Source organism: Crassostrea angulata, chromosome 2, assembly GCF_025612915.1.
Source record: "Crassostrea angulata isolate pt1a10 chromosome 2, ASM2561291v2, whole genome shotgun sequence".
NCBI lineage: Eukaryota > Metazoa > Mollusca > Bivalvia > Ostreida > Ostreidae > Magallana > Magallana angulata.
The window spans coordinates 38,180,473-38,237,968 of NC_069112.1; the positions used below are offsets into that span (position 1 = coordinate 38,180,473).

The 57,496-nt window shown below is 34.1% G+C and overlaps 1 protein-coding gene across 1 annotated transcript; it reads left to right on the plus strand.

Moving 5' to 3' along the window:
- Nucleotides 1-4,241: 4,241 nt before the first annotated feature.
- Nucleotides 4,242-54,760, plus strand: LOC128170611 (uncharacterized). Its single transcript, XM_052836391.1, has 5 exons — nucleotides 4,242-4,278; nucleotides 8,987-9,289; nucleotides 10,269-11,136; nucleotides 52,910-53,776; nucleotides 54,283-54,760. Exons 2-5 carry the CDS (start codon nucleotides 8,996-8,998, stop codon nucleotides 54,753-54,755), a joined length of 2,502 nt encoding a protein of 833 aa, XP_052692351.1. The 5' UTR covers nucleotides 4,242-4,278; nucleotides 8,987-8,995; the 3' UTR covers nucleotides 54,756-54,760.
- Nucleotides 54,761-57,496: the final 2,736 nt, after the last annotated feature.

Genomic DNA, 57,496 nt, shown 5'->3' on the forward strand with positions numbered 1-57,496 from the left:
ATATATATATATATATATATATATATATATATATATATATAAAGGATATCTAAATTGTGTGATATTTGCTTAATCCAACGAGTTGAAATGGTGTATGTATTCGCGAGGCTTGCCGAGCGAATATAACCATTTCAACGAGTTGGATAAAGCAAATATACAATCACATAATTATAGATGTTCTATTTATCTCATACAATTTGATTTATATTATGAAGCTTTTGAGACAGTCCCTTATATGACCCGAATTGATTTTTTTTTTCAAAGATTAAAAACGATGATGGAACGTTGTGTTATGCTGTCATTGTGACTGCGCAATGGAATTTAGTACGCCATTTCTGAGATCAATCTGTTTTAATGTAACGTTTCACCAAAATAAACCTTAAAATATTTTTTAGCTCTAATTAATTTGTCTTAGAGCTTATTCACTTGATTAAAGGAAATACTGATTTGGAGAGTTGAATTATCAAGTTTGCACGTTTGTTGATATACACAAAGTTGTAAATGCTCGTTGGTTTGAATTGACTCAAACGAGGAACAGTTGTTGATGTTCTATAAAACAAACACTAGCTTTATAATTCGAAATTGAAAATAGTGAATAAGGATGCTTACTGGTGGTGGAATAAAAATCTTATGAAACATTATTTCGGTAAGTTCATGTATATAAACACAACCAGAGCTCTCTGTTTTCATCGCATCGTCAGGATGAACTCTCTCTCTCTCTCTCTCTCTCTCTCTCTCTCTATCCCCCCCCCCCGGTTCCAACGCCTATTCGACGCAGTTATGTGTTTTCCTTCATATTTGTTATTTAAATCTTTGAACAAATCCCTTTTATATCAATGTTTTTTTTTAGATATATTTATGTTGAAAGTACTAGCAAATCTTTGTAAAAAGGTCACTGAAGCGATGGGCTGTGTCAAAAATAGTTCGGATCGGAAGTATTTAATAAACCATCACCCGTTTGATATAGCAAAGGTTTATCACACGGGTAATATACACCACACGTATGAGATAAATAAAGTGTTGTTTTTGTTTGTCCTCTGTCAATATCAGCACCAACAGACCACCTAAAAAGATGTACGTGGCCGGTGGTACACAAGTTTATAATCACCCAGTCAGCATCGCTTTTGAATACAGTTTACCCAAACTTATCGATATGGAAAAGAAATTGGACGCAGACGTTTTTCTCCCCAGCCAACGTAGCCTATTTAAAAAAAAAAAAAAAGAGAGGGTTTTTAAGGGAAAATTTTATACCGGTTCCGGGTACTAGATTGTTTACTAAATTACTTTTTCTTCAAATTACCTCATTTTCATTTTCCCAGATTTGTCGATAAGCTTCCATTTTTCATTTCAACGTTAAATTGATATATTTTCCTTAATTCTTTACACCATACTTTCAAAGGTACATGATTAGACGTCAAACGGGGTGAATTAAAATGTTTTGCTTTATAAAGGAAAAAGTCAAAATATTTACAAAAAAAAAATGTAAAAAAAAAAATAAAAACAATATAATATATTTTTCAAGATTATATTACCATCTTCATCTTCAAAAACGACACAACATTATTCATATGGGGTTGTCCGTCTGCAGCTCGGAGTTCGTATCAGAGAAAAAACTCTGATAATACACATAAAGAAGAATATGCGTAATTATACAGCTAACAACCTATTTGATAAATAATAATCAATAAAATGAAATCTCGGCAGTACTTCAGTAATACGGTTATTCATTCACACGATCATGATAAGTCTATATTGATCTATTTGTCGTATTTTATACAGGAGAAAGATTAAGAATGAACTACAAGCTAAGGTTGAATTTTATGTGTTATTTCATGCAAAATAAAGCTCGACTAGCACAATGCAACCGTTCAGCGTCAACATAATATTCCAAGTAATCAGATTGAACTGAACTTTACCTTTGGTGTTCAGAAAGCGATGAATATAACAACAACTGAACGTTAGTTACCTTTGATGTACAGACCACGCACCGTACAGAAATCGATGAATACAACAACACAACAAGTTAACAAAAGGTATTAATTACATTATATAAACATATACAACAGTGTATACAACAACACTCGTAACAGCGAATACGATATCTAGATAATTTTTCTGACTTCTGCTTTTGTGTTTTTTTTCTTGTGGTTTTGACACTAAGGCCACTTAAACTTAAGCAACCTCAAAATACCAAACCTACGAAGCAGAGAAATAAAAAAAAACACAAAAACTTTTCAAACAAATGATTTTTGACCATTTACCTTGCTGCAAATACAGTGGGCATTCAAGTTACATATATGCTACATCTTTAATAATTATCTTTCCTGACAATCCCGCTGAGTATCTCATATACATCTATATAGTTCTTAACCTGCTGTAAATATTTCTACAAATTGCAATATTTAAGTATAATTTTAAAAAAATACTAAATTAAAGAGTGTTTTTTACTTTACTTACCTAAAACACGTGCCCGAATGACATTAAATATAGAATTTTCTTTGAACAGCCTAAAGATATATCCTAAATAATTAGGTGCTTAGACACATACTTTTTCTTTATTTTTGTGTATGTGTGCTCGTTGTTCGATAAAACCATTTAGAATGCCAAAACCGGTTTTAGAAATATAAGTTAACGGTTTTTTAAAAATTGTTTTAATAGTGCCATTCAAAAGATGTGTCCAAACAATTTTGACTGCTTTCAATCGTTTGGGACTTTCGCTGTAAAAAAAAATGACTATCTATGCAGATATACTTTTTAAGGTATATATGATATTGATATACACAATACTGAAATAAGATAATGATCTAGGGTTCATGAAATATATAAAAAGAGAATTCATAAATGTTTAATGTTTATTCCTTTGCATAAAAGTATCATTTTAAAAATAATATTGTTTTTTAACATTTTTGAAAAAAGTTTTTAAAGAAATATGGGTAAATGCATGTGTCAATACAATTTATGTAATTGTGCGTTTCTTAAGGTGGCTCTATACACCACTTATTGATGACGCAGTACGCATAAAAGTAAATCTGGAAGCACGCAATTCCGGTACTGGCTGATTTAAACTGAGGCAAATTGTATGGGGACTGCTCTATTAAAATGTTTGTTAAATGAATAGTCTTAGATTTAATTTGTTAATTGGAAAAATCATTTCTTACAAGTAATGTGACACCTTCACGCTGCGTCGTATTATTTATCGTAAAAAACAATAAAATCAAGCATAATTTTTTAAATAGTTTCTTTCCGATTTTCGATATCTTACAGCGTAGCTCAGTGGGTTAGTGGGTTCACTACAAACCTGTAGGTCATGAGTTCGAATCCCGGTGAGGAGCACACAATTTTTAACTTTCCAAAATTTTCTAAAACGTATTTTTGGTTGAATACTGTTAAAGAAAATTCTAAACCGGTGAACGTATTTTAATCATAATATACTTTAATCCACATTAATATTGATAGATGTTCCTAACCATCTTAAGGGGATGGGAGGGTGGCTTTGAATTTCTCTCAGGTTGGGATACATAAATCGTATTAGTTAATTTTCCCCTTTATTTATTTGACTTAGTTTTGCATTAAAGCGAATAAATTCACTTATATAAGCCTATAATGAAATATGTACATGTATGTATTTATCATTCCATCGTGATATTTAGGAAATTTTCTTTAACTCAGAAATGAAAAGTCCCCAAGATGTTTGGGCATTGGGACTGAGGAACGATAACTCTTACCTGAGGAACTTTCATACCAAATAAAATTTAAAATATTTTTTGTGTTTATTTACAATGATTTTATTCAAATTTTTTTGTGTCACAGTTATTAAAATACATTTTTTATAACATCAAGCGGCTTTTTCAGATGATTTGTCAACAGAGTAAGAAAATATGAAAAATTATGTTTTGGGGCAATGCAAAAAAAAAATCGCAATAATAAAATTTTTGAATCTTAAGAAGTATTATATTTATTTTTAGGTGTCCGAAGGAAATATCCATCATATGTCAAAAAAAATTCTCTCATTTTCTTAATAATTAACTTTTTAAAAATTAGTTTACAAAACAGGAAAAAACATTTGAAAATTCTTTAAAAATACCTATAGTATCCCTATCATCATTTTAATATTTGATAAGTATATGTTTTGTGGTCTTCTATTGAAAATTGGAATAAACTCTGTGTGTATAGAGCCACCTTCATACATTTGGGAGAAAAACCCATTGTACTGGCTTCAGTAGGAACGATTTAAATCGACACCGTCTTCGTGTATACAACACAAAACACTCAATTACGGTAAGTGTACACATGACATATTTAAATTGATTTCATTTCATACAGTAAAGAGATAGATTTTGTAATTGTTCTTATGCTTCATTAGAATCTGACCCTTTTTTCACGAAGAATGAGGTAAAAGCGATGTTTATCTGATGAAGACGAAAAGCATCGTGATTTTTTTAAATTTGTCAAAATGGCGACTCGGAGTTTGAACCCGGAAAAACTTTTTTTTTTAGTTTTACATTATTTTAGAATGATACAATACACAATTCTTTTTTTTTTTGGATTTTTTTTTCTGTGTTACTATTATCGACACGCATAACAGATGTTTGTCGTTTGGAGTTTACAACCCATATTCATTCAACTGAAGACAATTCATGTCTAGACCTAGGAATAAAATTAGGTCAACTTATGCACAAAACATTACTCTGCTGCAATCAGACGCTAGGTACTTGCAAACTAAGTGATACTCCATTATTTAGGACAAATGTTTAAACTGTAATGAAGACATAAAGAAAAAAGTAGGAAGATTCAACTTTTGACCTCATTTATTCTTGAACTGTTTCATACGAAGTAAAAGAACAAATAAAGTTAGCATTTTCTTATTTTCAAACAAATTACTGTGTCTTTAGTAATCATCAGCGCTAACAAGTGTTTTGAAGAAAAAAATCATACTAACTGAAATATGACTCTGTCTATTTCGTAAAGGAAATCGAAAAAACAGTTTACTCTTACCCAAAAATATTACGAGGAACAACTGTTACAAATTTCAGTTCGGGGTACCTTACAGGAAAACGTCGACTAATGAATACTTTATAATATCTGTCTTTTGATCAAAATTAATCTTTTAAGGTGGTTCTATACACCCACAGTTTATTCCAATTTTTCAGTAGAAGACCAAAAAACATATACTTGTCAAATATTAAAATGATGATAAGGATACTATTAGTATTTTTAAAGAAGTTTTTAATGTTTTTTTTGTGTTTTCGTAAAATAATTTTTGAAAAGTTAGCTATTAACAAATTGAGATAATTTTTTTTTGTCATATGATGGATATAACATTCCGACACCTAAAAAAAAAACATATCACTTCATAACATTCAAAATTTTATTATTGCAATTTTTGTTGTGTATTTTCCCAAATCATAATTTTTCATATTTTCTTATCTTGTTGACAAATCATCTGAAAAAGCTGCTTGATGTTATAGCAAAATGTATTTTAATAAATGTGACATGAAAAAAATGAATGAAAATCATTGCAAATAAACACAAAAAATATTTTAAATTTTATTTGGTATTTAAGTTGCTAGGTAAGAGTTGTCGTTTCTAACTCCCAAGGCCCAAACATTTTGGGGACTTTTCTTTTCTGAGTTGAAGAAAATTTCCTAAATATCATGTTGGAATGATAAATACATACATATTTCATTATAGGCCTATATAAGTGAATATATTCGCTTTGATGCAAAACTAATAGGATTTATGTATCCAAACCTGAGAGAAATTCAAAGCAATGGGTTTATTTACATGACATTTTTTTTTATTCATCCCCCCCCCCTTCCACCCCACGCCCCCAATATCTTTCAGTTATATATCCGAACAATGTAAATATTTTTTTTTTCATTTGTTACTTAATTAGGGATTTCTAGGGGCCAATAGTCATGAATTTTAAAATGCAGTAGAGAAGAAAAAAAATACTCAAAATGATTTACTAAATAATAAGCAATTTTCAAGATTTCGTTAAACGGTCCCTATAAGGAGATAAGGGATCGGCCCTTAAAATGCTCTTTCAAATTTATCTCAAGAACGGTAACAATTATTATTAACCCCTTGCTGAACAAAATGGGTTGAAATTTAAATGACCTTTTATTTGATATCAAGATAAAGTGGCTGACACCTCAAATTAGGAGACCAAGTCTTTTATATGACGCTCTTTACTGAGGGATGTTTTGTGAAAGGTTTTAGAAACAAATATGTTTATCTTATAGAAATGTATCCAAGCAATGTAATAATTTAATCAATTGTTATGTAATTAGGGATTTTTAGGGGCCAAAAGTCCAGAATTTTGATCACCCCTATCTCAGAAAGGACAAATATTTTGAAATTAACTATTGAAGAGAAGATGCTCAAAATGATGTACTAAATAATATGCAATCTTCAAAATTTTTGTTTAACGGCCTTTATAAGAAAATAAGGGATTGGCCACATAAAATTTCTTTCCAATATATCTCAAAAACGGTATCAATATCAAAACACTTGTTGAACAAATGTGTTGAAATTTAAATGACCTTTTATTTGATATCAAGAAAAAGGGACTGGCTTCTGAAATTAGTGGACAAAAGGACTCTAAATTCGTTCATCTGTAGCCCTTGACTGAGGAATATTTAATGAAAAGTTATAAAAGCAAATATGTTTATCTTACGGATATGTATCCAAGCAATTTAATGATTTTAACATATGTTATGTAATTAGGGGCTTTAAGGGGCCAAATTCCAGAATATTGATCACCAATATCTCAGAAAGGACACATGCAGTATAGAAAAAATGCCTAAAATGATGTACTAAATAATGTGAAATTTAGAGGATATAAGGAATCGGCCCTTAAAAGGATATTGCCCCAGTAGTTCCAAGAACGCTGACGAATTTCTAAACACTTGTTTAAAAGTGTTTTTTAAGGCATATGTGGGGTATTTTTCATGTTAAGAAATATTTGATTGATTTATTTATCTAAATATGTTATATAAAGATAGATCTTCACAATACATACGCAGTTTATATCGATCGAATCCAAAAAATATAGAAACTAATAAATAATTTTTATAATTATTGTGGATTCCACAAAAATATGGCATTCAAATAAATCCGCCTTTAATCGGTCACGTGATACCAAACTCAGTCTATCACAACAACAATGGCGACGACGAGAAAGATGCCGTTAAGTTTGACAGATTTGGCAAAGAAAGGGGTTTAGCTAGTCAGGTTTGTATGTGCTCTATGTGTTCCATGTCTTTACTTTTTAAGTTATAAAACAAAAGTGGGTTTTCGTTTAGAAGAGTTTTTGAATAAATAAACACTCTCAGCACATGCATCCCTCAGGGAGGGGGGGAGGTGGGGGTATTCTCTCATTTTACCATGTCATTTATGCTAAGTCGTGTTTCATCATTATTACACATAATTAACAGTTTATATCATTCTACATCAATGAATAACGGAATAATAATGCTTCGGGTATCATCTGATATAAGCATTTTTTTTTAAATTTCAGACATGAAAAACGTGATTCTAATTTGTAAACAAACTGTTCTTCCATCGTGTTTTTTTTCAATTCTAGATTTTGCCGCACTCATGCACAGTTGCGTTACAAATGGCGGATAGCCTTCATATCCATGTGTAGCAACGTTTAGAGACAATTAACTAGAGAAAAAAAATGTTTTACGGGCAAAGAGTTTGTGAAACGTCTAATTATAAGAAGCATTATAAGAAGATTTATATTTTTACTCAAACTGAAGTCAAAGATTTTACTCAAAATACGCCACATATACCATAAGGTCCCATCATAAAAAGTGTTAAATTTCCAGACGACCCTTAGGAATCCATGGTGGAAATATATATTTTTAGCTTAAAAAATTGATAAAGTAGTTAAAATACATGCAGTAAATTTCATAAAACATCTACTGTAGAAATGATTAGACAATGCCTCATTATTTTTTTTCCTAGTGCGTTGACTTGCTCATAAAAGTAATACACTTTCAATTTGTTTTTCAAAGTCCTCTATTTTTTAACTTGCGTTTTATTATACCTAATCAGTGTCCCATTAACAGTAAACACACTAAAGTATTTGATAAACATTACTCCAAGACTTCTACTGTGTGTAAACAGTAAATTTCACAATTAGCTGCCCCACTGTAATTGGCCTACATTGTAATACTCGCTACTTAAATGAACAAATGAACAGGTATATGACAATTGGAAGTTTGATTTGATTTGATTTTTTTTTGTTTTAGAGATTTTCACATGTAAATAAATAGCATTTTAATAAATATAATGTCATTATAAAGGACAATATATGATATGGGCCTGAAATGGCCCCCTAAATTGAACATCATCATTTAACTGTAATTCTTTGTTTTCGTAGTACAGATATCTATGTGATGTGTTTACATAATACGCATTTTGGTTCAAGTGCCTACAATTTAGAATTATGACATCGTAAAGACAACCTTTTCCCGGCATTTTTTGCATAAAACAGCTTGTTTTCAAGCAGTTTTTCTTTCAGGAAACATAAAGCACATGCTTGAACAAAAATAATTTAATCAGAGATGTATTTAGCCAGGACTAATAAGTGACAAAAATATCTTCCTTGTTCAAGCATGCGCTCTCTATCTCCCATTCGTAAAAAGATGAATTATAGTAATAGCGTCACTTATGTCGTCATATACTGCCAGTGAGTGCAAATAAATCAAATAGTTGAAAAATATATTTTATATCAAATCTTCTAAAACATAAGTTAACATTTTATTTTACAGGAAGCACTTCAAAAAGAACGAACTATGGGGACCAAATTTAACTCATATCATATATAGTTCTTTTCTTGGTATTATTATTTGATTCTAGATTGTATGTTGTTGATTCAAAAGAATCGGGAACAAAAAACGTTTATTGTTTGCAAAAAATCATTTTACAATGTAAAATATGTATTTTCTTTTAACAAATATTTAATGTTTCCTAGATTTGAGATATGGACGGAAAAACTGATCAATGGACGGAGGAAATAAACTCAGCAGCTGTGAGGACATTGTTTGGATCTTTTGATGTCGAAGTTTCAGAAGATGCATCTAAATTATCGTTTGCTAAAGAACTTCTTGAAGAGGCAAAGCTGAAAGAACTCAAACATGAAATGAATTTGCTAGCAAATGAGGTTGTGCTCTTTCGAAATCTTCCTAAGAAAGATATTATACCGGGAACAGTGTATGTTTGCGAAGTTTATTTAGAGTGCAAGTACAACGAAGGTGAAATAGAAATTGAAGAAAAGGTATTGTTCTATTTCCATAATCATAATAATGATAGTATCTTGCGTTGACTATAAATGGATAAAAAATACATTATGTTTCAAACTCAGTAGTAATAATAATAAATAATAACCAACTGTTCCTATCCTTGTCTTGCTCGCGATGATGATTTCAGTTTTTGGTTTCTTAAGAATGCGGGCTTACAGAACTTTTTATGCAATTATCAATTAAAGACTTACTATACTACAAGTCCCCGTTTTAAATAATGCAATTAAATTGGCACATCATACGATAACAACAAGCCATAATTTTGTTTAGAAAATACACGCATTTGCAGTCAAGTAAATTGTTGGCCATACAGGCATTGATTTGTTCGGTGAAGTATCTTTAGTCTATACATTGTTTGCTGGGCGTTTATAATAAAATGTATAATCCAACGCCCACTTTTGACTATGTTTAGTAAAAATATGTCATTTTCGATTTGCGTTTGTTCTATATATTTGTTGGTCAAAAGTAAAATATGTTTTTGCCAAGGTATAAGCATGTATACAGATTTAGAAACATAATTCTGTACATGGTCTCTAGATATTTATGCCGCACATTTGGACGATTTTTTAATTTAAAAAAAATACATAGACCTGTGAGAGTAGTGCAATTGAAATCGATAACATCTAGGTACTTTCGTCTTTTTTTTTTCAATGGGAAAACTTCGTAGAGTTTTTACTTTCAGCTGTGTATGAATACCTGACAAGAAAAAGGGGCGTTTTGAAGGGAAAGTCTTGGAATTTTTTTCTTACTGTTTAAAGAACATCGTTCAAACCCAGAGGTTTTTATACATGTAGAACAATTTAGGAAAATGTGCAACATAAATATTTTAAGACAGACTATAGTATACTGACCCCTGATTAGGGTCTCACGTTTTATAGGCATATATTATTGAAACTAGAAATAAAATAATTGACATATTGCAGAATTTTATATTTAATTTTTTTCCCTTTTTAGGATTCCGATAAAATAAAATATTTTATCTTTGAGAAAATCAAAAACATCGTGAAAATCATCCTTATTCATAGCAAATATTTGAACGTTATTGAAGTGAAGGAAATACTTTACCATAACTATCGAACAATTTTCCATCCTCATGAATGTTATTTTCAACATGTGTCCGAAGATTACGAAGAAGTTTCCAAGAGAAGTGGTCATTGGAAAATCACGATGTATACGCAACTTGTTAAATCTTTAATAAAGATGATACCGGTGGACGATATTGAACACATCATCGATAGGGCTGCAGATCGTTCCTTTTCTAAAGAAAGCATTACAAGGTTGTGTTTCAGTGCAGTTATTCAAGAAAGTGGCAACACAGATAGTGGTCCTTATTATTGTTCATTTTTTACTGTACGTCGACTAAAACGTGAATTAGTGGAAAACACTATGGAGTCAATGAGACAATTGTTAGTATCAGAGGTGGAGGATGAAATAGATCAACATATAGCAAAATATGTTAGAGACAGAGTAGGTCCGATTCAAACCTTTATTCCATTGGATTTTCCAACTATTATTAATTCAATAAGTTTTGGAATCGCAATCATTGTTGCAATATGGTTTAACGTTATTCCAGTGTTAATTGTCTCTGCGTTTGTTATTATTGCTTCACTTTTGATTGCCGTCGATGTCAATTCTATATCGTGGAGGAAAAATGTAGCCAATGAAATTTATGAAAACTTGTCGAAGAACAAAGTGAAGGTTATAAAGGATATATCTTCAAATATTAAACAGATATGCAAAGAGACAATCGATCAATTAAGGTCTGTTTCCAGTCAACTCGAAAATTTTAAAAGACGGATAAATCTGATTGATCAAGATAAAGGTTAGTTAACATTTAGCTGAACATTAATTTCCTATCATACAATATTGTTTCAATCTACTAAAACTGTTTGAACAATTCCGGTTAGGACCTAAAGTTACGGTCTATAGAATGGAACCTGTTAAATATATATTGCAATCAAATCTCAATCATCCAAGTAAGTTTTGTTTATTGATCTCTTAAGATTTTTTGGATCTCGCAGGTACAAAATTTGTTTTAAAAAAGCTACCTGAGATGATTAAGATATCTCACTGCAAGTACATGTTTTTGTCTGTTTAACACCGCAAAGATGACATATATAAGGGTTACATTCTATATTGTTATACTTTCATGTTAAATACTTAAATCTGATTGGTTTAGACGCAGTTTATAATCTGTTCTATTATCCTCGGCGTTAGCAAAGCACTTAGCAACGGGTAACATTACGAATTGTTACATGCGCGAAAATCATGCGCGTACGGCTCGCCTTAGTATTCACGTTATTCCTATCTAAAAGCAGTGATGTTTTCTATAAAATTAAGACATTCAGTATAACAAAATAAATAGTGCCTGTTTGGGAGGATAACAGTTGAAATTGACACCCCTCGAAAACCATTGTCAACCTACGCTTCGCGTCGGTTGACAATGGTTTTCTCGGGGTGTCAATTTCAACTCTCAAAAGTGACAAGGATTTTGTCGCAGGACAGGAAACGGACGGATGGAAATAAAATTTGAAAAGTTAATATAAAAAAACACGCCTCGATATATTATCATTTTCTATCATTCCAAAAAAAGTCAGAAAAATCTATCCAGCCATCTTTAAGAAATTCTACCGACAAAAAAAGGGGGAGAATGATAAAAGGAAAGAAAGATAACTGCAATCATTATAAGGTCTTCCTTTGGAAACGGAAGACTTTAATAAGAAAGATTCGGCACTCGATGCTTGAACCCGTGTCGCCTGCAAGCGTGTATTCGACCATAACGACTGAGCTACGCGGACTTTTGCTTTAAAATTTTGAAGCTCAATATCTACAGAATGCGTGAATCAATTTTGAACAAATTTCATATGTTGCATTCGTTAGACCGTCTTTATCGAAAATTGATAAAAATATATTCAAAATTCAAAAATAAGGTTTTTCATTTCCTTCCGGTGACCACCGAAATTGACAGCAGACGTTCGGCTATTCGAGGGGCACTGTAGCAGGACAATTTCTATCGTTAATATTTTTTGAGAAAAGTTAAAAACAAGCAAAAAAATATATGTGGATGTTTCAGCTTTTCTGGCCAAATGGTTTTTGAAAAGAGGATTTAAAAGATTTACTCTATATATTTCTTTACAAAAGTTCGACCCCACTCTACCCCTTGGGGTCATGGTTTTCACAACTTTAAATCTGTACTACATTGGGATGCTTCCACTCACGTTTCAGCCATCCTGGCTGATTAGATTCTGATAAGATTTTAAAAAAATATTAACAACAAGTTTCAACTTTTCTGGCCAAATGGTTTTTACAGAAGATGATTTGGTTTTTACAGAAGATGATTTCGAAACATATCCACAAAATTTCAATGAATCATAAATAGAGCGCTGGATATGCTGTTAAGTTTGATAAACTGGGACTAGTGGTCAAAGCATGTATTGTTAATTGAGAGAATATCATTCATTTTCTAAATTAAAAAAATTGACTATGAATAACAGTTTTAACAATATTGAAAATTTACATTAGGTATATCGTTTATAACTTGTTTAACACATCTATTAAGTAAATAACATTCCATAACATTTTCCGTATTCCATTCCATTCCGTTTTCCGTTCCGAGTTTTAGCAACACCCGTAGAAACGGATGTCATTTGTCGTAGAAATTGTCTGCCGACATTATTCCAACATTGTTATTCCGACATATGCTAGTATAACATACTTATTCAGCTAGCGAAGAACGTAATTTTTTACGAGGTCATTTTCAGCTCTGAATGACAGGGGGTTAACAGCTCTCATGTATTTGATAAAAATACATTAAGTTTATTTATGCATACATTTATTAACTCTTTAGATTGAAGCGTGAACCTAAAAAAAATATCAATTTGTAAAGTCGTGTACTTGAGTAACAGAAAGACACAAGCCATCGTTTTATTTAGAGCACTATGTATATTGTATATGTAAACCAAACCGGAATAGATACTGTGACGTCAAAATGAAGATTTCTTTTACAAAAGAGTTGAAAATGACTTCGTAAAAAAATATAACGGAGGTCATTTCTCTTCATGTTTAACATGAAAAATAAATAACCCCATGGTCTTTTTTCTCCAGAAAAAAAAAACAATTATTCTACAGCTAGGGGGGGGGGGGGGGGGGGGGTCATTATTCTATGTCGAAAAATGACCCCCGGTCATTATTCTACACTGGCAATGCGGCGAGCGTCTGAATTTTCGGGATGCTGACAGAAACGAAACTGTCACTAAGCAAAAAATTGACGGTATTTTGAAACTAGCTCTTCAAATGTACTAAAAACGCCGCTATTATTTGATTTTTAATAAAATTAAAACGGGAAATATAAAAAAATTATCAATTTAAAGTTAAAATCGTCAAACAAAAAAAAAAAGCTTTCGGCATTCGGTGAATAAACCTGGGTAGCCTGGACGCAAATCCACCACTCTAACGAATGAGGTACGCAGATTCTCATCTCGGAACTTTAGAGCCCAAAATCTCTAGAATGCGTGGATCAATTTTAAAACAAATTTCATATTTTGAAAGCGTGATGTCACAATAACCATGGCAACTGGCCAGTCTCAAGCTGAGAAAACTCATAATTGCGTCGTCAGTGAATGTGCTATCTCTTATCTCAGGATCGGCAACTTAAATTCTACACTTTAGAACAATTATGCAGCTGAATATATTTGAAAAATATCTTCATAACTTTTGGGTTTTTACAAATTTAAGCTTCTTTAAAAGAATAAAAATTAAACATGCATATTTTAACATGTTTCCTTTTATAAAGAGTATGTACATGTAACTATTGACAGTATATTTAGCTTTTAGTAATGATTCTATCTATAAACATGGTTAAAAAAAAATAATAAAAACACGTTATAAACATATAACCACTCTTGAAAAGTTATGCGTGTTTAAATAAATGTAATCGACCAACAAACTATTCAGGAAATAAAAAAATGTAATTAACAAACGATGGATCATTTTTGGGCCGATAACATGCTTCACTTAACAGTGATGGTAAATTTATAACATTGAACCAATGTTGTGTTCCCAACTAACATTGACTCTCAAGTAAATTTTGTTAAGTATACATTGGCCCAATGTTGGCCCAACGTTGCGTTCCCAACTAACATTGACACTCAAGTTAGATGTGTCAAGTGTACATTGGCCCAATGTTGTTAAGCCAACGCCAACCTTACAACCTACAGCCTATGTTGGCTCAACAAAGTCATGCTATCTGGGTGACGACTCTCTACCTGAAAATGTGAAAAATCTATTTTTGATTTTTTTAGGCGGCATGTCATTGATGCCGGCGATACGACGAACATCTGCATTTAGCGATCTCCTGACAGAAACGATCTCTATATTTATTCTAGAAGCCACTTCTATTTTTAGTTATGATACAACGGAAAACGCCACTAAGCAAAATGCAATTAAGAAAGAAAAAGAATATAAGGCACTCAGGGACTGAACTCAGTTATCCTGATGAGAAGATCAATGCTCTAACGAATGAGTTCCGCAGACTCTTGCGTCAGGACGTTAGAGCCCAAAACCTTTTTAAGAAATGCTTGGATTGATTTTAAAACAAAATTCATATTTTGAAGTTTATAAAGCGTCTCTATCAAATAGTATCATTAAACAAAATGATTATAAACATAAGAATATCCAGGGGGAAAATGGATTTTATTTATACAGGATCTACATGTAATACACACATCGCTCACCTGAGGAACTATAGGTATGATAAAATCAGCTTAATGGAGTCATAATACAATCAATCTGGACAATGTACAATAATACATGTCATGTATTATTGTACATTGTCCACATTGATTGTATTATGACTCCATTAAGCTGATTTTATCATACCTATAGTTCCTCAGGTGAGCGATGTGGCCCATGGGCCTCTTGTTTGTTTTTTTTTCCTTCCTAGACGCGAACTTTGAGGATTCATATCGTGCTCATTTCTGAATGGTTTTTGCTCAAATTTTTAGGACTAATAGACTTTACAATACACTATCTTAATCAATTCATAAATTTTAGGAATCCTTTTCCGTTAACGAGTTATTCTCCTAAAAAAAATAGGGCCTTTGGTTTTCAGACAAAGGCTCCGAGACTATGATAACAGGGAATGGGAATCCAGCGAATTTGAATAACAAAGACAGTGTAGTTGTGCACATCAGTTTTTGTGTTACTTTTTTATTTAGGACAAGGTAGAAGGACAAAAAACAGGATTCCAAAAAGTGCGAAAATTTAGATATATTTTCCTTTGTATCTTTTAAACGAAAAATATTTTGTTACATTTGTGCGACATGTAGAATAAAAGTTGTTCAGAATATAAAGAGCTTTCAATAGCACATTTGACATTATACAAACTGACAAATGTAAAATCTACAAGTTTGTCGAATTTTGACATGACCTTTGATGGCAACTGCCTTGCTTCGTTGAAAAGGCATGTCGTAATCACCGGAATGGAAAAACATAATATTCAGCTAAACTATTTTTATATCGGAAACACCGGTACTATTTTTAGAAAAAATGCCCCCCCCCCCCCCCTATATGTGCATGGTGTAAATTTTAACTGGCCGCTTAAAACAGGTGGCCTCTTATTCCAGATTTCAAATAAATGAAGAAAAAAAACCCTGAGTATATTCATTTAGGCCTTATTGCACAGATTTATAAATAACAGATGTAATGGCGGCGTACACGGAGATGGTAAATGCACAGTTTGGGTTGTTGAATAAACAGTTTATATTAATTTTGAACGACCGTTTAAATTTTATTTATCTATCAACGGAATAAGTGCAACACATTTTTTGCTAAATTTGCCGAAACAATAATTTTCAATTGTTTAAATGCGATAAAAAAGACAGATGTCCACGGTATCTGATTATTTTGCACAGATTGTACTGCCTCACTTCGAACACGTGTGTCGTTCATACAAAGTGCATAACGTCTGCATCTTCTTGAAAACCCCGGCGGCACTACATCCAACACAGTAGCTAAATGATAGTAAATCCAAGAAAGTAACAACGTTTCCATCCGTTCCCACAAGAGCACTCCGTTTCTTAAATCCATGCGATAATTGACATTGCTCGATCTGCCACAGTGTGTGGTTTGCGCATGTGCGATGTTATAACATACACAGGAAAATGGTCTGGATTACAGTCTGTCTTGTTTCGTCGTTTATTAGTCCCCTACCGGTTTTCGCCCGTGGGGACTATAGCTTTCCTCTGCGTCCGTCAGTCCGTCTGTCTGTCTGTCCCACTTTAGTTTTCCACACCTTTTTCTTTATGCATTTAAAGAATAATATGAAATTTACTGAACAGCTTTAAAATGTCAAACTACAGATCAACTTTACACTTTTGTAGCGTCTGGTTGACATATTTTCAGGAAAATTAATTTTTTAGATTCCATTTTTTTTAATGTTCGTGTTTGATGGGACAGACGGACGGACAAACAGACGGACGCAGAGGAAAGCTATAGTCCCCTCCGGTGAAACCGGTAGGGGACTAATAATATCGTGCATTACTTGGACCATTCGTTTTATTGTTTTAACAAACAAATAAGTTCTGTAAAATAGTGGCAAGCATTGTGTTGTAAATTTAATCGACAGGGTTCTTTGAATTATTACAATCGGGTTCGTTATCGCGTTGGTCTGTTGATTCGGAGTACAGAAGACGGTAAGAAATGAAATTCTGTATATCAGTGCATTGATGATTAGATACTGCAAAATAAGAGAATCATTAAAATGATACTTTTTTTAAAGAAATAATTAAAAACAATGTATATTTAATGTACCATCGGTTTGTAACACTTAAATATTTTTATAGTTGCAATAGGTTGATTTAAACTGGGGTATGCGTCTCAAAACCTCCAAATATTGTCATTTTTACAACTTCAATGCCTTTTCTTTCATAGAGTGGGTCTGAGCTCCATATTTAGGCCATTCCAAGTTTTTTCTATGTTCAGCGTCCGCGGACGGATTGGTTTTGAGATGTGAAAATAAAAAAAACCCCACAATTTTTGTTCATAAAATTAGATCGCTTTTTCATATGTCGGGATCAGGATTTTTAAATCCAGATCAGAAATCAAATATAACACTAGTAGACTAATTGTTCTCGAACAATTAGAGGTCTTTCCACCTCATTGTTTTCTATGTTTGAAATAAGATTGCTTCAATAGAATAAATAATTTTTTCTGCGTTACTTCATAAAAAAAGTGTCAAACGATTAAGTTTTCAATTTTTTAATGCTTGACCTTGACCTTTGACCTTCATGTCATTTTCATCTGACAAGGTAGACGCTTCAATACCAAATGGTCCGAGGTATCTATGATTATTGATTCAAAAGTTATTTGTGTTTCTTTATTGAATGTTCGAAACCTTCAGGGGCAATAACTGCTAGAAAGGGACTTTGGACCCTGTCGGTATGAATAGATTGGAGAAGCGTCTAAGTATACTGAATACATTAGTAAAAGTTTCAAGTCTCTATCTCTAATGGTTAATGAGGAGTTGCGATAACAAGCATTTTGTACAATAGGGGCAATAACTCTATAATTGTTACATGGTAAGGGTCAAAGGGTTATATTTTGAAATGTCTTAAGATGTCCTATTACATCCATGAAATAGTTTTTCTCTACCATCCTAAACAAAAGAGATACACAAACTCATTAATTAAGAGAGTTTCAAATGACCTTGACCTTTGAACTTTATGTTATTTTGTTTGGCCAAGGTAGATGCTTCCATCCCAAGTGGTCCGAAGTCTCTATGATAAGTAATAAAAAAGTTTGAAGTGATTTTATGGAAATGTAAATACTTTCAGGGGCAATAACTACTAGAAGGGGGGGGGGGGCTCAGATCCTTTCGGTATGAATAGATTGAAGAACCCTCTAGGTGTACTGAAGACATTGGTAAAAGTTTTAAGTATCTATCTCTTATGGTTTCAGAGGAGTAGCGATAACAAACATTTCGTAAAATAGGGGCAATAACTTTGTGTTTATTCAAAGGTATGAGCCGAAGGGCTATATTTTAAAATGTCTTAAGATGTCCTAATACATCCATGAAAAAGTTTTTTCTCTACCACCCTTAACAAAAGAGATCTAAAAACTCATTAATTAACAGATTTCTAAATGACCTTGACCTTTGACCTTTATGTTATTTTGTTCGGCCAAGGTAGACGCTTCCATCCCAAGTGGTTTGAAGTCTCTATGATAAATAATAAAAAAGTTGGAAGTGGTTTTATGGAAATTCAAATACTTTCAGGGGCAATAACTGATAGAAGGGGGTCTCGGATCCATTCGGTATTAGTAGATTGAAGAACCCTCTAGGTGTACTGAAGACATTGGTAAAAGTTTTAAGTATCTATCTCTTATGGTTTCAGAGGAGTAGCGATAACAAGCTTTTCGTACACAAGGGCAATAACTTTGTAAGTTCTGGGAGTTATCAAGCAAAGGGTCATTTGGTACCATAACTTTTAATGGCCAATAACATAAAGAAAAAATTGTTTCAATATCTCTTGAAACAAAAAAGCTGTCCCTGGAAAAAAAGAGAAGAAAAAAAATAATAAAAAACATAAGAAAAACAAAAGGTCTTTCACCTGAAAGGTGGAAAGACCTAAATATTCAAAATGGCAACCAGAGTCAAGCTAGCACGCACTAACTTCAACGCACTAACTCAGTCCTAAATATGCTTATCGACTAGTTTTTCGATCCCGACAGAAAATATCCCTCGGTAAATGGGCGCAAGGCACCCAAACTAGGACTTGTGACAATTAGGTGACCCCGGATTCCTGGGGGTGGGGTTCATTATATTTTGTTTATATGCGTCCATGTAAATAGCTACCCGATGCTCCTTGCGAGCATCGGCGTGACCATTACGTAATTCTTTTGTTTTGATGGCGATGCTCCTTATGAGCATCGGCCAGTGTGTATATATACGGGTACAGATTTCGCACTGTGCGCACTTCGTTCACTTCATTCTATAGAGCCGTTCAAAGGATATTATTTATTTTGTGCGTGTTATATATGTGTTTCTCGGGATTATTGCCATGTAAATAAATTGTATATAAACTTTGTGATTGTCTGATTTTAAAACATTGAGGATGTGGAGGAAATACCTTAGTTAGATTGGAATTATTAAATCCATTGAAATTTGTAAAAAAAAACCATTAAGAAGCCGTTTACCGCTCGACGGCGCTACATATGATATCCAATTTCAACTTATCAGCTTATGTGTGGCAAATTCATGTTGATGTGTTTCAAATGCTGTGTGTTCATACTGGAGCATTTCCCCATTACTTATTGTACCATAACTTTCACTATTTTAATGGACACAAACATGTAAGGACAAGTTCCACGTACAATGTAGTTTGAACTTATAAAGTGCATTTGCGTTTACCCATTCGCACAAATATTTTATATTTACATGTACAATTTATTGACAAATTTAATGTGTGTTGATTTGAACTTTCAATTTACTTATTTGTGACGTTTGTGCATTTGCGTTTACCCACTGCACAATGAGCCTGTTGATAGGTCGTCACCATTTATTTGAATTTTGTTGTAAGGCAGCCCATTGGTAGCCTAAAGTCACTGCGGCCAGTAACGCCAAACTAGAATAAAGCAACTAGTCAACATTATTCTTGTCATTTATTTCATCCATCAGGTATCTTGGATAATAGAATGATGTTTTTTTTTTTCTAATTGCTGCAGATATTCTATACTTGGGTGTGATATAGTAAGTATTAAATGGCTATGTTTAGGTATGATTCAAGATTTTATAACTGCATGTTAATCTTCCAATTGCAGTTAATTTTCTTAATTGCCATTGATTTATCAATTGTGTATGTTCTTTACATTTCATAGGATCATGAGGATAGTTTAATCCAATCGTTTTATTTAGATCAATGCCCCCCCCCCCCCCCCATGGTCAAACGTGGGATTATTCTGGGCTAACTTCCATCGTGTATGATGAAAAACTTCTTTTGAGTGCTTTTTGCTTCCGATCCCAGATTTAAGTTTTAGGATAGTTAATTATACGCCCTGGGTTATATGCAAAATAGTCTAATTAATTTAGAATACTATCCATTGACTTGGGCGTACCATCAAATATTAAGTGTCATCTGCATATTGGGAAAGCTTATATTATATTCAATCTATTGTTATACCCCTAATATCATTATTATTAGGGATTAAGATTCCAAAAACTTCTGCACACAATAGAAAATGTAATGAGTATATTGGATCCACTTGCCTGAAAGAAGTAGTTGGTATGAATTTTACTTTGTAGAAATACTGATTTAATACCACAGTAAAAGGTTTAGATCCCTTTTTTAAAAATTAATTTCCTAAAATTAAATAAAAAATCAAGTGTTTGATAAATTAATTTTTATCAGAGTCAGTATTAATTGCATTGTATTTATGGAAGAAATTAAATATTATGAAATTAATAAAAAAGGAATACAATAAAGCATATACATTTGTATATATATATTATAATTTTAGCAAAATAAAGGGAACTGAGTTTTGTGACATAATTACAAACTTGATCATCCTTTCGGCAAAACAAAATCAACAAAGAATAAGATCTTCTTAGAGAGAGACAATGTAAGTGTTACAATGTAACAGTAGGATGGTTGGAGTAACCCATTCACTGTTTTTATGTTTACCTGATTTTCCATATTTACGTTAGTTGTTGTTACGGAAACAACTGATATTTTCAATATAAAACTAAATACCCAAGAGTAGTAATGCTGTATTTCTTATACATACCAGTATTTTCCGTTACTATATAACTAGGATTAACTTCCAACCCTGATCATCAAAATAGTTGACATGCAAATTCATTAGCAATACTAAACAGTCTTACAAGCAGTACCGCTATTTTCAAACATCCATCCTTCTTAAAATTAATTAAACCCGATTACACATCTCATACAACCTGACAACCTAAAACGAACAAAACGTACACAGTGCAGGTCCTTATTAGACCCATATTTACAATATCGCATAACTATATAGACATCTTTGTGGAGCACATAGCTCAGTCGTTCTAGTGGCTTGGCTGGTAACCGAGAGGTCCCCAGTTCAAATCCCACTGTGGGCGGTTGATGTTGTGTGTTGTGTCCTTAGACAAGACACTTAATCTGCGTTGTCTCAGTCCACCCAGCTGAAAATGGGTACCGGCTTAGGCTGGGGAGTTAACCTGCGATGCACTGGTGTCCCATCCAGGGGGAGTCTGCGACTCTCATTCGCTTAGCACCACGGAAACCGGGTATAAGCACCGGCCTTATAAGCCATGATTGGCTTGGGAAGGATTTAACTTTTTAATATAGACATCTTTGGTAAAAATAAAAGCAAATGGTTTTTTGGGTTACATCTTAGTGTTACCTCGGAACTGTTTAAAATATTTCAAAGTAACCTTAGTGCTCTTACTAGCAAATACTAGTACAGAATGCTTTTATTTATTGTTTAGTAACATATAATCTGTGCGATTAAAACAATTGAGGTATTTAACTATATTGTATTTCCGTTTAGCACTGACAAAGACAAAGTAACAATATCAAGAAAGCAAAAAGCAGTTATATATGGGCAACTTTTTCCGTTTTACAATCACATTTAAAATATGTACACCTAAATCGCAGACTTATTTCAGCAAGTAAAGAAAAAACACTACAACTAAGAATAAGCTCTAGCTTCTTTGAGAGAGACAAAACTAAATGATAACAATAATAGAGTCATATACTGTTTTCCCAGATTTTCCACTGATACGTTGGTTGTCTTGATTTTGGTTATTAAACCAAAACCAGTTCAACAGAGACAAAAACGTAACTGTGCTCAGCAAAATAATAAAGATCATTTCTTATAAAATGCCATTCTAATATACTGGTATAAATATATATATACACATTTTAATCTAAGTCTAAATTTTAGCAAAACCAACAAAAATGAGCTCTTTCCTGAGAGGGACAAAACTATGTGATAATAATAGGTTCTTAGAAGTGAACTAGCAATACCCATATGAGCAGTACTGTTATTTTCATAAAAAATCATTTAAACTGGAGTACACTTCAACCTAAAACGGACAATACAAAATAATAATTTGCTCGCACAGTGAAAAAGTAACGTTCCCTGTCTTATTAGACAAACACATATTTACAATATCGCATAACTATATATACTGTACATCTTTGGTTAAAAAAATATATAAGCATCCTTGATTTAGAGAAGAAGCAAATAAAAGAAAATGGTTGTTTGGCATGGGTTGGCATTTTTTGTTAATTTTACTTCGTCACTGTTTGAGTTCTTTCAAAGTAACCTTAATCCCCGTTTGAATATGCTAAATGCTTTTATTGTATAGCAACATGTTTCGTGCATTTTAGAAAAGTTCACTATCTTGATTTTGGTTATTAAACCAGATCTAGTTCAGCAGAGGCAAAAATGTAACAGCAGAGGCAAAAATGTAACTGTGCTCAGCAAAATAACAAAGATCAATTCTTAATTTTGTTACAAAATGGCATTCTAATATATATACACACACCTTAATCTCAGTCTAAATTTTAGCAAAACAAAGAATGAGCTTTTCCCGAGAGGGACAAATCTGTGTGATAACAAAAGGTTCTAAGGAGTGAACTAGCAATAGTCTTATGAGCTGTAACGTTATTTTCATGCAAAAAAGAAACAGTAATACTATACATGCACGGTGAAAGAGTAACGTTCACTGTCCTTATCAGACAATATCGCATAACTACATATACATCTTTGGTAAAAATAAAAGCAAATGGTTATCAAATAGTTACATCTTAGTTAGTTTTACCCGGAACTGTTTGAAATATTTCAAAGTAACATTAGTACTCTTACTAGCAAATACAGAATGCTTTTAATTATTGTTTAGTAACAAATAATCTGTGCGATTAAAACAATTGAGGTATTTAACTATATTGTATTTCCGTCTCGCAGTGACAAAGACAAAGTAACAATATCAAGAAAGAAAAAAACAGTTGAATATGGGTAACTTTTCCGTCTTAAAATCACATTTAAAATATGTACACCTAAATCACAGACTTATTTCAGCAAGCAAAGAAAAAACACTATGGCTAAGAATAAGCTCTTCTTTGAGAGAGACAAAACTAAATGATAACAATAATAGAGTCATATACTGTTTTCCCAGATTTTCCACTGTTACGTTGTTTGTTTGGTTTTAAAGAAAATGCTACGTCACACAATATTTACAATACGGGAAAACCATCATACATTTTTCTATACTCGCAAAAACGTGAAAAAGTTTCTTGGAAAATTCCTATGGTTAACTTCTTTACATGATCATTAAAGTTGTTGGCGAGCAATCTCTTATACAACGGTAATCAGCATCATAGTTTCCATCTATTTAAAACTCAATTGAACCGGAGTACAATTCCCGTACAACTTGAGCCCTCATTCGTGTCGCCAATTTGTTGTGGTGATATATTCTTTTTTTGTAAAGGATTGATTTTGCCATCTCGCAAATATAAACTCCACAACTGCTATCGTCTATCTGTATGGGAAAATTAAGTTCCTTACAGAACTCGATATATTTCCACTTTGACAGGTCTAATTTCCTACCAAACCTCATTAAGAACTCGTATGAAATATACCGAGTTATTTGCAGTAAAATTATTTTTGGTGGGTCTCCCTTTGAGTCACAAAAATACATAACATTCTCTTTGATGTCAATAACAACTAACACCCAATGAACGTTTCTAAGATTTACAGGAACAACAACTTTAGATTTGCCAAACCAACTTTGTTTGCTGTTTTCTAAACTGAAGACGGAGGATGTCAGTGTTTCATCTTTTAAGATTTTATGGCTAAACCAACCGGCATCGACAAAATGTACCTTTTCTGGGGCCATCAAACACAACATTTTCATATAGTTATTAACATCATCACTAGACAGCCAGTATGTGTCTCTTGCCATACACAGGGCTGTGTCTAGAGATATTGTTCCATTTTGATGGACAACATCCTGGTTGTGTAAACTATCTTTGAACGATTTGTTTGGAATTCGTAAAGGTGTAAAACAATCTTCCTTAAGTCTGGACGTCGGCATTATTGTGAATGACGCAGATTTCGGTTTCAGATCGTAAACTGTCGCAACTACTTCTGCTGTCTCTTTCAACACGCATGGCGTTGACTCATTGTTGGTATTATTTGTTGGTCCATGCTTTATTATTCTAACAATCCCCTCGTCTTTCACCACAGTGAGTAACAGTTGATACTGCCTGCTAACTAACGGAAAAACTGTTTTCATACTACTTTCCAAATCTATTTCTGCCAAGGCCATATCAGTTGCTTTCATCGTTTGCTGGGGACACAAAATCATGCTTTCAGGTAAACTGCAGATATATTCATCTGAGCTTACATCAGGTGTTTGGCAATGGCTACACATGTTCGTAGAAGCAGCAAAGGAATTGACAATATCTGTTTGAAATAAAGTTAGTGGTTTCAACACACAAAAACTGTCATCTCTTTCTATCATTTTATTTTTGCATACATTGCAAACACTTACACGGACTTTGGACAAGAGAAAGCTATGAGCACTGACTTTGTAAGAAGCCTCTTTACCACAACCAAATATTGTTTTCAAAACAACCTCAAACATATTGAAATAGCTGTTTGAAGTAAAGGCGTCAACATTTTTGGAAATCAATGATACAGCCGTGTCTATGTCTCCCTGTTTTAGAAGAGCGGGAATAAACATTTCTTGGACTGTACTTTGGTTTTGGCATGATGCAGAAACAGTATTTGCTAATGTGTTGCCTATGCATTCTAATGCTGGCTTGACAAAATCAGGCAAATTAACGTGCCTGTCATAAAACAGAACATAACAGTCTCTTTGCATTTCATTTTCGGAACCAACAGACACGTTTGCATCACTAACTTTCACAATTGAATTGTTTGCAATAAGATTTGTCGTGTAGTGGCCAGAATTAATAGATCGTCCGTGGTGACAAACAACACTTTTTAATACGTACCTGCAATTTGAAACACCTTTGACATGTTTTGAAAGATCTATTTCACGGTCAATTTGAATGCTCTTTTTGAGCTTTGACATGTTTGAGGTTGCAGCATTATACTGAAACCTGTTCACGGTGAGGACAAGAGTTGTAGGGATTTTAGTCAATTCTTGCTGCAAATACAATAAACCTGAGCACTTTTGACATTGTTCTCGAATTTCATGTTCAAAATAGTAGTTCAACAAGGAGGATATTGACGCATCGGATGCATCGTTTGGTACAGTAAGCCCAATAGAATTGACAAGACACTCTGTTATACAGTTTCTGTATTTACAGTCAATGCAATTAAAGGCTTGTTGGATTTTAAGTTGTTCACCAATGTCTTTGGCTATTGGGGAGACTATTTTTAAATAAAATTCATTTGCGTCATGCTGTTGCCCCAAATTTGCACCAAGTTCTCCTTCGAATTTAGCGATGTCAGACAGAGCTTGCCTTACCTGTTCTCTAGGGGCCTTGGTATTTGTACACTTGTTTTTCGACATAGTTCTTAAAAGAGAAATGACAGAACGTTTCAGTGTGTTGTACGAATCCTTGTCTACATCAATAATCATTTCGTGGTTTTGCAAGGATTCAGACATCTTGCATCCGCTCACAGCTTGCATTACCGAGTTGAACCAACAGGTAGAACCCAAGTTGTCAATAGGACACACTTTTGTTCCACTGAACAAATCCCTGTGTTCTGTGAGGGTAACTACCTCTGGGAGATTGATAACCTTAGTAGGGGGTTTTTGAAAATCTCCTGTCTCTGTTGAAATGTTCAAAGGTTTCTGTTTCTTGCTCCATGCTTCCTTTAAAGTACTTTGAGACCTTTTTCTTTTGAGATTACTTGGAGCTTTTAAAGTGTCTTTTACAACCAGACGTTGAATTGAAACAGTATGTTTTCTGAGTTCCTCAGAGAAATCATCTAAACGTCTGTTTTTATTATCTCCAAGTGATATCTGTTTCAAAATACGAAACCTGTTTTCTATTGTACTTTGGGTCTTGCATATGTCACCAGTGTTGTATATAGAATGATGTTTTGCATTTGAAGAATCGCTTGGTAAGATCAGAGACCCCCATAGTGGTAATATAGGGATGTATCTGTCGAGTATTTGCTGCAAGAAGACCTCAGAATAGTAAGGATTTCTAATAGACTTTTCATCAGAGATGTGTAAACTGTTTCGCGTTCTTTCCACTATACCACATGCCCATTGTTTGAATGGCGACGTCCCAGCTAAACTAATAAAAGCCTCCTCGGTGTAAAAACCTGGCTTCTGTTGTTCGCAATGTTTCTCAGAGTCATCTGGCAATTCTGAACAAGAACTTTCCTTTGTGTCAAATTTGTTGATTTTTTGCATCAAACGATCAATAAATTGTCTGTTAGCACTTGTAATATTTTTGATAGCAACGCAACAGAAATATCATGTAAAATTTCTGTTGCTGCCTTTAAGGTTTTGCAATTTAGCAATAAACTTACAAGGTACATCCCAAACTTTATATTGCGTTTATAATTCTGCAAACAGAACCGTTTTACTTTATTCATAAAGTGGCCCGTACAAAGATGAACAATTGTTTTGTCTTTCCTTTCTTTTGGTTCATGTTCGTTAGCAATTCTCCATGCCCTATTCAAAAATTCTGCCAGGGTCTCTGTATTAAACTCTTTCAATGCAGCAATTATAAAAACCCACGATTCATCACTTATAATCATTTTCGGCTGGGAAACATTTCCATGCCCAAAGAGTTTCTTCTCGTCGAGTCTAAAACGTGCAATCCAGTTCAAGATAGATGGCAAACTTTGGTCATCTGTCACCATAGAAGAGACAGGAATGCCCATCTTTCCTTTGACTGGATGCCTCAGGGCAAGCTCGTAGTACAGAAACCTTTTACCATCATCGCTTTTACGGACAACGCTGCCTGTGGCATCCCAGAAAACAATATTTTTTTCTGCTAAGCTATGGTATAGCCGTAGACCTTCTTCAGACCAATACTGTACAGTGAAAGGTTTTACTGAAAGTTGCTGAATAAACCCAAATCCATTTTCCTTGCTCGTTCTCATAATTGTAAGCAATGACTGAATTAAATCTTTGTCCATTCGACCAATCTGCCTGCTTTCTGAAGATATTTGTCGGAAGACGTGTGCGTCTTTACCTACATTATCGCAGTTTCCGGATATCATTTGGTCCGTGTCTTTTTTTTCAAATGCCTCTAAGAAATGTTTCAAGGGTTTACCGCCATTTTTGAAAGATTCCTTCAGAATTTCTCTTTGAGTGGCTCTTATTGGTCTGGCATGTTGATCGGTAATCTTGTGTTTCATGTTACCAGAATAAAAAACACTTACCATTTTAGGAACCAACATTTCAACATAGACCTTGACTGAACAATCCTTGAATTTGCAGTGTCCTTTGCATTTGAACATTGGCACATTACGCCTCTTTCTCCTTTTTTTAGCTGTGCTGATTTGATGTTTATCAAACATAAAAACGCAATGCTTGTTTGACGTTGCTATTCCTTTTGCAAATATTTGTTGCCAGTGACCTTTTTTGTAGCAACGGCCATTTTGAGAATTATTCAGATGCACCATATCTTCATCTGATACTATAAAAGAACTACTTGTAGGCAATGTCATGGTAAAGAAGGATGGCAATTGGACATTAAGGATCTGTTCTATTTCTGCATGGTTTAACTGACATTCCTCGACATCTGTTTGTTTCTCTTCAAAGGAATTAAGCGGAGTTGCAGATTCCTGCGATACATTTTCAACGTTCATGTCAGCAACAGTTTCTTCTATAGGGTCTGGTAAGCGAAATGGGGATGTTTCATTAATTCTAGCAGTAAAATTTGAAATATTGTTTTCATCAGACTCCTCTTGCTTGGGATTTGTATCCCTGCGTTTGGAATGTTGGCTACTAACTACTGACGCGTCTAGTTCTTTTATAATCAAGTGAATATTGTCAATGGTAGCTTTTCGTAAAGACCTCATTTGGTGTTGCTGGTGTGAATCAATACTATCTAGCTCTAAAAGACACCTTGTTAGTTGTTCTGATAGTTTTCGATATTGGAAAGATTCATTGGAATCTGAAAACTCTTTAATTTCTCTCTGAATACGTTTTGATCTTTTTTCTACATTAGCGATCAAGAGTTCTGTTCTGTTCATGTTTTGCAGAACAAGCGTGTCTGGCATTATAGCTATTCCCTTTAATTTGTAGTCAAACTGACCATTGTTACATGTCTTTCGGTCACATTTGAAGAATATATGCTTACCGGAAATTTCTGACTCTAATACCGGTAGTGAAAGACATGAGCAATGATACCAGTTCCTACAACCCTGGCATTCAATCATCCTACCGCTGTCTACTTCTGTGTAATGTTTTGAGCAAATACAGTATACAGTAGGTGGTTTTGGTTTGATTGATGGGGTGAAAGGAGTTTTCTGTTTCCTTAATTTTCGAGTTGATCTCGTGATATGGTCATCACTTTCATCCGAGGAGATGCTGATAGTTTCTTTATTCCGATTAAAGGAGAGTCTATTTCGTTTTCTGCCGATTGAATACTTCTTCTGACTTTCATTTGCTTTGGCAAACCCAGTATTAACATTCCTGTCATTGCTGTCTTCATCTTTATTATCATTTTTAACTGGATTTGTAGACACCAACTCACCTTCATTTTGTACATTACCCCTATTCTCCTTCCAGACAACCTGTAAATGTTTCCTATTTTTGATCGAATTTGACCAAAACAAAGAGGTTGCTGTTTGTCCGTAAGGACCGGTGTCAGTAAGGTCATTGTCATTTGTGGTTGTACAAAATTGTCTTAAATATTGGCCAATAACACAATAATCTAATTTGTGTTTCTTTCTCGGTCCGCATTGCCTTTTCATTTTGATGACATCTATTTGAATCTACACCATGCAACTTTCAATTATAGAATACACTGTAAATATATTACGATAGAAATACGAGCGTTTAATAATGGAAAGATTAATTGAATTTACTAAACGGTGTGGCTTCTCTAGAGAATAAGTGCCGACTGAACACAAGACGATCCGACCACTTCAGCAGCAATATAGAAATGTCAACTTAAAATGTGATGACGTCACACCATAGACTCTTTGCAAGGAAAATGCTAAAATTCGCATGGCCTTACATTTGGCAGCACATGGACTTAAAGGTCTGGAATAGCACGATAAATACGTCCTATACAGGGCGTATGCCCAACGTACCAAGCGTACAGGCCTTGTACATCAAGTATACACAATGTATCATCGGTTATATATGGTCCAATGTATACACGAAATGGTGCACACAAAGTATACGCCCTGTACAAGCCGTTTGCACGACGTATACCCAATGTACAAAGCGTATAGACCGTTTACACTAAGTATACACAATGTATCATCGGTTATATATGGTCCAATGTATACACCAAATGGTGCACACAAAGTATACGCCCTGTACAGGCAGTTTACACCACGTATACCCAATGTACAAAGCGTATAGACCATTTACACCAAGTATACACAATGTACAAAGCGTATAGACCGTTTACACCAAGTATACACAATGCACAAAGCGTATAGACAGTTTACACCAAGTATACACAATGTATCATCGGTTATATATGGTCCAATGTATACACCAAATTTTGTGCACGAAGTATACGTCCTATACAGGGCGTATGCCCAACGTACCAAGCGTACAGGCCGTGTACATCAAGTATACACAATGTATCATCAGTTATATATGGTCCAATGTATACACCAAATTGTGCACACAAAGTATACGCCCTGTACAGGCCGTTTGCACGACGTATACCCAATGTACAAAGCGTATAGACCGTTTACACTAAGTATTCACAATGTATCATCGGTTATATATGGTCCAATGTATACACCAAATTGTGCACACAAAGTATACGCCCTATTCAATTTTGTACACGAAGTATATGACCTGTACAGGCCGTTTACACCACGTGTACCCAATGTACAAAGCGTATAGACCGTTTACACCAAGTATACACAATGTATCATCGGTTATATATGGTCCAATGTATACGCAAAATGGTGCACACAAAGTATACGCCCTGTACAGGCCGTTTGCACGACGTATACCCAATGTACAAAGCGTATAGACCGTTTACACTAAGTATACACAATGTATCATCGGTTATATATGGTCAAATGTATACACCAAATGGTGCACACAAAGTATACGCCCTGTACAGGCAGTTTACACCACGTATACCCAATGTACAAAGCGTATAGACCATTTACACCAAGTATACACGATGTACAAAGCGTGTAGACCGTTTACACCAAGTATACACAATGTATCATCGGTTATATATGGTCCAATGTATACACCAAATTGTGCACACAAAGTATACGCCCTATACAATTTTGTACACGAAGTATATGACCTGTACAGGCCGTTTACACCACGTATACCCAATGTACAAAGCGTATAGACCGTTTACACCAAGTATACACAATGTATCATCGGTTATATATGGTCCAATGTATACACCAAATGTTTTGCACGAAGTATACGTCCTATACAGGGCGTATGCCCAACGTACCAAGCGTACAGGCCTTGTACATCAAGTATACACAATGTATCATCGGTTATATATGGTCCAATGTATACACAAAATGGTGCACACAAAGTATACGCCCTATACAATTTTGTACACGAAGTATATGACCTGTACAGTCTTACATCATGCAATACCAAATCATTTATAAAAATTATGGGATACGATACCTATCAGTTTGACGCACAGCTTCTCGTATTAGGTTTAGGTTGAAGAATAAAAGAAAATATTCCAACGGAGATGCATTTCTCGCCGGCATGTTCTTTGGCCCTGGGTTCCCAGTGAATGGCTTATTTTGCACCGGTTCAGGTGGCAATACACGGAACCACACTCCAGCCATCTTGTACGGCGCAAGGCAGAACGCACGTGTTATTATGACGTCATTTACGTAAAATGACGTTATAACAAAATACCGCGTTATGGAAGTCATTTATGTCATTCTTTTCAATGTTGATATTATTTTTAAGAATTATATGTTTCGAAAATAATATACATGCATGCATTGCGTAAACATTTTAAAAATAATTTAGGGCAATAATATTATCTGTTGCTTGAATTTTTGAAGTTATTGAGAAACAAACAATCGAAACAAAATTATGCAACAATATGTTAATTACGATGAATTAATAAAATTAATGCACATGAACATATGCTGTTTTAGTGTAATGTTTAGCAATAAAAAAAAACACATTAACTTTTATTTCAACAATTGATATAATAATTATGCAAATTTTGATGGCAGATAAAAAGATCTTAGTTTGTGTAACTATGTATCAAGAAATCCGTTAATTCTAGCGCAATAAATCTCTTTTAAAAATCAAAATAATAAATTAATATGTCAATAAATTACAATTGGATACTTTATTGTTCATAATAACATACGATGCTTTTATATTTATTGACGTATATTTAATAAATCATATGGAAAAAGTGTAAAGTTAAAATCGGCCTAAAATCGGCCCCGTGGCACTCTGGACAACTATGTGATCGGCCCAAAATCGGCCCTGTGGCACAGAAGTGGTTAAAGAGTGATTGAAAACGTGTTTTCATCGACTTTCATTTAAATTATATTTACCTATACCAAGGACTGCACATTTTGGATATATATATATGTATATGTAATGAAAGCGCTTACGTTTTATATATCGTGTTGTTAATTTCTTTTATTTTAACCACTTATGTGCCACAGGGCCTATTTGGGCCTATTTAAATATCTACGTTCAGTGCCACGGGGCCTATTTGGGCCTATTTGGAAAAGAAAAAAATATTTTTTTTAAAGATACAAATTAAGTGTTACAGGTTTTCCGTGTATTTCATAAGCTATAGTTCGTTAATATTTTTATCAAAAGGAAACAATATCGAAAATTTGCAACGTCAGTTATCTCTCTCAATGGCCGAGTGGGTCATGTTTTGACTTTTGAACAGACCGAGTGCATCCCTGGTTTGAATCCCGCTAAGTGCCATTGATGAGTTTTGCCTGCAGATTTATACTCGGATGTTATTGCCGGATTTACGTATAAACTTATGTACGTGCATACATGTTCTTTATATTTCCCATGAACTCTTTTTCACGTGTTTTTTTATAAATGTATTTCATACGCAAATTATTTGGGGGAAAAAAAGGAACTTTTCCTAGGTGTATGGAGTTGCAACTGTATGTATAAACGAATGGATTCTGATTCAATCGTAATAATTTATATAAACTTTGAAAGGGATATTTCTATTTTAAGCAACTGATTGCCGTATGATTTAACTTGTTGAAAGCTTACATGTAAAAGAGCAATGCATTACAACAAGCCAATTTGTTTTCTTCTGTGAATTTGTAGCTCTTACAACAAGTTAAATATACCAGAAATTGATTAACATTTAACGTCTCTTTATTAGTAAAAAAAAAGGAAGCATTTTTAACACAGCTCCACAAAAAAGTTATGCAACTCAAAGATGTCTGTTTTGTGAGTATACTAATAACACCCCCCCCCCCTCAGTTCTACATGTTCTTTAATGTGTCTTCCTTTATTTTCTAATATACAACCTTACCTTAACCATTTATTTTTAATGCATGAGAGGGTGTACGTGTGCGTGTAAGTGAATGAGAGGAATGAGATGAGCAAAGGTCATCATGTTTATGCATTGACAAAATCTGTATGTCCTTTATTTTATTTGGACATATATATATATATATATATATATATATATATATATATATATATATATATATATATATACACATGTATTGCTCTGATAAGCTGTAATGCTTAAAGACATAGAGAATTGAATGGAATTGATCCTTCTGACTACTCGAATGACCCTACAACCAGTGTTTGATAACGAGCCATTTCACACCACACAAAAGGAAAATATATATGCGCTTACAATCTTTCCAAAAATAAAATGACCATCTAATTAACAAACGATTCTGTCATAAAGATGAAAAATAACTTAAGTTATGATCTCATATACAGACATCATAAGTGTTAAGGATAAAACAGTTTGATTGGAGGTAGCACTACAATATTAAATATTGTAGTGCATGAAATATAAAATTTTACCAAATATTTAAAACTTTATTTGCATGTAAAATCAAAACAAAGTTTTTGAAATATTCCCGTAAACAGTTTATCAAATAAAATTACATTGTATAAATAAAACATTGGTAGCAAGAAACACACACACCTTCAAATTTGAAATCAAGTCAGGGCCTTTTCACTACCACCCCCTCCCCCACACCGTCCTCTAGTGATCTTGATTTTTTTTTTCTAAAAACTAAGAATGTATCAGACTCTCAGACTTCTAACGTGTTGAGTTTTATCTCATAAAAAATTCAGTCCCTGCCATCGGCAAATAACCCGATGTAAATGGAATAACTCTGGGATTATTTTTCGTCAGCCATGTTTTGACGTGAACCCTGGTATTTATAAATGATATAGTTATTATAACGATTATTCAGGGCGCCGTGGCGCCAAGAACGGCATAATTATTGAAGGTTTTGAGACCGGTCACCCCCGGGCAGGACCCCCACCCTCAGGAATCCGGGGTCACCTAATTGTCACAAGTCCTAGTTTAGGCGCCCTGCGCCTTGTTTATGTCCCTATATAATATGATAATATAGTTATTATAACAATATTATTCAGGGCGCCGTGGCGCCAAGAACGGCATAATTATTGAAGGTTCTGAGACCGGTCACCCCCGGGCAGGACCCCCACCCTCAGGAATCCGGGGTCACCTAATTGTCACAAGTCCTAGTTTAGGCGCCCTGCGCCTTGTTTATGTCCCTATATAATATGATAATATAGTTATTATAACAATTATTCAGGGCGCCGTGGCGCCAAGAACGGCATAATTATTGAAGGTTCTGAGACCGGTCACCCCCGGGCAGGACCCCCATCCTCAGGAATCCGGGGTCACCTAATTGTCACAAGTCCTAGTTTAGGCGCCCTGCGCCTTGTTTATGTCCCTCTATAATATGATAATATAGTTATTATAATAATATTATTCAGGGCGCCGTGGCGCCAAGAACGGCATAATTTTTGAAGGTTCTGAGACCGGTCACCCCCGGGCAGGACCCCCACCCTCAGGAATCCGGGGTCACCTAATTGTCACAAGTCCTAGTTTAGGCGCCCTGCGCCTTGTTTATGTCCCTATATAATATGATAATATAGTTATTATAACGATTATTCAGGGCGCCGTGGCGCCAAGAACGGCATAATTATTGAAGGTTCTGAGACCGGTCATCCCCGGGCAGGACCCCTACCCTCAGGAATCCGGGGTCACCTAATTGTCACAAGTCCTAGTTTAGGCGCCCTGCGCCTTGTTTATGTCCCTATATAATATGATAATATAGTTATTATAACAATTATTCAGGGCGCCGTGGCGCCAAGAACGGCATAATTATTGAAGGTTCTGAGACCGGTCACCCCCGGGCAGGACCCCCACCCTCAGGAATCCGGGGTCACCTAATTGTCACAAGTCCTAGTTTAGGCGCCCTGCGCCTTGTTTATGTCCCTATATAATATGATAATATAGTTATTATAACAATTATTCAGGGCGCTGTGGCGCCAAGAACGGCATAATTATTGAAGGTTCTGAGACCGGTCACCCCCGGGCAGGACCCCCACCCTCAGGAATCCGGGGTCACATAATTGTCACAAGTCCTAGTTTAGGCGCCCTGCGCCTTGTTTATGTCCCTATATAATATGATAATATAGTTATTATAACAATTATTCAGGGCGCCGTGGCGCCAAGAACGGCATAATTATTGAAGGTTCTGAGACCGGTCACCCCCGGGCAGGACCCCCACCCTCAGGAATCCGGGGTCACATAATTGTCACAAGTCCTAGTTTAGGCGCCCTGCGCCTTGTTTATGTCCCAATATAATATGATAATATAGTTATTATAACGATTATTCAGGGCGCCGTGGCGCCAAGAACGGCATAATTATTTAAGGTTCTGAGACCAGTCACCCCCGGGCAGGACCCCCACCCTCAGGAATCCGGGGTCACATAATTGTCACAAGTCCTAGTTTAGGCGCCTTGCGCCTATTTACCGAGGGATATTTTCCCGTCGGGATCGAAAAACTAGTCGATAAGCATATTTAGAACGGAGTTAGTGCGTTGAAGTTAGTGCGTGCTAGCTTGACTCTGGTAAAATGGCAATCATATAGTAGGTATTTGTTATTTTCGTTACAAAGTGAAGAAAATACTTCAAAATATATAACACATTTTATTTAGTTGAACTTTTTAAGTTGTGGTTTTTTTCTTAGGTTTGTGTGGGTTTTTTTCCTGATAGAAAGATAGGTTTTTTAGTTTTGGGTGGACGCTAAACAGAGAAAAAAACTTGCAATGGCCTTATGTTATAGTCTAAATGCGGTTTAATGAAATTTAAACCGATTTTAATCCCCAAAAATGTGGAGAGATGACCCACTATACTTTAAAAATGTCATTTTGTAGCCCAACAATTGAACGTTTAAGAAAAAAAATTACAAGTCCGTAAATTCGTGGCCAACGTCTCATATAGCAGTTAAACAACGCACTTTGTTGGGAATGAAATGGATCAGTGGTTAGAGTATCAGACATTAGGATTACGATACCACCAAAACTTAAGTATCACTTATCAAAACTTGTCGAAGACATCAAAGTGATGATTAACAACCATCAGTGGTTTGTTTCAATTAAAATTACATTGATATTTTACAGGAGTATTTTGACATCAATACACCCGAGTTATATAAAAAATAATATATAGCACAATTTGTGCATGCTATAGCTATGACCGCTCAACAACGTTTTTAAAATTACTTAACAACATATTACTTGTATGATGGTGCTTCTACTAGGTAAGAACAAATGCTAAATAATTTGCAAACATTTTATAATTAATATTAAAGATATGAAAGTTAGGATTTGTAATTCGATTTACTTTATCTTGACTTGTTCAACAATAGAGCTAACCACATTAAATATGATCCAAAACTTTAATTGAGCGGGCGGATGGGCGGTCGTGCGGCTACCCAAAGGGTACCCCTATTGTACGAATAGCCCTACAGTTTTCAAAATAGGAAGTTTGTGTTTTAGAGATCAATTGTATATATATCAGAGATGTGCATATTGCTTACATTTAGATTTTGGATAATTTATGAAAAAATACTAGCTGTTGAACTTGGTCATTTAATCTGAGATTATTGCATATACATGTGCGGATAACTCCTCCTCCAGTTTTCAAGATAGATAGTTTATATTTTGAAGATCAGTTGTTCATGTATCGGATATTTGCATATTTATTAGGGCCCTACAAGGATTTGCGGATGCCCTATAGTAATCACTCTGTCCGTCCGTCCTTCTGTCCGTCCGTTTGTCACTCTTCCGTCCACAAATTTCCTGTTTTTTTCTAATAACTTTTTTTATGGTTGCCCAATCAAGTTCAAATTTGGTATAGTAGTTCAGTAGGCAGAAATACATATTTTGATGCTAAGTTTGGTTCTCTATGTTTTCTGCTTTGGAGCTGGGGTGGTGGGGTACATTCCTTAACTATGCATGAGAATGAATGGGCAAAGATAGATAACTGCTGAGAATGAATGGGCAAAGAGAGATAACTGCTGAGAATGTTACCATTGTATACATGGAAGGTTGTGCAATATTTGTCCTTTGGGATTAATTAACATTCCACAGGAAGAAAATCCTAAGCTTTATCTTTATCTGTCACATTGAGAATAATTACTGCACTGCCTGTGTCTGCAGATGAACTTTGTTCTGAAGTTAAGGTCAATTTTGAATGATGTGTAGTATTGTGTACATTCTTTGAAATATTTATTTAAAATATAATATTCCTATTTTATTTTGGTTAAAATACCGTACACAATGATTTATAATAATTTTATTGAATTCTAAAATCAAGATATATATTAAGATATCCTTTTTAACTATTTTATTTTTTAATTATTTATTTCATTTTTTTTTTCTGCCTTAATGCTGTTAATTTTAACAGGTAATCAGATAATAACCCCATTCTGTCATTTCTGAAAAAAAAATCTTATTGTAAATTTAGAAGACAAGGATGAGAAAGCAGAATAATTAATCCCCTGGGATTAATTATATTGCCTGCTGCAGAAAATTTAGAGGCTTATCTCTATCTGTCATGTGGAGATTAATGAACACCTTTGTCTGCACTGATGTTTGTTGTGAAGCAAATTAAACCCTCATTCCATGAGCTGTATGGCTTATATTTTTACCCCTCAGTTTACAGGATGGTATTTGATAAAGAATATATTTCATTCTAGTCCAAATACTTATATTCTGTAAAATAAAAACACATATATGAATTACAATAAATTAAAAAAAAAATCAGATATCATTTTTTTTATTCTTTTTTTTTTTAATGGATGTTTTGGTGTTGTTGTTTTTGGTTGCTATGTCTATATTAAAGGAAACTTAAGAATAGTACCTCAAAATGTTCCTTCTGTAAGCCCTGATTGAATTCAATAAATGAATGAGAGCAGGATGATCAATCCCCCGAGATTAATTATCTTGCCTGCAGGTTTTAGAAAATCTAAGGTCTGTCTTTATCTGTTATATGTATTACCGTACACATGTGTCTGGAAGTGATGTTTGTTTGAAGTTGAGGCAAAGCCTAGGTATCATTGCATTGGTATCAATTCTTTGTTTTTTAAGAAATTTTATTTCATCCCATGTTAACCCACTTTATCCCGTGGATATGACTCACTGGATATTTTTTTGATATCCCACAGTTGTGACTTTACAATGGGATATGCCTAGGCATGATGAAGTAAAATAATGTAGAATTTTATAAACAGTGTAAACATTGATTGTGGTGTATAAAACATGGGATAAAATAGAATCTCATATGATTTGTAGTATAATATGATTTTTATCAAACTTGTGTGTTTTATCCCCTCACTAAGGCTCAAGAAAAAATTATACACTTTAATTGTTGGAAGAAAATCATATCCAACTACAAATCACGAGATCCTATATATTCCAGTTCTTTACATCTTCTGCCGGGCATTTATTTTTCATCATTGTTAATATAAAGAGGCTGGAATTCAAAGTTTGTTTCACCTCTCTATATTAATTGCCATAGCGGGGCCATTCCTGACTGGTCAGTTTTCTAGTTATTATTTTATAATCGTTTTTTGAAATATTTCAAACTGAATATAGTTAGAAATTACCCTTTTGTAAACTTGTATTACAACATATCAAATATATTTAATTGAAAAAAAAAATGTTAAATTTGAAATTGTATTTTATAATTTAACCAAATGGGCAGTTGGGGACGTGTATTGCTTATGCAATACTCTCAGAATGCTTGTTGAATATATCTTTCCAGTGCAGTGGTTGTCATATTAATTTTTTTCAAAACGCGTTTCTACATGTCTTTTCGTCCAAGGTAACGTGTTCGGGACTATGAAATTCCTGAATGTGGTGAAGCATGATTAACGCTCTCGGCCTTATATAGGGGTGTGTATCAATGAGCAGGACAATAGAAATGGACAACTAATATGGCGGTAGTCCAAGATAAAAGGGAAATGATGCGTATATATGAATTCATGTCAGCTTCAAGTGTCTAAAATCCATTGCGGTTTATTATGCGCACCCTATTCTCACAAAACATGTTCTAGAAGTTGCATAAATACTATATTCGGCAAATTGCCGTGCATGTTAAGAGCAAGACTAGCTGACCATTTAATGACTTTGTCACGAATTGAGTACATAAATAGATGTATATGAACACCACAAAACTGGTGTTATAATCAATTATCTCATCAAATCTTAGCACAATTCAATTAACACTGAATTATTTGTCATTAAATCATTATCAGCTGTCTAACTGGTGGTTTATTTTTATATGGGTTTACATGTCAGTGTCAGAAGTCATGTGACAAAATAAAACAAGCATTCTGAGAGTATTGCATAAGCAATACACATCCCCTACCGGTTTGTATTATTCTATGAAAGCTTCCAAACACACAACTATTTCAGAGCAATTGTAAACGAGATGTCATGCTTTAATCAGAGATAAAAGAACAGAGGAAATTAAAACTATATATTTGATATAGAAATTAATTAGGAAATAGGTAAAAAAAATACTCTTTATTTCATCTCCTGTAATTTCGCCAAGTCTATTTTGTATTCGCTGGTAAAAATTTGTGAAAACAATGCACTGTTATGCACAATATCATTTCTTACTGTACCCCGAATCAACAGACCAACCCGATAACGAACCCGATTGTAATAATAATACAAAAAACCCTGCCGATTAAATTTACAACACAATGCTTGACACTATTTTATAGAATTTATTTGTTTGTTAGAAATGATAAAAGGATTGGTACAGGAAAAGGAATGATTAAAGGAACGCACGATATTATTACTATTATTACTACATACTGACCTCGTTTATTCAGTTACTCACCGAACCCGAACATTAAAAAATTGGAATATAAAAAAATAATTTTCTCGAAAATATGTCAATCAGACGCTACAAAAGTGTAAACTTGATCTGAAGTTTGACATTTTGATGCTGTTCAGCAAGTTTCATATTATTCCTCAAATGCATAAAGAAAACAAGAGGCCCATGTTTGCATTCCTGTAGAAGTTTCTATTGTTCATTAACCAGTGTAATGCCATGAGTACTTTTGTGGGTCTTACATTTTCCTGATAATCACATTTTTGATAACACAGCCTTTTCTTTAGCTTGACAGGAACTGTGATATGTTCATCCATTTTCCTAGGAAGACTATTCACAGTTGGTTGAACATCAACTGGAACATTCACAATATTTCCTTTCACTGAATACTGTCCACCTCTCGGCAATTCTCTTATTTGCATGAAAGGAATTCTTAGTGACACAAGTCTTTCTTCCAATGGAAACAAATTTAATTCCTTTGGCTTAGATGGCCAACTCATGCCATTGAGAACAGATAGCTTTGGAATCTTATTTTCTCGTATTGATGAATAGCAGGTATTGCAAAACCATTCTGTACTTTCAGCAGATGTTGTGTTTGTAAGATATTTTTTTTTTACTTGCGCTATCCAGTTTTGTGTTATCTACATTTAAAACACTTTCTCTGAACCAAGTTTGATGACAGCATGAACAAACGAAAATGGGACCATGTTTAATCTGTTTATGAAAATTCTGAATGCAGTTCTGGAGATGCATTCCAAACATTCTTTGTTTATTTTGTTCACTTTCTTTTTTACGGTACTCTTTATTCAACCTTTTTTCTTGTCTTTTTTCTCTATCACATAGCCTTTCATTTAGTCTAAAGACATTGTCACTTCTTTGTGATTGCTTTTTTAACCTTTCTTTTTCAAGAGCTAGTGGTCTTTCTCTGTATCTTCTTTTTGAAATTCTATTTTTTTCACGTTCCTTCCGATTTATTTCATAACTTTGTCTTCGAAGCTTCTTTGCAGACTTATCTTTTTCTCTTTCTTTCTTTCTTACTTCATCATTTTGCCTTTTCAATTTTCTTGCAATTGTTTCCCTTTCATTCTCTTTCTCTTTCACTTTAACACTTTGTCGTTTTAATTTTCTAACATCTCTATCACATTCTTTTTCTTTCTCTCTAACTTCAACATGTTGCCTTTTCAATTTTCTTGCAGTTGTTTCCCTTTCATTTTCTATATCTTTAACTTTAACATGTTGCCTTTTCAATTTTCTTGCAATTGTTTCCCTTTCATTTTCTTTCTCTTTCACTTTAACACTTTGTCGTTTTAATTTTCTAGCATCTCTATCACATTCTTTTTCTTTCTCTCTAACTTTACAATGTTGCCTTTTCAATTTTCTTGCAATTGTTTCTCTTTCATTTTCTTTGTCTTTAACTTTAACATGTTGCCTTTTCAATTTTCTTGCAATTGTTTCCCTTTCATTTTCTTTCTCTTTCACTTTAACACTTTGTCGTTTTATTTTTTTAGCATCTCTATCACATTCTTTTTCTTTCTCTCTAACTCCAACATGTTGCCTTTTCAATTTTCTTGACAACATTTCCTTGTTTCTTTCAAGTTGTTTGAATTGTTCATTTTGTCTCTTTTTCTTCATGTAATCCCTCATATAGCTTTTTCTGTCTTGTTCCTTGTCTAAATTTGTCACTGGTCGCTTTTCATCCATTCTATAAAACCTATTCTGAAAAGGATCTTTTTCTGGGAAGCTATGGCACAATGTTGCAATTGAGATGGGTAAAATTTCAAATTGCATTGCAAAATCAATATGCATACTACTATACATATTGTACAAATAAGAGACCAAATCATCAATATTCTTGTTGAACACTAGTAAAAATTTACCTTCAAAGGATGACATACCATCACTGTCATGACAATGCGAGTCAAAGAAGTAGTACTCATTGTTGGACACTTTATATATCGCAGAACAAATAGACCCAATCATTATCATTAGGTAACTTGAAATTTGGAATGATTCTTCCAAAGCTTGATGCAAACTTTTTACTTGGCTGTTTTGCTCTTCAGAGACTACCAATCCCCAAATGCTATTAAATTTCTGAATAACATGATGATTTTCTCCTAATGTTATGTTTAGAGGTAGTTCATCAAAAGAAAGAAACTTGTTCAAAAATTTTCCTTTTCCTTGCAAACTTTTCACAACTTTAACATAAAGCTGGTCTCCTGATATTAATGTCTTATCTATAAATTCAGATGTAAATGAAAATCCTTCATAACATTTCACTAGCATTGTAAGAGCATTGCAGGTGCACTGACTTCCTCTTGAAAATAAAGAAAATCTATCATCTCCTTGATGAAATGAGCCAAATATCATTTTCATAGCACAAACTTGCTTCTCTTCATTTATGTAACTGAGTGAAAATTTCAGACTAGCACATTTCTTAGAACCCAAAGGCAAATCTGCAATGTTACTGGCGCCCGAAGGCAAATCTGCAATGTTACTGGTGCCCGAAGGCAAATTTGCAATGTTACTGGCGCCCGAAGGCAAACTATGTACTCTTTTTAATGAGGCAGTATCCCCCAGGTCAAACTGGCTCCTGTTTTTACGTGGCCAGGTTCCACGAGTCTTACAGGTTCGTCAAATGTAACGTCATTTGTTGGGTCTAACTGGCTCCTGTTTTTTACGTGGCCAAGTTCCACAAGTCTATGGTCATTACTGCTGGCATGACTGTGGTTTCCCATCTTTACCAACGACCGCCGCCAACTCTTCTTCCGAGGCATTGTGTCTAGAATATAAACAATTTCACCAAATGCATTCTCTAAATATGACTTTAGCGTTTACTTTGGAATCATTAGAATTCGTGGCGACTCAATTTTGTGGTATTTGTGGGTAGCCCTCGTTAAAGAATTTACATCCTCAACGAAAACTAATTATAAAAGATTTAGTTTACCTACTGAAACTGAAAACTGACGCATCCAAGAAATTACATTCCCATGAATAAGCAAAAAACCCATAAACCACGGAAATTGGCCTCCACGAAATTAAAAGATTCCACAGTAACTAAAACAGTCCAATGGTGTAAAAAAAAAAGAAGAGATGTTTGTAAAACACCTATTGATATGACCCCCCCTCTGGACAACTCGGCATAAAACTTGTCAATAGCTAGTACCATATAAAAGCTTGACCTAAATATTCTTTATAAATCTGTGTACCAAATTTTATTCTAAATGTTAGTAACCTTTCTAGAGATAATTTGTTTGTTTAATGGACTTAAAAGTCAACTTAATCAAATAATATGGTATATTCTATTAATTAAACAAGATGTAATTATAATCAGGCGATAATAAAGTCTCCCAAACGAACAAGACCATCATTTGGGGTAGGGATGACCCATATGGGTCAAACTTTACAAACAAAGTGATTTAATACTTAATTAATTCTATTTCTAAAATTTCATCATGTTCCCCATGTGCCACTCACTGTATAAATGGTGAATCAACATGACGTTAAGGAACAAGAATATATATGATTTATGGGTGGGGGATCTCAACTGTTTTCAAGATACTTGGGCACTTCCTCTTTGAGGGGGGTCAGGACACAGAACCACCCCAGGGATCATGACCTATATTCCATTTGATGCCTCTTAAGGATGACGTTTACTCAGAATGAAAAAAAATTCCACTGATGATAATGAAAAACCAACTATTGTGTGTTATAGACCTTACATGGTAGTGTTATTCTTCACTTTCAAAAAAGTAGGTCAATGACCTACTTTTTGATTTAATGACCATTGAATATTTTTTAAAAATTCAAGAATAATCCAGAAAAATTTTACACTATGATTCAGATTTTCTTAATTGTGCAAATAATACAAATTGCTTAACTCTTTAACAAATGAAATACAGTTTATGAATGGTAGTGACATTAAATAGATACAAAGCATTAAGTTTTCATTCACAATTTTTATAGATATTCTAGTCCGAATTTCCTCTATCAGTTTTCAAATTACTACCCATTTTTGATTCAATATAACAAAAAACTGAATGATGATAATGCTAAAACATTTATAGTATTAAACTAAGTATATTGACCTTTCTCTGCTGGTAAAAAATTTATATGAGGTCAATGATCAAAATTTTGAGATATGGCGTCTTTTATCATTTTTAAGCATTTTTCAATATTTTTGTAGTGTGTGCCATACGATTATCTAAACGAAAAAGCAAGATAAAACCAACAGAAAATATGCAAAATTATGTTGACTAACAAATAAAATCTTAACTTTAAATATTATAGTACTACCAAAAATATTTCAGTGGAAAACAAAATCTGAAAAATTTAGCCCGAATTTCCTCTGTTTTGCTAAAAGTCAAACTTTGTCAGAGCCTAATTCCATAATTTAGTAAAAATATAGATTGTTATATCAATAATAATTCATTTCATCAATACTTTTTGTATTTAAAACAAATTTTACTCATGAAATTGAACTTTTTAACAATCCGGATTTGAGAACTCAAACCCTGAGTAAACAACGTCCTTAACACAATGAACAAGAATATATATGGCTTAGGGATGGCAATCGTATCAGTTTTCAAGATGTTTGGGCACTCCTTGTTCAGGGGACGGGACTTCCTGTTTGAGGGGGGTCAGGACCACCCCTGGGGCCCATAACCTACATGCCATTTGATGCCCCTTAGCACAAGAAACAAGAATATATATGGTTTAGGGGCAAAGATATCAACTGTTTTTGATATATTTGGGCACTTCCTGTTCGAGGGGGGTCAGGACCATCCCCCAAGGCCCCATGACCTATATACTATTTGATGCCCCTTAACAAAAGGAACAAGAATATATATGGTTTACGGGTCAGAATTCTAACAGTTTTTGAGATATATGGTCATTTCCAATTCCTGGGGATTGCGATGTCCTTAAGATCTATTAAACACTACACATTGCCTGTAACAGTCAATATATGATTCTGAAAACCCAACGTTATTGTCTCTGTCCATTTTCAAGTTATTATCATGTACAATAGTCTAAATTGTTCCCATAGGGTTCAATATTACACCCCCCCCCCCATCCTTTTGACCCCCTAAAACGTCGTTGGCCAACCCAAAATAAAAAAAATCAAACTAGGGTGCAACTAGATATGCAGGCTCATCATATCCTATAGCTTTAGGAATACATTTCTAATGGTCATGTGAAATTTGAGAGTCAGTCGTAGAGTTATAAGCAAAATACATGGCTTGCAACTCTAGCTTGTGCCCTGTTTTTGTTTCCATAGATTCAATGTACCAGTAAAAATCTTTCAATGAAATTAATGTTAAAACGGGCTTGGCCCCTCCTGGCCTGTGACAAATAATTAAATGCACCAATATATCTACATAATGTGTGTATGCAAGTGGTGTAAATTCACTTTAAAATCATTAACTACATAGGGAAATCAAATGCACTTAAAAGTGATTAATTAATCAAATAATCAAAACATTTTATTGAATAAAAACATTTATTCAAAAATAATAATATATACATATACAACCTTATGTACTTGACCTGATTTGTATAAAAGAAAAGATTTCCTGAGTCACGTTTTTATTATTTGGATCTTCATCTCCGTTGTACATGACGCCGCCATTTCACCTCCTACTAACAAGTTGTATTAATTTTTTTTCATTTATTACATTTTTATTATTTTTCTGTAAATAATCGATTAGGAAAATCTTAATCGATGGACATCGGGAGACATTTAGTGACCAATTTTTGATTGTCTGTGATAATCAGGCCATCACTATTATTCTGTATAATTAGTCAACTCTAACCAACTAGTGACTGGCCTAAAATCAAATCAGTAATAATTTGTAGAAATTTCTTTAAAACATACCACTAACTGTTTATTTTTATTAAAATTATGATTGTCAATTGGTTTCTTTTTATTAAATTGACAATTCATTATGATGACATATCTCAATATCAAGTCAATTTATATTTTGTTGAAAATTCTAGTACTATCCATATCCAAATTAAAATTCTAAAACCCAAAATGCTGACGATATTTAATTTAATACATGTACCAATGATTATAAAATCTCAAATCGATTGTCATATATAAGTGACCTTTCCTACTGATCATAAATTATAAATTGATTAACTAGAGATACTGTGAGCAAGCTCACAATTGATACCCCCCGCTAAGAAAAAAATCATAACGCGTGTATTTTTTGCTATTATAGAAAATATTGGATGAATCTATTTCACTGTCCATTTTCTATAAATAACAACTGCTTTATTTTTGAAAAATGTTAATTTTTAGCTTCTAATATTTCCATTAATACAAGACATGACACAGACAGAATTTAGCTTTTTTGAAACAATGACCTTGAACTTTCTCAATTGACCTTGGGTCAAGGTCATGACACACCCTTTAATCATAAGCAATCTTTGTGTGAAGTAAGAACTTCCAATGTTTCCCCATAAGAAAGATATGGACCGGACATGAATTTTGCACTTTTTCTGCCAGTGACCTTGACCTTGTCCGAATGACCTTGGGTCAAGGTCATGACACACCCTTAGGTCATTAGCAATCTTTGTGTGAAGTAAGAACTTCCAATGTTTCCCCATAAGAAAGATATGGACCGGACACAAATTTTGCACTTTTTCTGCCAGTGACCTTGACCTTGCCCGAATGACCTTGGGTCAAGGTCATGACACACCCTTAGGTCATAAGCAATCTTTGTGTGAAGTAAGAACTTCCAATGTTTCTCCATAAGAAAGATATTGACCGGACACGAATTTTGCACTTTTTCTGCCAGTGACCTTGACCTTGCCCGAATGACCTTGGGTCAAGGTCATGACACACTCTTAGGTCATAAGCAATCTTTGTGTGAAGTAAGAACTTCCAATGTTTCTCCATAAGAAAGATATGGACCGGACACGATTGCACAGACAGACGGACAGACAGACAGACGGACAGACGGACGGACGGACAAGGTGATTCCTATATACCCCCCCAAACTTTGTTTGCGGGGGGTATAAAAAGTCTGTCCCAAGATACTTATGCTGCATATTTGAACGATTTTTAATAAAAATACAAATACAAATACCTGTGACAGAAGTGTAATTAAAATTGATGAAATTCCCAAGATAACTTCATTCACACATTATCATTTTTCCCTCGTAAAAATTCACAGGAACAAAAACATATTTCCTACGGAGATTTATAATGGGGAATGTTGACACCTTTTCTCCATTCGGAAGTACTGGGGACACCTCGCGCAATTTTTCAACATTATCATCTGGGCGTCTTCATCTCCTTGGCAATGGAAAAACCCTGTATACTTTTTATTTTTAGCTGTGTATTTTATACCCGACAAGCTAGAAGGGGGCGTTTCAAAGAGGAAATCTTGGGATTTTTTCATACTATTGAATGAACATCGTTTGAACCAAGAGGTATTTATACCGAGCGCAGCGAGAGGCGGGCGAGGCCCGCCTCGCGAAGCGAGGATTAATGGTAACACGTATATATAAGAAAATCAGTAAAAAATGAAAGTTGAATCAGGGGTACTAAGGCCCAAAAAAATTTCTTCCAGCCCTGGGCGCCGCCATATTGGCAGCCATTTTGTTTTTAAAAAGTTAGTTCGATCATTGATTGACCGGTACTTATCGATGTTTATTGCCCCTAAACTCGATTAAATAAGTTCCAGTGTTTCAATAGAAGGTAATTCAAATTAAAAGAAATTAAAGGAAACCAGATAAGTTTAAAAAAAGCTTCAATCAAGAAACACGACTTGTTCTATGTATGTCTTATCAAATTATCAGATGGAAAATAATTACATTAACGTCAAGAAAGTGATCTTTTAGATTCTGAATAAAGTATTCAATTTTGTTACATTGGCATTCATATGAATTAAATTGATGAACAATGAAAGAGGAAATTAAAAAAAAATTCGGAATCACGTAACTCTCTTCGCTTATTTCCAAAGACAAAACTTGAACGTTTTACGTCTGAAATATGACGTCATAATGTAGACTGAGCACGCGACGTTTAGTTTAACTTTGACGAATGATTTGAGTAGGCAACCATGCTGGCGGATCCTACTTGGTGCGATTTAAATAAATTTTATTATACAAAAATCAAACTGCACTGTGATAAATCTGCGCTCGGTCTAACGGTCACACCGTTTACATATTAAATATTGAACAATTTAAGGAATTATGTGGCATTAATATCTTGGGACAGACTATAGTGACAATACTTGTCTGTATACACGCTATACATAATATAAGGACAAATTAAAAATTGATTCCTTTTATGTACTTTTACAAACCTATTATAAAATAACCCTACTAAATAACTGTTGTTTTTTTGCTTTTTTAAAGAGATTGTCTATATTCAATCTATATTAACAACTGATTAAGATTAATTTTTTTTAAACATCTGTAAACATTGATTTTGTTTAGCTTAATTTCCCAGTATGATAAACAAAAAAGAAAAGTCTGTAATTTTTAGAATGACTTATCATTTGCAAGAGAGAAAATTAAATAAGACAAACATGCATCTACCTATCTACTGTCTATCATGAAAACTGTGGAGTACATCAAACGAATTTATAAATTATTAATGCTGACCAAACAAGTTCGGTAATCAGGTATTCTGTTTTTGAAATTTTAAATGCACTGTCTTCAGCTAAAAGTCCCCCTTTTTTTAATATTGAAAAAAAAAACCCCAAAAAGTCACCAAACGTTTTGTAAAATTTTGTATCGGTAAACTTCCGAAGTTTTTTCTTCCCCAATAGTAGTAATATGTCTCTGCAAAACTGCAACTCTTGTTCAATGGCAGAATAAAAAACATAAATTTAAGTATCGATATCAGAAAACATAAAAACAAACATCGTAGATTAAAGCAGCTTCAAACTCACGATTATGCAAACCCGGCACATGTTTTAAAACATACATGTAAGCACAAACAATGCATCAAATAAATTATTCATCGTCTATCGATAAAATATATATGATAACTTAATGCATAAGTCGGTCACTTTGATGCCATTCGATCACTTTACCTGAACAGAACCTGAAAAATTATGAAGCTAAATCAAATGTAATCGTCAAACTAGGAGACAAGCACACACTTTCAACTTGGCAATATGGCTGCCGACTGCAAAATTGGTTTCCGGAATACCGAGCCCGATTTCTTAAAGTTCAAATAAACGCGTCTTAAATATCAACCCCAAATAATGGCTCCTCTATATCCCCGGCAATAGTGATTTTCACAGTCTTGTATCTACACTAAATACAGATGCTTTCACATTAGTTTTAACTTCCCTGACCAACTGGTTCTTGAGAAGAAGATTTTTGAAGATTTCCTCTATATGTTACAATGTAAAATTTGACCCTCAATCATGGCCCCACCCTACCCCTGAGGAATGTCAGACGTGTCGGTCCCAGGACACCTCGACCAAGACAGGTCGGCCCAAAATTTGAGACACCTCGGCTCACATAAAAGACATCTCGGTTCAAGCAAAATTAAAACAAAAATATTTGATTTAAATGTTTTTATTTTATTAACATATCTATTTTATCAAAATATTACATATCAAACACTTGTAAAAGAAATTTAATTAATAAAAAAAATGAGACCTTTAAGTTCTAATTGTTAAGCAAACAAGAAAGTAAAATTAAGAAAATGACGACAATTTCGACAACGACAATGACGCTAATAGTTAAACAAACAAGAGGATGCAGCACTCTCCTTTGGAGTCACAAACGCGTGTCAAGGGTGACAATGAAGATTTAATTACGAACAGTTCAGATCTAATCACCGAAGTCCATATATATCCTTTCAATGATTACCACCCCATATCAGATTTACAAAATCGTCAGAGAAACAACACATCATGACATTTCATTTCATTATTACGCAAAATATTTTTATTGTGTCCACTTTCTGGTCAATCTTTGTAGATTTAATAAATTCATGAAAATATCTAAATATTGCAATCTTTTAATCCTAAATTTAACACTAATATATATTTCAAGTGTGTCATCAATTCCTGAAATTTCCGATCTACAAAATTCACATATTCTATTACATGTATTATTGTAGTGAAAAAAGTTAAGTAATAAGATTTCGACAACCTAAAAGTCATCAAATTTCAATTGGCTGTTGACAAAAAAAAAGAGACGCGTGACCATCCAATAAAACAAATAAACATAGTTTGATTGACAGGTTTAGTCATACATGTATGCAAGTGTGACCCGATGTCCGAAGTTATGCGCTTATTGTACATATTGATGTAAAAGAAAAAAATATATACATGACCTTTTCACTAAAAGCTGATTTAGGTTTGTTTCTATCTAACCTTCCACATAAAAAATATTTTTTATAGACTTTAAATGAACTTTATTTACTAATGTTATGTAATAACGATATACTAATCATTCAGTGTTGATTGAATAAATATGATCATACTAATTTTAAATATAATGATCATGTGCGCGTCTTGTTCAAAAATTTTGATGCTAAATATCATCTGACAATTTTATCACATTTAGCACCAATTCAATAATTCATGTCGTTGGTCATTATCTTCAAGAGAGATAGAAAGTAGAAATCAATGAATAGATAAAGTAATTATCTGCCCCTATTATTTTTTTATATTTATGTTTAGTAGAACCGAAAGTTTCATTGGGCCGAGCTAGGTGTCTTTAACATGGGCAGACGTGTCAATAAATTTGGGACGACCACCCTAGCCCCAGGGATCATGATTTTCACATCTTTGAATCTACACTACCTGAGGATACTTCCATACAAGTTTCAGCTTTCCTGGCTGATGAGTTTCTGAGAAGAAGATTTCTTAAGATTTACTCTTTATATTCCTATGTAAAACTTCGACCCCCCATTGTGGCCCCATCCTACCCCCCGGAAGTCATGATTTTCACAACTTGGAATTTACACTACCTGAGGATGCTTCCACACAAGGTTCAGCTTTCCTGGGTGATTAGTTTCTGAGAAGAAGATTTTTAAAGATTTACTCTAAATATTCCTATGTAAAACTTCGACCCCCCATTGTTGCCCCACCCTACCCCCGGGGGTCATGATTTTCACAACTTTGAATCTACATTTCTTGAGGATGCTTCCACACAAGTTTCAGCTTTCCTAGCTGATTAGTTTCTAAGGAGAAGATTTTTAAAGATTTACTCTAAATATTCATATGTAAAACTTCGAGCCCCCATTGTGGCCCCACCCTACCCCCCGGGGGTCACGATTTTCACAACTTTGAATCTACACTACCTGAGGATGCTTCCACACAAGTTTCAGCTTTCCTGGCTTATTAGTTTCTGAGAAGAAGATTTTTAAAGATTTACTCTAAATATTCCTATGTAAAACTTCGACCCCCCATTGTGGCCCCACCGTACCCCCGGGGGTCATGAATTTCACAACTTTCAATCTACACTATCTGAGGATGCTTCTACACAAGTTTCAGCTTTCCTGGCTTTATGGTTCTTGAGAAGAAGATTTTTGAAAATTTCTCGAAATTTTTCATTAATTTCTAATTATCTCCCCTTGAAAACAGGTGTGACCCTTAATTTTCACAACTTCAAATCCCCTTTGCCTAAGGATGATTTGTGCCAAGTTTGATTGAAATTGCCCCAGTAGCATGAGATGATGTTGAAAATGTGAAAAGTTTACGGACAGACGGACGGACAGACAAAATGTGATCAGAATAGCTCACTTGAGCTTTCAGCTCAGGTGAGCTAAAAAGTGTGGAAAACTGAAGTGGTACAGACGGACTGACGGACGGACAGACAGACGGACGGACAGACAGACTGACGGACGCAGAGGAAAGCTATAGTCCCTTCCGATGAAACCGGTAGGGGACTAATAAATGGCCATTCAAAACAGGCATGTTGAATGTACGGGACCTACAAACACTGGCCGCTGGCCGCGTTAGACAGGTGGCCGCTAAAATGAGTTAAAACGTGGTGGAAAACTAAACGGGTGGAATCAAACGTGCCGCTAAAAGCGAGTGGCCGTAACAACAGATGCGACTGTACAGCTTTGACGAGCGCTTTTTGGCCGTATTTTCACACTTAAATAACAGATATGTTTTGGAATTCTTCGTTTATCTATGTTATTATAAACTTATAGATACACAAATGAGTGATTTGTGCTTTAATGTTTTTTCGTGAAGCAGTAAATAAATCGCGTTTTTTGTTGTTGTTGTTGCTTAAACGCTGTTTTCAGTAGATTTTTTTTTATATATGGAATACAGAGGCGGGGTATATTTTATGACGTCTATCTCATTATTTCTTTATTAACATATCAACGTGATGGGTAGCCTTTTAAGTCCCCTACCGGTTTAACCGGAGGGGACTATAGCTTTCCTTTGCGTCCGTCAGTCCGTCCGTCTGTCCGTCCGTCCGTCTGTCTGTCCCACTGCAGTTTTCCACACTTTTTTTCTTTATGCGTTTAAGGAATAATATGAAATTTTCTGAACACCTTCAAAATGTCAAACTACAGATCAAGTTTACACTTTTGTAGCGTCTGGTTGACATATTTTCGAGAAAATTATTTTTTTATATTCCAATTTTTAAATGATCGGGTTCGATGTGTATTGAATAAACGAGGAAAGTATGTAGTGGGTAATAATAATATCGTGCATTACTTAGACCATTCCTTTTATTGTTTCTAACAAACAAATAAGTTCTGTAAAATAGTGTTATGCATTGTGTTGTAAATATAATCGACAGGGTTTTTTTGTATTATGACAATCGGGTTCGTTATCGGGTTGGTCTGTTGATTCGGAGTACAGTAAGAAATGATATTCTGCATAACAGTGCATTGTTTTCACAAATTTCTACAAACCGGTAGGGGACGTGTATTGCTTATGCAATACTCTCATAATGCTTGTTTGTATTGCAATATTTGAGATTTCTTCAATTTTATAACATTTTATCCAAATAAACTGCCTATAAAACATGAAGCTTGCAATGTTGCGATGAAGTGGAGATATGAATCATACAAAGAGGAACAATATACTTTGTTTTCTATTTTAGAGGCCAGTGAATGGGAAAAGCGTCATGTTATGAAAGATAATGCAACACTGAGAAAGAACAATTCTATTATCACTTATATTGCTGGTCGGAATGAAAATGATATGCCTATTGTTAAGGTTATTCTTAGATACCCTGACAACAAAGCACAACAGTTATTTAAAGACAACATAGAAAAAGAATTCGTTACAATTGCTGAACTAACTAAACAAAATGAAAATATTGTGAATAAGATAAAATCGAACGAATTTAGAAAACGAGCAGTTTCAGAGTCAAAAAAAAGCCACTTGAGTGAAATAATATACAGCCAAGCAGATCGTTTATATGCAAACCATTCGACTATAGTTGGAATAGGAATAAGTAATGTAAGGTGTATCAATGGCGATATAATTCGAGAACCATGCATTGTTATTTATTGTTCAGACAAATCAATTATACCGTTTGGTGAGAAACCTTTACCAACCAGTATCAATGGATGCCATTGCGATATTAGAGAAAATATTTTTTTGTTTGGAATTTGCAATGATTGTGGAGAAGAAAATGCTAGACCAGGATGTAGCATTGGCATGACCATCAGCAATGCATTTGGATCAGCAGGATTTTTGGCCAAATCAACTAAAACCAATCAGACAGGATTTCTCACAGCAGCTCATGTCGTAATTCGAGAATTAGAAAAGCTATACCTTGCAAATGCATTTCTTTCACAATGTAATGACAGTGATGAAAGGAATGTTGTTGTTCACCCATCGGAATGCCATGCCGGGGGGCTAAGTAAAGGTATTGGGGAAGTTATAGAATCCTACTGTGGAAACTACCAATCAGCAGGAATGGATGCTGCTTTTGTCGCAAATTACAACCCTACAGCAAGAGGTAAGTTTGTCTACGACAGTTAATCAGTTGGATATCATTACATGATAATCACCCTCGTTAGAAATGACGTTATTATTTCAATGCATCCCATTTGCAACGTTGCCATAATTTGTTTTATTAAAGTTCATCGCTAATTTAATTATTATTTTTATTATTATCGAGTTATTATTAATCTTATCAACTTTTCTAGGAGTAGAAGTATGCATGGCAAAATAATGTTGTCACTAATATTAGAGAGCTTTGACTCTTGATTGAGAAAATAACCCATTTTTAAAACTGTTGTGCTTTCTACACTAACGTTGGGTCGTTGCTATTTAGATACTATATCAAAAATATATAATTTGTGATAACAAATGAATGAGATTTCCTACAAAGAACCATCTTACTCGACGGCCTGCAAACATTACTTTACTTAACAGTCAGGTGATGTTGTTTAGAAATAATGGAAATAAAGTCAGGACATATATGTTTTTTCCTTAATAACTGTTTAATGACATGTTTTGCAGTACATACACCTCTGCAGATCGCTGATGAGAACGATTTTAAAAATGTCCATGGCACATTGGTTAGAAAAAAAGGTAAAGCGACAGGCATAACAGAAGGCATTCTAGTCAGTGGACTATTTACGATGGCTATAACCAGGGTTGTCTATCCTAAAATATATAGGTTTGATTTTTGCTATAGAATAATAGATAAGCCTGGCGTTAGAACATTCTTTGAACCTGGAGATTCTGGATCAGGAGTCTATTTAATAGACAATGGAGGAAAAAAGAAACCTCTAGGGATTGCCTTTGCTAGAGGTATATACGGCGATACCGTTGCATGCAGGATAGAAAATGTCACACGGGCCTTTGATTTATCATTATATGATGAGGAAGAGCCGGTTACAGAACCAATGGAAGTTGACGTAGAACCAATGGAAGTGGATGTGGATTTCGGTGAAATGTTTGAAATGCTTGAATTAATGGATACTCCATAAGTCTGTTGAATTCACAAGCTACAATTAGTTGAATGCTGGGGTTTCATGTGGGCTGTAAATGTAGCGAGTACTGATAAAAATTGAGCATCGCCGTCAAAGTTACTTTTGCCGTTGTTTCTGCGATCGATACCTTATAACATAGTTTTACCAATAGGATTGAATCTATATTCAGTAATTTAATTATTACATTGATACATTATTCACGATCAACAATACATATAAAATGAGTATCCATCATGACCCCGTATGTGAAAGCAACCACCAATTGCCTTTGTAGTATGCGAAGTTAGTTTATGCATTGTTGCGTCTCGGAAAGACCTCACTGATTTTTGTTTACTTTATCGATTTTCTGCAAAAACTTTGAATTGAACTAGAAGACCATTTAGTGATGTAAAGGCCTTCTAATTGTTCCGTGAACAATTAGTCTACTAGGTAGGTCTTTTCACCTTTCAGGTGAAGGACCTTTTGTATTTACTTTTTTTTAAATTTGTTTTCTTCCCTTTTTTTCCAGGAACAGCTTTTTGGTTTCAAGAGATATTGAAACAGTTTTTTCCAATATGTTATTGACCAAAGTTATGGTATCAAATAACCCTTTGCTTGATACTTCCAAGAACTTAAAAAAAATGTTTGCCCTTGTGTAAAACAAAGCTTGTTATCGCTTCTTCTCTGAAACCATGAGAGATGGTTAAGAGACGTGGAACTTTAACCAATGTCTTCAGTACTCTTTGAGGGTTTGACAATCTATTCATAGCAAAAGGTCTTGTGGGCCCCTACTAATATTTCTATAAAATCACTTTCAACTTTTTTTATCATTTGTAATAAAGATGAAAGCGTCTACCTTGGTCGAACAAAATGACATAAAGTTCAATGGTCAAGGTCATTTAGGTATCTGTTAATTAATGAGTTTTTTAAATATTTTTGTGTGGGGAGGAGGGGTGGCAGAAAAAAACCCATTGATGTATTAGGACATCCTATAACATTTTAAAATATAGCCACTTGGTTCCTTCCTCAAAATAACCAGAGTTATTGCCCCATAGTGTACTTATTGCTTGTGATATAGAGACTTGAAACTTTTACCAATGTCTTCATTACACTTTAAGGGTTCTTCAATCTATTCATACCGACAGGATCTGAGGCCTACTTCTAGCAGTTATTGTCCCTGAAAGTATTGAAATTTCCATAAAATCGCTTTTTTAAAAAAATATTTGTCATAGAGACTTCGGACAGCTTAGGATGGATGCGTCTACCTTGGCCAAACAAAATGACATAAAGGTCAAAGGTAATTTGGAAATATGTTAATGAGCTTTTGGATCTCTTTTGTTTAGGGTGGTTCTTGGGACATTTAATTTTTTAACGATTCAGGTCCTATCCCGAAACAACTATAGAGTTATTGCCCCTACTGTATAAAATGCTTGTTATCGGTATTCCTCTGAGACCATAATGGATAGAGACATGGAACTTTAACCAATGTATTCAGTGTACTTAAAGGGTTCTTGGATCTTTTCACACCGAAAGGTTATGATGCCCCCTTCTTGAAGAAATCGCCCCTGAACGTTTCTTAATTTTGTTAAAAAAACAATTACAAATTTTTTAACCTTACATTATAGGGCCGTTAGACCTCTTCGAATTGAATTGTTGACCTTTACCAGTCAATATTACATAAAAGTCAAAGGTCAAAGTTAAAAAAAATGAATATTTAATTGTTTGATTTTTTTAAACCGGGATTTCCAACGGAAAAATCGTGTTATTTAAATGGTGAAAATGGCGGGCGGGCGGGCGGCTGCCAAAAGGGTACCCTCATTGTACGGATAACTCCTCCAACAGTTTTCAAGATAGGAACTTGTTCTTTTGCAGATCAATTGTACATATATCAGAGGTGTGCATATTGCTAGGATTTTGATTTCCAATAATTTATGAAAAAAATACCAGCTTTTTAACTTATTCATTATATGGCAAAATATTGCATATAGGGTACCCTCATCGCACGGATAACTTCTCCTACAGTTTTCAAGATAGGAACTTGTTCTTTTGCAGATCAATTGTACATATCAGAGGTGTGCATATTGCTAGGATTTTGATTTCCAATAATTTATGAAAAAAATACCAGCTTTTGGACTTAGTCATTTTATGGCAAAATATTGCATATAGGGTACCCTCATTGTACGGATAACTTCTCCTACTGTTTTCAAGATAGGGAGTTGTTCTTTTGCAGATCAATTGTATATATATCAGAGGTGTGCATATTGCAAGGATTTTGATTTCTGATAATTTTTTTTTAAAAATACCAGCTTTTGAACTCAGTCATTTTTTGGCAAAATATTGCATATAGGGTACCCTTTCACCTTATCCAGAGATCGGACCACTTGGAATGAAAGCGTCTACCTTGGCCAATCATAATGACAATGGTCTAAGGTCTTTCCTAAAGCCGTGTAGTAATCAGTTTCATATTTATTTTGTTTATGCAGGTATTGAACAACTTTTTTAATATACGTATTAAGGCTTCTTAAGACATTTCAAAACATTAACCGTCAGCCCATACATTGAAACGATTATAGAGTTATTGGCCCCAATGTACGAAATGCTTGTTTGCTACTTCTCATAAACCTTTACAAAATAATTGTTTTCGCTTATCTTCATAATCCGTTAGAGGCAAAAGCGTTTTATGAATGCCTTCAGTTAGTTTAGTATATTCAGATGTTCCTTCAATCTATTCACGCCGAAAGGGTCTGTGGTCCCCTTCT

Excerpts from the sequence above, each read along its gene's own strand:
- LOC128170611 (XM_052836391.1), top strand. The coding sequence starts at position 8,996 with ATGGACGGAAAAACTGATCAATGGACGGAGGAAATAAACTCAGCAGCT. Across the intron at positions 11,137-52,909 it reads TCTGATTGATCAAGATAAAG|AGGCCAGTGAATGGGAAAAG; the intron begins GTTAGTTAACAT and ends TTTCTATTTTAG. Across the intron at positions 53,777-54,282 it reads TTACAACCCTACAGCAAGAG|TACATACACCTCTGCAGATC; the intron begins GTAAGTTTGTCT and ends CATGTTTTGCAG.